This window comes from Diospyros lotus, chromosome 1 (assembly GCF_014633365.1).
Source record: "Diospyros lotus cultivar Yz01 chromosome 1, ASM1463336v1, whole genome shotgun sequence".
Lineage (NCBI taxonomy): Eukaryota > Viridiplantae > Streptophyta > Magnoliopsida > Ericales > Ebenaceae > Diospyros > Diospyros lotus.
The window spans coordinates 37,268,340-37,331,056 of record NC_068338.1 but is presented as its reverse complement, the minus strand read 5'-3'; the positions used below and the strand labels follow the sequence as shown (position 1 = coordinate 37,331,056).

At 36.0% G+C, this 62,717-nt stretch overlaps 5 protein-coding genes across 10 annotated transcripts; 3 read left to right on the top strand and 2 right to left on the bottom strand.

Moving 5' to 3' along the window:
- The first annotated feature begins 3,138 nt into the window (after positions 1 to 3,138).
- On the top strand, positions 3,139 to 13,167 carry LOC127790675 (probable sucrose-phosphate synthase 1). The gene is made up of 14 exons (XM_052320270.1): positions 3,139 to 3,350; positions 3,474 to 3,563; positions 5,478 to 5,701; positions 5,911 to 5,974; positions 6,111 to 6,809; positions 6,966 to 7,082; positions 7,250 to 7,381; positions 7,508 to 7,684; positions 9,183 to 9,236; positions 9,320 to 9,382; positions 9,507 to 10,424; positions 10,553 to 10,680; positions 11,921 to 12,320; positions 12,401 to 13,167. The coding sequence occupies exons 1-13, from the start codon at positions 3,168 to 3,170 to the stop codon at positions 12,186 to 12,188; spliced, it is 3,117 nt and encodes a 1,038-aa protein (XP_052176230.1). The 5' UTR covers positions 3,139 to 3,167; the 3' UTR covers positions 12,189 to 12,320; positions 12,401 to 13,167.
- On the bottom strand, positions 13,054 to 16,330 carry LOC127790680 (ACT domain-containing protein ACR2). Of its 2 annotated transcripts, XM_052320284.1 has the most exons (9): positions 16,165 to 16,330; positions 15,752 to 15,834; positions 15,353 to 15,404; positions 15,008 to 15,122; positions 14,831 to 14,898; positions 14,359 to 14,731; positions 13,845 to 14,140; positions 13,661 to 13,765; positions 13,054 to 13,568 (listed from the first exon to the last, which is right to left on the bottom strand). In XM_052320284.1, exons 2-9 carry the CDS (start codon positions 15,820 to 15,822, stop codon positions 13,221 to 13,223), a joined length of 1,428 nt encoding a protein of 475 aa, XP_052176244.1. In that variant the 5' UTR covers positions 15,823 to 15,834; positions 16,165 to 16,330; the 3' UTR covers positions 13,054 to 13,220. The 2 variants fall into 2 exon arrangements, with proteins under 2 accessions (XP_052176244.1, XP_052176253.1); XM_052320293.1 differs by lacking the exon at positions 15,353 to 15,404 and having other exon boundaries at positions 16,165 to 16,327.
- A 12,990-nt stretch (positions 16,331 to 29,320) lies between these two features.
- Positions 29,321 to 30,182, top strand: LOC127797069 (14 kDa proline-rich protein DC2.15-like). Its single transcript, XM_052329571.1, has one exon. It carries the CDS (start codon positions 29,394 to 29,396, stop codon positions 29,808 to 29,810), a length of 417 nt encoding a protein of 138 aa, XP_052185531.1. The 5' UTR covers positions 29,321 to 29,393; the 3' UTR covers positions 29,811 to 30,182.
- A 3,661-nt stretch (positions 30,183 to 33,843) lies between these two features.
- LOC127802891 (PX domain-containing protein EREL1) lies at positions 33,844 to 54,320 on the top strand. 5 transcript variants are annotated; one of them, XM_052338978.1, is made up of 11 exons: positions 33,845 to 34,251; positions 36,711 to 36,821; positions 46,933 to 47,031; positions 47,208 to 47,294; positions 47,731 to 47,839; positions 48,029 to 48,825; positions 50,844 to 51,008; positions 51,097 to 51,336; positions 51,666 to 51,884; positions 53,900 to 54,163; positions 54,277 to 54,320. In XM_052338978.1, exons 1-10 carry the CDS (start codon positions 34,159 to 34,161, stop codon positions 54,155 to 54,157), a joined length of 2,178 nt encoding a protein of 725 aa, XP_052194938.1. In that variant the 5' UTR covers positions 33,845 to 34,158; the 3' UTR covers positions 54,158 to 54,163; positions 54,277 to 54,320. The 5 variants fall into 5 exon arrangements, with proteins under 5 accessions (XP_052194943.1, XP_052194944.1, XP_052194938.1 ...); XM_052338983.1 differs by having other exon boundaries at positions 33,844 to 34,251; positions 46,941 to 47,031; positions 53,900 to 54,320; XM_052338984.1 differs by having other exon boundaries at positions 33,844 to 34,251; positions 36,711 to 36,864; positions 46,941 to 47,031; positions 53,900 to 54,320.
- Positions 54,321 to 54,553: 233 nt separating this feature from the next.
- On the bottom strand, positions 54,554 to 57,641 carry LOC127802937 (adenine phosphoribosyltransferase 5-like). Its single transcript, XM_052338987.1, has 7 exons — positions 57,422 to 57,641; positions 57,095 to 57,205; positions 56,053 to 56,145; positions 55,509 to 55,658; positions 55,343 to 55,401; positions 55,024 to 55,096; positions 54,554 to 54,882 (listed from the first exon to the last, which is right to left on the bottom strand). The coding sequence occupies exons 1-6, from the start codon at positions 57,510 to 57,512 to the stop codon at positions 55,025 to 55,027; spliced, it is 576 nt and encodes a 191-aa protein (XP_052194947.1). The 5' UTR covers positions 57,513 to 57,641; the 3' UTR covers positions 54,554 to 54,882; position 55,024.
- Between the last annotated feature and the right edge of the window lie 5,076 nt (positions 57,642 to 62,717).

The window sequence follows — 62,717 nt, the reverse complement described above, 5'->3', positions numbered from 1 at the left end:
GGTAGGAATCTCGCGCCAGATCACTGGCTAAACCCAGATTTCCTAAGGTAAACTAACCCCGAAAGACAGACATGGAGAACACAATAGCCAGTGCGCTATGATCCGCGCTTGGGATTACCAGGTGTACCGAAGCTTGTGCCCGTAAGCTCACTGGGATCCCTTGGTTGAGTCCGGTGCTATGCTCCTAAGCTAGACCTGACTCCTTAGCTGATCCGGTGCCTAGGTCTCACGGTAAGCTCAAACACCCGACAAGAATCCCGCAGCAGAACCTATTTTTCGAGGGCCCAGTTGCCCAAAGATAATCTAGTACCTAAGCCCTAGGTTGACGTAAGATCTTCGGGTATCCTGGAACCCTTGATTGAGTTTAGGTGCTAGACCCAGTTCCTTGGCTGATATTTTACTCTTCAATTTTGTCTAAAGACAAAATAGAAGAGTGGGGGGAAATTGTTGTGCCATGAAAAATAGGTTGAGAAAAAATGAGAATTTTTAAAGAAAAAATAAAAAGGCTCGCAATAGTGTGTCACGAGCCTCTTTTGCAGTAGTGGCCTTGCGGCAATCCTTGTGGCAAGGCCTTGTGATAATGTGTCGTGAGCCTCATTTGTGGCAAAGCTTTGTGGTGGAAGAGCTAGTGGCGAAAGAGTTAATGGCGAAGTCTTGTGGCAAAACCTTGTGGCGAGAGCTAGTGGCGAAGTCTTGTGGTGGAAGAGCTAGTGGCAAAACTTTGTGGCAGAGTCTTGTGGCGAAAGAGCTAATAGTGTCTTGTGGAAAGAGTTAGTGGCGAAACCTTGTGGTGAAAGAGCTTGTGGCAAAGCCTTGTGGAAAAATCTTGTGGTAAAAGAGTTAGTGGCGAAGCCTTATGGCAAAGTCTTGTGGCGTAAGAGCTAGTGGCAAAGTCTTGTGGCGAGAGCTAGTGGTGAAGTCTTGTGGCGAAAGAGTTTGTGGTGAAGCCTTGTGGTGAAAGAGCTAGTGGCGAAACCTTGTGGTGAAAGAGTTAGTGGCAAAGCCTTGTGGTGAAAAAACGAAAACAAAACCTTGTGGAAAAATCTTACGGCAAGACCTTGTGGCGAAGACAAATTCTTGCGGCTAAACCTAGCAGCGAAGTTAAAACCTTGCAGTGAAACCTTGTGACAAAAAAGCTTGTGGTGAGACCTAGCGGCGAAGTTAAAGTCTTGTGGCGAAACCTTGTAACGAAATTGCTTGTGGCAAAAAAACCTTGCAACAAGGCCTTGCGGCAAGCCCTTATGGCAGTGTGCTGCAAAGCTTGCGACATTACAGCAAGCCTTATGGTAAAGCCTTGTGGTAGTGTGCTGCAAGGCCTTGTGGCAAAGACTTGATTGCAGCCACACACCTCGAACATGGTTCATTCAACAAGCGACACGTGTCAGTACCAAACATCCTTGAGAATTGTGCCCTATAAATACCCAGGTACAGGACATTGAAAATAACTTCCAATTTTGGTAAAATTTAGACACTTTGAATGCACTTTTACTGTTTTCGTGAATAATCATTGAGATACGAGACTGACTTTGGCATTGGAAGGTCTTCACGGGGGAAGATTCCCGCGAACCTTCTAACCCATTTTTTGAGCATCAACAGGGTCAAATCCTTGGGGTGAACCTAGCGGCACAGGCAAAAGCTCGTGGTGAAGGCAAAATCTTGCGGTGAGACCTTATGGTGAAGGCAAAAGCTCGCGGGGAACCTAGCGACGAAGGCAAAATCTTGTGGTGAGACCTTGTGGCGAAGGCAAAAGCTTGCGGCTAGACATAGCGGCAAAGGCAAAACATTATGACAAGAGTTAGTGGCGAAGTCTTGTGACAAATTCTTATGGCGAGAGCTAGTGACGAATCTTTGTGGCGAAAAAACTAGTAGCAAAACCTTGTGGCAAAACCTTATGGTGAAAGAGGTAGTGGCAAAACCTTGTGGTAGAACCTTGTGGCAAGAGCTAGTGACGAACCCTTGTGGCAAAAATCTTGTGGCGAAGTCTCGTAGCGAAAAAGCTAGTGACGAAACCTTGTTGTAGAACCTTGTGGCAAAAGAGTTAGTGGTGAAACCCTTACGGTAAGCATCTTAGCGGCAAACTCCCTTGAGACGACCTCTCTTACGACAACCTAACTTCACCCGACACCGAGTTTGAGATCACAAATTTTAATTATTATATTTCAGCAACAGCACAAGTAAATTTTTTATCTATAATTTACTTTATCTGTCAAAATAAGGATACTAGCGATCGGGGATAGCGCAACGTTAATAATTCCAAAGTCAAATTCACAATTTTTTGAAGTGTTTGATCAAACTAAGATAGTTATTATAAAATTTATTTAAAGTGCAATTGGTGTGGTGCAGGTAAAATCTTGTTGTATCACAATTTTTTCCCATATAAAATTACCACATCACGACGACTTGTTAATTATTTTTGTAACTATGATTAAAAATTATTGACTAGTAAATAGATTGAGAGAGTGTTCAAGAATTCTCAAATTATATAAAAAAATAAATATAAAGATTTAATTCACCCTGACGAGGATAGAGAAAACTATTATGATTATTATATAATAGGTGGTTTATATTTATATGTTAATTAAAATATAATAATATATCATAAAAATATATTAATAAAAATGCATTTTTCCAAACTTTTATATAAAATTATTTCAAAAGAATATTTCTCCAATAACAGATTGACAATATCATTTGAAAATTACATATCTAAAAAAATTTTGATATCACTAAAAATATCACTCATAACTAAAAAAAAAGAAAAGAAAAAGAAGCTTTTTGGATAATAGTTTTGTAAACAACTTATCAAATTGATTGTTTTTTTGGAATTACAAGTTGATTTCTGTAAATGTTGGGTTTTTAGTATATCAATGTGCAAAATCATCAATATAACAAGTGAGGGTGGATAGTCGTGCATCTGTGATTTCAAATCGTTATTTTTATCAAAAAGCCATTACCGGAAACTGTGCAGCATAACCGTCACTCTCGCTCTCTCTCTCTCTCTCTCTCTCTCTCTAACAATCTCTTCATTCAAAGTACAATGTGATCTCGTCTGTCCTTCATTTTCACTTCACGTAAACATGTAGAGATTTGTTTGGATAAGAAACCGTTTCCGATCTGTGTTTCGTCGATCATCCTCTGAGAAGCTCTACGATCTGTGAAAGCCGTCAATGGCGGGAAACGACTGGATAAACAGTTACCTAGAAGCGATTCTTGACGTCGGGCCGCCGCTGGACGACGCCAAATCGTCGTTGCTGTTGAGAGAAAGAGGCCGGTTCAGCCCCACCCGCTACTTCGTGGAAGAAGTCATCACCGGCTTCGATGAGACAGATCTCCACCGCTCCTGGGTTCGAGTATGAGGCTAGTTTGGTTTCTGGCGAATTCAAGCTATATCAGTGGAAGCAAAAATTTTAGAGTGTGCAATGTTCTCACCGCTGTGCTGATTTCTTTTTTGATGTATGATGATGTATTTTCAGGCTTCATCCATTAGGAATTCGCAGGAGAGGAATACCAGATTGGAGAACATGTGTTGGAGGATTTGGAATTTGGCTCGCAAGAAGAAGCAGGTTTTGCTAAAAATGCTCTTATTTGATTTCTATGTATATATGTAACTTCCTATTTTCTGAAGGAAGTGAATGAAAGTAGGCTGTGGTACTTTACGATGATTTAATTTGAGTGGACTTGGTTTATGTGTAATTGGAGATTATGATCGGAGAGAGAGAGTGGAGGGTTAATCAGAAATTGAATTCTAGTCATGCTGTTGAATGCATTGGTCTTAAGTTCTGCATACTTCCCAATTGAAAATTTTGGTTTGCTATATGGTGATCTATTACTTGGAAATTTGGTCAATGGTCCTGATGTTATTCACCTTGATTCGTGCTTGTTTCCCTTTTAAAGATTCATCGCCTGATATTTACCGCGTAAATTGTCCATGTGCCTTTATCACCTCTCTTTATTTAATTACTTGATGAGATCCATGAACAGCAGTGGTTTCCCACTATTAACAATAAAACAAAGGAGCTCGTAAACAAATGTTATTGAAGATATCATAAGAACTAGACTGGTAACTAGATTTCTTGTTATATTAAACAATGGTCTCTGTACATTTTGCACAGTTGTCAACTAATCTTTTCCACTTCTTGCTAATGATTAATGTTACTCATGGAGTTGAATTATGCATGCTTGTGAAATACTCTTTTTACATTGCATGGACTGGATTTTTGTATCTCACAGTTGTAATTGCGTAAATTCTATACTAAGTTTATCATAAGAACAAAATGAAGAAGAAAAAGAAAAAGATACTGCAGCAGTACATTACATAGAGCTGATATTAGGATATCTTGCATTTATACAATAAATAAGTTACATAACAAAATATGAAGTTAAGTTGAATTTTCACTAGAACTTCTTCAGAAAAATATCCATCCATAATTATAGAAGATGAAGTATGGATTACTATATACCAACTGAACTAATAATCATTCATGATTCCATAATTGAGGCACTCCATACTGGCTCATGATTGGATGGATTGGATTTTTGTATCTCCCAGTTACAATTGCAGAAACTCTATAATAAGTTTTTTCATCAGAAAAAAATAAAGAAGAAAAAGAAAAAGACTGCAGCATTACATAGTCAGAGGTGGTATTGATATCTTCATTACGGGAGTAATGGAAAAGACTAGGAACTTGATAACTGCATATAAGTCTGAATAAAACAAGAAAAGAATATGCAGGTGGTGAAGTAATGTAAAATTAATAAGTGAGCTGTTCAAGCTAAGCTCTTGGTGGACTTGCTTAGCCATTGGCTGCTCTTGCATTCAATTGTCTAGATTCTTTTTTTTGCATATCTGTTCTTATCAGATCTTTGAAATTGAATATTTAACTGCAATTTTGCAACTGGTACAATATGTTGTCATCAAATTTTCCTTAAGATCGAACTCCGGTCAAGATAAAGTAATTTATATCCAAAATGGTCATTGCAACATTGACATGACATTGTTAATTGTGTTAAAAGACAGAAAAATTATGTTTTGACTTCACTTCCAAATTATGGTTTCTAATATTTGTTACAGGAAATTCATCTAAAAGTAAACCTAGACAGTTTTTTTGTGGAGAGGTCTATATCTTGGAATTTTTGTGTCTGTTTCTACATTTTATTCCCTTCTTATTTTTAATGAACAGATTTAGCTTTAGGAAGGTTTAATTGCAAGTTTAAGTAGGCATCCATGTTATAACTTTTGTATGATTCATGTGTAATGTCCTGAAATATGTTGGGTGGAGTTTCAAATTATATGCAGGGTTGTTTCAGAACAATTACCTTTATTTTTGTTGTTGTCATCTTCGTTGTTATCAATGTGTTTCTGTTGTTATATTCTATACTTCCCAACCCCCTAACCAACCACATGCTTGATAACAATGGTGGCGAGGTACCTTGTGATTACCTTTTCATACAGTCAACTTGGTCCTTCATGTACGTAGCTTGAAGCTGAGGAAGCTCAGCGCACAGCTAAACGGAGAGTTGAACGTGAAAAAGCTCGTAGAGAGGCTACTGCTGATATGTCAGACCTATCAGAAGGAGAGAAAGAAGTTTCACCTCATGGTGGTGGCACTAGAGGAAAAATACCAAGAGTCAGTTCTGTTGATGCAATGGAGAACTGGGCTAGGAAACAAAAGGAAAAGAAACTCTACATTGTGTTAATAAGGTACAGATAATTTTTCTCCACTTAATAAGAAATATGTTGAGAACACTTCACTTTTGATAAAAGCTTACGTAAGAATCTATTGAATACACTCTTTATCTTAAAAGAAATTCCATTTCTCACTGATGTTCACTAACTGTCTGGCTGTCTGCTAAGTACATCAGATGTTCATGATGGCATTTTTTTATTTTTAACCACAAGTTTCCCTGCAGCCTCCATGGCTTGATACGTGGTGAAAACATGGAACTTGGTCGTGATTCAGATACTGGCGGTCAGGTGCCTCCTGGACTTGATTTCGATAAAATTCATGTTGACATTTTCTTATGTTTAGTTAGAAATTATTTTACAACTGTAGTATGAAGATCTGAAAGTTATCTCATGGGATGTTCTTGCATATTACTTTGGCACTCAGGTTAAGTACGTTGTAGAACTTGCGAGGGCCTTGGGTGCAATGCCTGGAGTTTATCGGGTTGATTTACTGACGAGGCAAGTATCAGCATCAGATGTAGATTGGAGTTATGGTGAACCAACAGAGATGCTAAACCCAATTAACTCTGAAGATGACATCCAAGAAACTGGAGAGAGCAGTGGTGCTTACATAATTCGTATACCTTTCGGTCCAAAAGATAAATACATTCCCAAAGAGCTTCTTTGGCCTTACATCCCTGAATTTGTAGATGGTGCACTTACCCACATTATACAGATGTCTAAAGTTCTTGGTGAACAAATTGGTGGTGGGGAACCAGTCTGGCCTACTGCAATCCATGGGCATTACGCAGATGCAGGTAATTCTGCTGCTCTCCTGTCTGGAGCTTTAAATGTGCCAATGCTTTTCACTGGCCACTCACTTGGTCGAGACAAGCTCGAACAACTTCTTAAGCAAGGACGACAGTCAAGAGATGAAATAAATGATACATACAAAATAATGCGGCGCATAGAGGCTGAAGAAATATCTCTTGATGCTTCTGAAGTAGTTATTACTAGTACTAGACAAGAAATAGAAGAGCAATGGCGTCTGTACGATGGATTTGATGTTGTATTAGAGCGAAAACTAAGAGCAAGGCTTAAACGCAAGGTCAGCTGTTATGGAAGGTCTATGCCTCGCATGGTTGTAAGTATCAAGATTGTTTTTTCGTTGAACAAATGAGTCCTTCGGTAGCCAAAGCAGGCATTATTTGATTATTGTTGTGTCCTTATTTGGTAGCTTAGCTCGTTTCACTATTTTCTCCTTGTGCATGTTTATGCGGAATTGTCATGATGGTGTTAGGTTATTCCTCCTGGAATGGAGTTTCATCACATTGTTCCACATGATGCTGATATGGATGGGGAAGCAGAAGAAAATGAAGATAATTTAGCAACTCTAGATCCACCTATTTGGTCTGAGGTTGCAACAACTCTGCTTAAGTTTTATGTGTTTGTGATGGAAATTCCTTTGCCTAGTTGATTTGATTTTCCAATTTATTTCCATGCAGGAAATCATCCAATAAACATCTTTGGTCTAATTCCAGTTTCTATTTCATTTTTAATCTTTGTGTATTTGCTATTTTGCAGATAATGCGTTTCTTTACTAATCCACGCAAACCAATGATACTTGCACTTGCCAGGCCAGATCCAAAAAAGAATATATTGACTTTAGTGAAAGCTTTTGGAGAATGCAAGCTATTGAGAGAACTTGCTAACCTTGTATGTTTAACCTTTGAGTAGCATTTTCTGATGGATATTTGTCTCGAACCGGTGGAATGGTAGGTTACCAGGGTACCTTTTTCAGCACCGATCACTGAGTATGCCTTTGCATTTCTGTTGTTGCAGACATTGATAATGGGAAACCGTGATGCTATTGATGAAATGTCCAGCACAAATGCATCTGTTCTTCTTTCAATACTAAAAATGATTGACAAGTATGATCTGTATGGTCATGTGGCCTATCCTAAACACCACAAGCAGTCTGAAGTTCCTGATATATATCGCCTTGCAGCAAAAACAAAGGTATGCTTTGAAAATCACAACTTGAATCGCTGTAGGAGGAGGACTCCATGTCGCACTCTCATGAAGCAAATGGATTGACTGGTTGGACAAATCACCTGAAGTTATATTGTAAATGCTTTTGAGTATATGGGTTTTGCAAGTCCTTTACTTTCATGTCTTTTATATTACCTTCTCTTTCCCCATTTTCGTGCCTTGTTGGTGTTATTATCACAAAGAAGGAAGCTAAAGTAACATATCATTTCTCACCATTTCATTAATTGAAGTACTTGCCCCCCAGTTAATTATATCATTGATGTGAAAGATACATATGACATCATTCACAGCAGATCTTGTTTAATTATATTGTCAACTTGTGTACTAATAAAGGGAAGTGCGAGCGTAGATCAAAGATCATTTCACTTTGCAGCTCTTCATGCTTGCGTTGATACCATTAGTGGTGATAAGAGGACCTATGTTACATGGAAACGGAAACGAGAAATGGGAAACGTTTTCGATAGAAAACGAAAATGTGGAAACGAATATTCTTCTAAAAAAATAGACATAAATAGGGTTTGAAATAGAAAAATGACTCTTATGAGGTTTCCATACAATATAGAAGAGGATTATTTTTAGAATTCATAATTTTGTCTTTTGGATTTGATAGTCCTCTTCCAAATTCTTATAGAATTTTGTTCCCTGAGCTGCCAGACTGCTTGCTTGATTTTGTCTCCATGTATAGGGATGAAAAGGTTATTTAAAGTTTTGTTGACGATAAAAAATAACGATAATTTAATTGATAAGATAATAATTATTTAAATTAATTAAATAACAATAATTATTTTTTTTATTAAAAACATAAAAATGATGACTCAACAATAATGATGACAATGGCAAGAAGGAGAAAAAAAAAAACTTGGACAAGACACCCTTCTCAATAATAAAAGAAATTAAGCCTAATACACGACGATAAACGGGGTTCACGAGAGGATTTGGGAAAGTTGTAGGCCATTGGGTTGTTGAGCACCATATCCATGTCCATGTCCCATCTCTGGCTCTTGAACCCTCAAAAAGGATCCAAATTGTTCTCCCCTCCCCCCTCCAACCTGATTCAATGTGTAGTCTCCATGTCTTGAGGAAGAGAAGCCCCTTGGACTTGCATTCTTGCTTCAACCTCCTTTATATTGGTGTTCAAGAATGAAATAAACTCAGTTAAATCTTCCAACCCCAGATGCCTCACTTGGTCTCTAGAAACCATGCACTGGCTCATCGTGCGATGCATCTCCTATCCCTGTTCTCCTCCATTTGTTTGGTCAATTTCTTTTCCACCTTGTCGACCTTCTTCGAAGTGTGTTCACTTGATTACGTGTGTATGTTGATGAAAGAATATGATTTGGGTAAATACCCAATTCTAGTTACCTGCCATTTTTGTCTTTAATCTGTTTTGTAAGCATAAATCAATTGCTTGTATTACTCTATTATCTTTCTACTTCGAGTTATACTAACAGATAAAATTTTCTAGGGTGTCTTCATCAATGCAGCGTTCATCGAGCCATTTGGGCTCACTCTTATAGAGGTGTTTCCTTTACTTTATTATTTCCAGAACTTCCATTTCATTTACTATTTAGCTAATCCAAGGTTAGTTCTGTCACTGAACAGGCAGCAGCTCATGGTTTGCCTATGGTCGCCACAAAAAATGGAGGTCCAGTTGATATTCATCGGGTCTGACCATTGTTGGAACTTCATTGTTCAAAAGATGTTCTAATTTTCTCATTGGAGCTGTGTAGTCCGTGTAGTAATATGAACTTTCATCTTAGTTTCCAATCTGATCATGATCTTATTTCAGGTTCTTGATAATGGTCTGTTAGTTGATCCCCATGATCAGCAATCTATTGCTGATGCTCTTCTGAAGCTCGTGGCAGAGAAGCAGCTTTGGGGAAGATGTAGACAGAAAGGACTAAAAAATATTCATCTTTTCTCATGGCCAGAGCACTGTAAGACATACTTGTCTCGAGTTGCCAGCTGCAAACCAAGGAAGCCACAATGGCAAAAAAATGATAATCGATTTGATAAGTCAGAACCAGATTCACCCAGTGATTCCTTGAGGGACATCCAGGACCTATCTCTGAACTTAAAGATGTCCCTGGATGGTGAAAAAATGGAAGGGAGTGGCACATTTTCTAGTGCTTTAAATTACGTACGGAATGCTTATGATGGAAAGAGCAGATTAGAGAATGCACAAAATGCTGGCTCCCTAGAAAAAGCGGACCATAATTTCAGTAAATCTGTAACATTGAGGAGGAGGAAGTTTCTCGTTGTCATTGCTGTGGATTGTGATATGACTTCTGATTATCTTGATATCATTAAAGTGATTGTTGAGGCTGCAAGACCAGAAAAGGATGCAGGGTCCATAGGCTTAACATTGTCAACAGCCTCAAGCATAACTGACATATTATCTCTTCTGGAATCAGGTGGTCTAAGTCCAATGGACTTTGATGCTTTTATATGCAACAGTGGCAGTGAACTCTATTATCCATCATCAATATCTGAAGATAGTCCTTCTGCACTTCCCATTCTATCAGACTCAGATTATAGCTCACACATTGATTACCGTTGGGGTGGAGAAGGTTTGAGGAAAACATTGGTTCGCTGGGCTGCTTCGGTCAATGATAAAGAGGGAGTAAAGGGAGGACAAGTTGTTGTAGAAGATAAATTAGGATCAACTAACCATTGCTATGCATTCAAAATTCAAAATCCAGCATTGGTAAACAGCATCTGCATTTTGTTTGTGGAAAGCTTCCCTTTCAATTTGATGTTTATTTAAAACTGTCACTTCCTAAATCAATTGATTTATTTGTCTCATTGTATTCTTTTTAATACTGTCTTTTGTAGGCTCCCCCTGTTAAGGAAGTTCAGAAATTGATGCGAATTCAGGCTCTTCGATGCCATGTTATTTATTGTCAGAATGGTACAAGGATGCATTTTATCCCTGTGCTGGCTTCTCGATCACAAGCTCTCAGGTACCACACGGCTATCTTTTTTTTTATTAGAACATTCCTAGCTTTAACACCCCCCCCCCCCCTTTCAGGGATGTGATCTCATTTTTTATGATGTTGTACCATTGAATTTAAAGTTTCATGATTTGAAATTTATTGACTTAGATGCTCATTCACTTGCTACAGTAGCTTTCTCCTGGATATTGTAGACAGCCATTCATTTCATACTTTTTTATTTTTCTTTTCTATGTAGAGAGTGTCAATTGTACTGCTTTTGGTAATCAAGTGATTTGTAGTTTACTTCACAGCATTGTATCAATGGAGAAACATGCATCTGTATAGTTTCTTCTACTGTCAGTCATAAAATGGAGAGCTTTGATTATGGCTAATGTAGGGCTTTTTGGACAGGATGCTAGTTTCTAGAAAGGATTTTAAAGCAATTCAATTTCGTATGAGCTTATCTTTGGGCATCTATTTTAAGTAAACGAGGGAAGAATTTTCTTTAGTGCTCAGTTGCATTATTGGGCTTAACAAGTTTGTCAAGTCCGTGGTATTTCTTTCGTCTTTATTGGTTTATCACTTAGAGATAAACTTTTGGTCGCCTAAGGGTGTTCTTTGTAGAGTTTTCTGCCATTGGTTTGGTTATATCAAAATAAAATGTTACTAAGATCCAATTCAACATTATACCATAGGTGTCACTTTCCACATATTCACATATAAAATACTTCTGATGACTGGAGGATTAATAAGTGATTTCCATTTACAAAGATTTATGTGGGTTCAGAAAGCTATTTGTGCATTACACAATTAGAGACGTCTTCATTGTCAAAAGCCTTAATCCAACTTAGTAGGATTGGCCACATTGGATTCTAGCTGTCCGATCATCTCTATAATCATATCTTCTGTAAGGGTTTATAGTTTATTATATTTTGTCTACAATTCATGTTGAAAATGGCTCCTGTATATGGTTTACTTGTTTTAAAGTTCATATGCCCTTATTCATACCTAATTTCATTCATTTACTATAATTAGCCATCAAAATCATGACTGTTATAGGAGCAGGTTCTGACTGAAAAATTTACAAAAACAAAATATCTTTTTACACTGCTAGAGGAGAAGTTGATTCTACATTCCTAGCATTTATGATGAACTTATCATTTTCCTTTAATCTCTCTTGAATTCATGTTTCTCGCTTTCTGATTGTGATTTCAACATAACCAGTTTAGCAGGCAGTCTCCGTATAATAATTTTACATTCCTTCCAGGTACCTGTATGTTCGATGGAGCGTAGACTTGTCAAAGATGGTTGTGCTCATAGGAGAAAGCGGGGACACAGATTATGAAGGATTGCTCGGTGGAGTTCACAAAACAGTGATACTGAAGGGAGTGTGCAGTGGTGCACATAAATTATATGCCAACAGAAACTATCCTCTTGAACATGTTCTGCTCTCTGACAGCCCCAACCTTGTCGAGTCTGAAGGATGCAACAGCAGCAATATCAGAGCATCATTGGAAAAGCTTGGGGTTCTATAGGGCTAAGAATTTACTTGTTCCTGCTATTATATGGTCACGAGAGATGCTGCGTCACAATGGCAGCTAAATATGCCTTTGGCTTCAACTGTTTCTCTTCTAGTCTAATAACTTGCCAATATCCCCTTGCACGAGGTATTGCAGGCAAAACTACCTAGTTCTGTTTCAACTGTTCTGGTCCAAGCATAAGCTACTTACCTCTGTTTCTCTTTCAGTTTCTTTTACATTTTCCAGGAAACTGGTTGCACTTCTGCATATGTATCGCACGGTTATTTTTACTGATGCAGCAGAGGGAAGCCTACCATTTCTCTGGTTTGATAGAGATGAGAGCTGGAAACAATGGGGCTTGCTGGTGGGAATGGTTTGGTTTGACAGCACAAAGGGAGGTTAGCTCTGCGTTGTCTCTGTATTAGTTTCCTCTTTCTTCAGATAATGTGCAAGTGGATGTTTGTTGATGGGCCAGAATGTGCTTGCTCTTTGCTTATTCATTCTTGCCTTTGGTGCTTCTTTTTTCCTCTCAAAAGTCAGAAGGGATTTGGTTTGGCTCTTTAATCCTTATCATTAAATTGTATTGGAAATAAGAACTTATTAAGTTCTGTCTGCGGTCCTTTAAATTTCAAAAAATAAAAGAAAGAAAAAGTATTTTCGAAATATTAAAAATTCCTCTTGAAAATGCAAACTGCAGCATTACGTAAAATGCCAACCGGGGCGATTGAGAACTTTACACTTACAAAATTCACCAAACTGTAGAAAACGCTGAATTGAATTGAATTGAATTAAAAAAAAAATCTATTTCATAGCAACATTGTTTTCTCGGGAAAATTATTCCAAGAATCAATAAATTCAGGTGCTTTCAATTATCCATCCGTAGTCTCAGAAAATGTTTCACAGAATAATTGAATTAAAAAAATCAATTAGCTAGCCCTAGCCGAGTAGAATCTCATTATTTACAACCGAACCCAACCCTACTCACAGACAACTAGACGCGCGTTCTTTATTTACAATGGAAACATGCAGTTACAGTCAAATTCAAAATCACTTGATGGCGACGAAGTTGTGAGAGAAGCGCTCGATCTGAGACTTCAACATGCCGCTGATGGAGAATCGAGATCTCTGATTGGCATCGCTCGAGGCCATCGGCATCAAGGACTCTTCGTTCTTCACCGCCAGATCGATTGGCCCCATCTCCCTCTTCACCGACTCCACGAAGTCCATGTCCACGTCTTTGCCAGAAACGTCCCGGAGGTAGAACGCGTTCACCGACTTCCCTCCCTGCGTCGCCACGTCCGCCCGAACCACCGCCAGGCCGTTCTCCCGGAGAACTCTAGTTATGTCCGACAGCAAACCTACTCTGTTTTTCGCGCGCAGTTCTAGCCGGACGCCCTGATCGAAATCAAAGATCGCAAGAGAATTACATTGATTATTATTTGCTCTTGTGCATTTCATGGAACAGATGATGAGCGTGGTTAATTTACCTCGCAAACTCGGCGTTCTATGGCGGCCTCTAAGCAGTTGATGACTCGTTCCTCCTCCCCCTCTGTGTTCAACGCGCATCCGTCTACGTGCCGTATGAAATACTCCTGCAAATGCCACATTGTTTCAGTTCTAGATGTCGAATTAAGCTACAGATTCTGCGACTTAGCTGCAAATTCTGCCCACCTGGAAAGCATAGCCTTCGCGAGAATCAACTGAAGCGTGGAAAATCACGTACTGCATATCTGTGAGCGTGCACACTGTGTCGAACATGAGTCGTGGCCGGTCCCTGCACTGGACGCTAACGATGGAGTATCCCCTTTCGCTACAACTCTCTATCCACACACCGCCCTTCTTACGCCCCTCATCGCCGCCCAGTCTCGGCGGCGACACCCGTGACGTCGCCCGGGATGGCCTGTCGAAGTCTCTGACGGATAGCATGAGCTGGTGCAACCGGCGCTCCATGCTGGTCATCATGGTGCCTTGCGTCCATAGAAAGTGCAAGTATTAGCATTACACTTAATTAAAAAGTATTTCTCTCATTAAGTGAGGTTAAATAAATAAATTTCAGTTCAAATAATGATAATTTGGCCGATGTTAGGTTGAACGGGCAAATTTTCCATTATGAACTTGATTGGGGAATTTGCCAATTCGGATTTAGCCGATTATCTCATGTACAATCTCTTATCTATATCATCACCTTCGGCTTCGCGGAGGCCAGCGGCAGTCTTGACTTGGGCGGCCGGGGAGGTGGTGGCGCGGAGGACAGTGGTGAGGTGGTCCTCGATGGCAGCGAGGCGATGGCGGTCGAAGGGGGAGTCAGTAGACTGGTCGGAGATGTAGGCGACGCAGGCCAAGCGGGCGTTGTGGCTCCATGCATGGGCCTCAACTATGTTGCAGTGCATTTCGGCGAGGGCGGCTGATATCTCGGAGAAGAGACCGGGGTGATCGGTTCCTGTCATTTCAATGGCCGTGTGCTGATCACTGTGAGCTTCTGCTTGTTGGGATTCCAACATCTGCTTGCTGGTGCAGGGCTTGGCTTTTCTGGCCTCTCTCGTCGGCGTTCCTATGGCCTACACGCACATGAACGGTACGTACGTAATTGCCATTCTCTCATGCATTAGAATTTATTAATCATGCATAGACACATGGCCCATGTATATATATATTACCTGCTGGATGTAGTTGATGACTCTTTGATCTGTGAGTTTGTTGCCATGCGCATCTTTGACGTGGAAAACTATATATAAATTGAGAGAGAGCAGAACTTTTATAAGTTAGTCTTGTGAAAATTTCATATATAAAATGTATGTATATACATAAGAGAGGGGAGAGGGAGAGGGAGAGACCATCCATGAACCATCCAGCATCAGAGGAAATGTATCCCTTGGAAATAGTGAGGTTCATATCTGTCAGGACTTGCACTACTTCTAGTAGGAGACCCTGCTTGTTTACGCTATCTACCTGCAATTATTAACGTTAATTAAAAGTAATTATTATACAGAAATATGTACGTATATCATCTTTATAGGCTCGTTCCCTTTAAGATTTGGACTCGTAATTGATAATTGTGATCCTGCACTGCAGGCATTGTCTTGGGAGTTTCTATATATATGATTCCGTTTCTCGATCTGTTTTTATATTATATTAAAATTGACGGAGAGGCAGTAGTAGTAGTTCTATATATACATTACCTTGACCCTGGTGCAATCTTCTAAGCTTTCATTGTCTATGCAAACTCTACAACTGCAACCCAACACGGATTCATTAAATGCTAATTAATTAATCTTGTAATTCCATACTTTAAAAGAGTCGACTCATATGGAATTATATATTAATGGTTGCAATTAGGCATGCATATATACATTCTATTTGGAATAGGGTAATTAATTGATTAATGTAATGATATATATATATATATGAACGGAAATTCTATAAACAACAGCTTCTTAATTATGTTCGTGCAATCCATTAAGAAGAAAAAACATCAATTAGAATAGTTTGTCATCATTATCACGTTCTTTCCAAAAATTCTGCAACAATATAAATATATATATATATATATGTATGTGGGGTTGTACGTGCGTACGTACCTTGGGCCAAAGATCCTCTCTGGGAGGCTATCAAACTCGGGATCAAAGTACGGCCAGCAAACTTTCTTCATCGCTAATATTTCCTGCAAATCAATTAAAGCGATTTAATTAATTAAAATATAAATCATGAAGAGCCCAGAAACCACATTCGTGGAGGCTTCAGAAATTAAGCTTTTCATTTGGAGTTTTTTTGGTTCTGAATCAATAAATAAACCCTAATTAATTGTGCCTCCCTGGAAAACTGAATTTCACTAAAATGTGATTACGTATGTGTGTGTGTGTGTATGTATATATATATATATATATATATAGAAGAAGAAGAAGAAGATGAAGCATGGGTAATTAAATAGGAATTGAATTAATATTAGTATTAGGAATCGGCAGATAGAAAATTAATAAGAAAAAGCTCTTACAGATTCCTCAGCTATATATCTCCCTCTCTCATAGAAGAAGAAGAAGAAGAAGAAGAAGAAAGCGACGCTAATATTCAGCCAAAACTGGTGACACGCACAGCTCCAACTTTCTCTTTATATATATATATATATATATATATATGATCAATTAATTAATTAAATGAGAGAGAGAGAGGGGGGAGAGGGAGAGAGATTGTGGGATTTGATGAGGAGGAGAGTAGAGAGTACTGGTGGATGAGCTTAAATAGGATTTGCATGGGAAAATTAATCAAAGGCATGAAAATGAGTGGTGGGAAATGGGTTAATTTGGTTGAGGTGTTAAAGAGGGACAAGTGCATTCGACGTCGTCAATTGTCAACTCTCTCTCCTCTCTCTCTTTCACACACACATACACACACAATACCTGCATATATATATCTGCACATCTACGTTATGTAATTAAATGTAAACAAGTAATTGAAATATATATATACATATATTATTCACGAATACAAGTCAAGTGTAGATCATTATCTCCCACGTATTCCTATATATATATCTATATATATTTTGATTTAGTCAAGTAGATGAATGTCGTCCAAATGCGCCCTTATCAACAGTACTTCCCCATATCCAGGCATGCATCCTACCGTTGCAAAATGAAAATGATAATACTAAACTTAGCAAAGGAAAAAACGACAATGATATTTCTAATCTCAACTAATTAATTATTTCGCCATTCTGCGGATGCTTTCATCTTATTATTATGCCATACATTTAACATTTTTTTCTTCTTCTGAGATAAACATTTTATGAATTTAAATCTGAGAAATTAATAATACTATATATATATATATATATCAAGAATGATTTTTAGTAGGTTATTAAAATTAACTAGTTAAGTAGCTAGCTAGGTTGAATCAAGTGTTACATATATTATGAAATAAGCTTTTATAAAATAGTGTTAACATATATGATTTTATTATAATATGTATTTAATAACGTATCAAATTTTTATTTAAAATATTTTATTCTTTTAATTAGGCGACCATACATACTTATAGTTCTAACATGATTATCACAAAAACGTGTTGAAAATTTGTTGTTACTGTGTTATATATTCTCACGGCATAAAATTGGTTCGATGTGTGAGGTTCTGGGCATGATGTTGATCCGATGGCAAAGGTTATCCTAATCCTTTTAATTTGCTGAATCAGCCTAGCTATTGGACCCCACAATTCTCTCTCGATCTCATAACCAATAGCAATGGTAGGAAAGAAAAAGCAAAAGCTCATCTTAATTTGAACCATTTATTAATTACTCTCCAATTATTTTTTTGATGATGATGATGATGATGATGATGATATATATCCAGCTAGCTAGGGAAGCTTCTCCCACCGTGACAAGTCAAGGTGCTAGCAGCTAGGATAAACTTCTGAATTGTTCCCATGTGAACTTAAATAACTTACTCTTATCTCCTATTCGCAAAGTCCTTTCATTTGATCCGATCCGACTACAAATTTAAGTAATAATCTCTTGGTTGCCAATGTATATGAAATCGCCATTTTAATTGTCCATAATCTATACTTCAAATTGTAACAGTATTACGATGTTTTTTTAATAAATAAAAAATATAATTTTTAATTTTTGATGTGCAAAACGTAAATGTTCGATATCTTAATTATTAAAAATTATTATTTTAAAATTTTATCGTTATAGAAGATTAACGCGTGTATCAACATCACACTCCCATTTCTGTAAGTGACACTTTACGTGAATAACCAGTTCATAATATTTAAATAGATTGACTGATTTATTATACTCTCTTAATAATTGAAAAATATAGTGTTTAATCTCGTCAACGTTCAAAATTAGCCGATCGTAATTCATAAGCCCGCACTAAGAAAATGAACCCAAATGCAAAGGGGAAGGACAAAGTAGAAGCAATGATAGAAAAATTTTACGTGGTTCAACCAGAATGATGTTTACTCCATAACTGTCTTCTGGGCATTCCGATAGAACAACAGTATGTTATTCTTGTTGTTTTCTCTTTTACAATAGTGTTTTTGACCCTTATTTATAGTGAGGGATGTTTATAATTGTATAAAATACAAAAGTAGAAGAATGACATTATAGAAACAAGATGTCTTTATCAAGTCCATAAAATCGAGAGTGGGCTCCGTATTATCAGGGATCTGGTTTGCATCAGATAATATAGGTGGGTCCCTGCCTCCGGTTATTTAGCATCAACGTTGTTATACTAGTTGAATAGTTTGACCAACAAGCTGAACAGTTAAGCTAGCGAGCTAGAAGCTGTAACACCCTGCCTCGCCAAGCGTGACATTATAAGGGTATTTTCAAGAATCTATTTTTTTTTTTTTTCAAATTCATCACGCACCATAATTTCAAAAACAATCTTCACATGCAAATAATGAATCCCGATAACCCCAGTCTTGCCCGTTTAACTAACAAGATCAATAATCTTAACAACTAAACGAGACATATTATAACGCAGCGAATACATTAACACCAAAATATTGTGGCCTACCACAAGTTCCATATAAGGTGTTCCTACACTAAACTACGTATTATAAACTACCAAATTATAACATCATTATCTTACAACTATTCATACATAAACCAAATATCATACTAAAGCCTCCAGAAAGATACAATGACTATCAAACTAAACACCATTGGCCCTCAATCGGCCATGTCCTCGCCCTCGCAACAGTCCCTGGTTGGAACGTTGAATGTTCCAGGGGCATAACCCAGGTTAGATGATAAAACATTTAAGTGATGGCATGGAACAGTTTATATAATGCATGAAAGACATACGAGTATGGCATATACAGACACAACAACATGCAACACGTCTAACTTGAAAAATCTCCCTGACATACTCAACATCCCGTGGAAAATCCATTCCACACACTGTTGGGGTTGACCTTGCTGCGACATACTTAATTCTCGAGTGCCCTATTGTGTCACTCGTTCACCTAGATTAACCTTGTCCCATTCTCAAAAAAACCCCATCCCGTCCCATACAGATCCAACAACGACTCGAAAAACTAATGCCTCGATGATATAAAAATCACACGCCATGCATCAACTCTTTTATAAGTAAAAACAGTTGATACAATATACCACATGATTAATATGCAAATGATGCCACAAGTACATAAGTAAAACGCATATGCATAACATCCCAAGTTCCGAAAGGTAAAACCGCTCACTAAAACTGGTCCAATTGCGTGTAACCTAAGCTTGGGAGGGTAAAACTGCTCACCTAAACCCACTACCTACACTCCAACACATTTTCAAAACAATGTAAGACTAGAATCAAACCACTCACCTGAACATATTCAGATTGCCTCGATCCTCGTACACTGCCTCGATTTACGTGCCAAATCACAAACTTTTGAACTTATATCAACCTCAAGTCATGATACTCCCTAGACATCATATTTAATTAAGGAAGCATTAAAATCTATTTTCCATAATTTTCTCTATTTTTCTCCCAATTTTCACCTTGATAATTTCAAAATAATTATCTCCTCAAATATTTTCTCAAATATTTCAACATAATAAATCCTAAAATAATTAAAGGAAAATTCTGGAAGAAAGAATACTGAAATTGTCCTGTCACGCGCCTTCACGCGCTCAGCGCGTGGGGGCGAGTGAAGGCTGGAGCGTGCAGCCACGCGCCACCGTCTTCTTCGTTGAACTGGCCGTTGCTCCGATGGATACGAAAGTGGTACCCCCTTGAAGCCCACTTAAAGTCGATCCTATTGGCACTGGTTTCAGGTCGAAAGGCCACGGGAAAGTGCCTCGAAAGGCGTGTTACAAGTCGCGGTAAGCGGTCCACCTCGACTTTTCTGACCAGCCTTTGAACAGCCATCAAACTCACTCCAAAATGCTTCAAAATGCTCCCAAAATCTTCTCCTTAATGCAAGGATCAAAAGCCCCTTAATCATTCTCTCAAAAACATCCAAAAACGTAGCCGATTTGTGTCTTCATTCTCGGCTAAAACCTTTGCCCTTTTATAGCCAAAATCTGATCAATCACTAGCCATGCCTTGATCCCCAAGCCTTTTACCGCCGTATACGACCTCCCCCAAGCCACCCTCGGTCGTCCCATCACTGGATTCAGCCTCCACGTGCGATGGATTTGCGGCGGCCGGTTTCTTTCACTGTGCGTTCACATTACAATTTCTATTAATTACACTTTGAACCCATGCTTTCACCTAATGACTTTTCTGCCTTTTCCATGATACCTCTGACCTAACCAACTATATTACTAAGGCCCACAAGATTAGCACTCTTCATTTGATCCTCGAAATTCCCAAAAAATTATCGTTTTGACCTCTCTCGGGCAAATTTAGAACATTACACTTAGGCTCGGTTGATCGTTTTGACCATAAATCCATTCGTTTTAACCTGAAATCACTTAAGGGTTGTTCTATATATAAAATATCAGTTCTCAACATGCTTTGTTGACTTTCCGGATGTCTCCTACGTTGATTTGATTTTCTCAGCCCGGTCAACAGCTATACCAAAAACTGTTCTTGATCCAATTTCTTTCATCACCAAAAAGCATAACTCGAATCACTCATCAATACTATACCATTTTCCTTTGCTATCTAGGGTCCGGGGTACTCCCTTCGTCTAATTCAGTCGTCTAAAACTGCATTAGTGTACCATATAATCTCATTTTTCCAAAAATTTCATTTGTACCCTTCATCAAATATTATTTATAACCTCAAATGATTCCCGGGTATTACAGAAGCACTGCTGAGAGTTCGTTGGATATATCACTGAGAGCTCGCTAGAAGCCTTGCTGAGAGCTTGCTTGGTTCTGCGATCCGAGCTCAGGTTTTAGCGACTTATGAGCTTGCTCTGATGAGTTCGGGCCTATTTGTGTCCAGGCGATTGGGTCACCCTGCTAGGTCAAGCCCAGCCCATCAAAAGTAGTGCGAGAAATATCCGTAACAAATCCCTAATATACATAAATATTAAAATTTTATATTTTAACTATTAAAAATTATTATTTTAAATTATTATCATAAGATGCAAAAAAGGATATAAACAAAAGAACGAAAAAGTGATGGAACTGAGTTTAACAAAGAAAAATTATGAAAATTAATTCTATTATATTTTGTGATTGAGAATAAAAGAAAATAGTGTTTCTTTATATTAGTAATTCAAAGATTTAGATAATTGGGATTTAGGATTTTTTTTAAAGATATGGGTAAGTTGGTATTTTCCCTATAAGTAAATTTTAATTTGATGTGTCTTGCTAACATTAATTTTTTATAACATGACACTTTCTCTTTTTTATGTGATATAAATAATAATTTTGTTTATTCAAAATTAAAGTAAAAACTTCAAGTAATAATTTTTTATAATCAATATATGAAATCTTGACCTTTTGTACATTAGGAATCAATAAAGAACCATATTTTTAAATTATTGAAGTAGCACAACGTATCAATTAGTTTATTCAAATACTGTCAACTGGTCATCCGCATGGTGTGTCACTTAAGAAAAATGGCATTTTCATATACGCATTAACATTTTGTCATAGTAAGAATTAAAAATATTAATTGTCAATCATTCAGATACTAAATTTTTATATTTTATATATTAAAAATTAAATATTATATTTTTTTAATTATTAAAGAGATTGGCGTATTTATATTGCCTAATAATAATAAATTTGATCTAATGGTCTCAAAATGAGTTTGTAGTAGTCGGGTCGGGAGCAATGATCCGTGGCCCACGGGTCAGTGCATTCTGCATGGGCCATCCTGTAAAAGTTAATCTTTTTAACACAGAGTTAAAAATTATATAAATATTTAATTAATTATATTCAGATATTAATTAAAGGATACTATATTATTGATTTTTTTATATTTGTACTTGAAAAAAAATATTATTTACTATTAAATTTCAATTTTAAATTTAAAAGTGAAAGATATTTTAAAAATAAAATATATAACAATATTTAATAACAAAACTAGTAACCGTGGCTCAGCTCATAAGCCCAGGGTCCAACCTATAGGTGAGTCCATGGACATGTCGAGTCTTAATATTAACACGAAATTATCTTATTTAATGAGAGACTAAATGTTGCCTTAACTTAACTCATTTAATCTCTAATAAGAACCAAAAAGTTAGAACTTAAAACTTGAAAATTAGAAATTTATTACAATTATCTTATTAAACCTATATGATTTGATTTGTTTTAAAAAAGATGTCTTGTTTGTTTAAGAAGGTATTTGAAAATTCTTGTGTTTTTTTTTTTTTTTTTTTACGCATACCCTTTCCATTAAGTCAATGAACCAAGTATGTTGCCTTTAATGTTATTTTTTCATTATTATTATAAAAATTAAATTAACTTACAGGAAGTTTGTATGAAAATGGTCAAAACAATAAAGGGTTTTGGTGGAATTTAAAGCAAGTCATAGGCACCCAACTAGGGCTTTTAACTAAAGAAAAAAAAAGGGTATTTATTCAACAAATTGAAGATACAATAACTTCTAAAGGTATTTTTAAATCACATAAGATTTTCTTATGTAAGTTACTTTTAGGAATCTGCACTCAAGAGAGAGCTGAATTTGGTGATTTTAAAACATTTGGTAATTTTAAAATTTATCCATAAAATATAATTTTGAATATTTTTATTTTTAAAAGGAGTTTATTGTTGAGAGAAAGGATTGTTGATGAAGATTTGAGATTACAAAATTTATGCTTTTATAAGAAAATACGTATATTTTAAGGTAGGATTTGTAAACTAATATATAAATAAAAAAAGATAGAATATGGAAAGCATTTTAGACAAAAATACTTTCTATTGTATTTATTAAATTTTTTGAAAAGAAGTCATATGATTTATTATATTGAACTTTCAAGATAAATTTATCCCTTCCCCCTATTCGGATAATTTATCTTGGAGTTTTATTTTACTCATTTTAACAAATATTACCTAAATATAAAGATAAAAACTTAAGTTATGATGCAAAAATATGTTGTAAGTGAAAATCAAAAGGCAAAGGAAAACAAAAAACTATCACAAAACACAAAATTTATAGTGGTTCAACCAAAAAACTTATATCTACTACCTTAACTACTCATTAAGGACACATTTGTTAAAATAAACAAGATAATGTTATAATCCTTTTTGGATCAATATATGGAATGGTTAAGATAAAACTAAAAAATATTCCAAGATTTATATAAGATATTTGTTAAATCTTTTAGAATTCATTAAGAATTGTATTTTTTTTTCATATGTTTGTTAAATGCATATAATAAGCACCAAGATAAGGATCTTTTACCAAAAATATCCCTATTACCAAATTTATTCAAAACTATATGTTAACATCAACAACAAATTTATGATTAAAATAATATTTTATGATTAATGTAAATTGTCAAAAATAAAAAGATTAAAATTAAAAATAATGTTTTATTTTATAAATTCATATTCAAAAATAGATTCTAAAAAGACTCAACAAGTAAAAATAATTATTGATGAAATTATAATAATTTCACATAGATAATTAAAAATTACCAAAACATATTTTCATAATAGATAATAAAATATAAAATTAAATAAAATAATTTAAAAAATTAGTGAAAGGAATTTTTATTAAATAATAAAATATATATAGAGAGAGAGAGATAAATTTAAATTTTAAAAATTGTCAAAACATATGACAATTTAAAAATGTATTAAATGATATTAATTATAAGATTTAAATAAATAAGTTCTCTTAAAACCAATTTAATTGTAAAAATAAGACTTAATAAATTTAAATTTTAAAAATATATTAAATGACATTAATTATCCTACAATGGGTATATGGGTAATTTAGGATTATTTGTAAAATATCAAATCAATTTATTTGGAGGGTTATCAAATAAATTTATTTATAAAAAATAAAATAAAAGTCACGTGAGCATTTTTTTGAAAAATGTCAAATAAGTTTAACAAATGCATTAAAAAAGATAAATATCCGAAATATTTTTCATATCTGACATTTTTCACCCCATATCTTGGTTAACAAACACTATATTAAAATATAAAAACACTCCATTAAATAAATAGTTTTCAAGAGACCAACTATAACATATACACAATTTTTAAAAACTCAGTTGGAACCTCAGTATTTACATGTTAAATTGAAATCTAACTTTTAAAGGCTAAGTTAGAATTTTAACTTTTCAAGTTTAAATTAAAACTTTTGTTTTTCAAATTCAACACTAACCTCTGTTTTTATAAAGAAAACAACAACCATATGTACGTTTTCATGGGATTAGATAGAGCTTTTACATCACTTTGTTGAGAAGAAATATGAAATAAGGCTCACAAAAAAATGACCTTCAAAAATAAGAGTTATAACTCACTAGAGATTTTATAAGAGAAACATAAGAAATAAAAGATTGGAAACACTCCATTCTCTTTACAATTTTTGGTTTTAAAGAATCTTCATGAAAACCAATTGTATGATGACTTATGCTAAAAAAAAATATGATCATGAGAAACACTAAAGCACCCATGGACTTGAATCAATTATCTCTCGGAAGCAACATAATCTTTTGTAACTCATGGTCTTATATATAAGCTTTTAGATTTTTGGAAACCTGTTACTTGCAGATCTCAATATCTTATTTGATTTGACTGGTAATAGTCAAATTTATTATACAAAATATGTATACATTTAAAAATAATGCATTTTACACAAAATATAAGCATTTTTATTTTTTTTTAAAAAGCAATTAAGCTGTATAAAATAATGAAAGAAAACTCAATTAGTCAAAACTATTCTCTTTAATTGCTCTATGTAACGGTTGGTTAATGGATATATTTTCAATTTTGTCACACAAATATTCAAGTGAAAAATAAATATAATCGATTGAATTTTGCACATACTCGAGTGAACTTAATTGACAATTGATTTAGCATAAGATTTACTCAATTGTATGAATACTCAGAAGATTACTTTTTAGATTATAGAGACTAACTCTTTGTCTAAACTAATTCACTCGACTTGATTATACTATATATTCGATTACATAATAACACTTACTCGAATACTAAATAATATAATCAATTATCATATGTACTTTTTAGAAAACATTTGATTGAACAATTTTGGTACTCGATATAATTATGTTATTACTTGAATATTAAATACTTGAGTTGATCGAAAATATAAGATATAGAGTCTTGCTCTCTATTCTTTTCAAAGTGTTCAACTATTGTATTAGGACTACTCGACTTAATAAATTATGATACTCGATTTAGCATATACACTTCAGTAAATTATTGTCATAGTCTAAAGACTTGATGCTCTATAGTCAATCTAATACTCGATTGGAAAAATCTTTTAAATGATTTAAGATATAAGAACCAAGCCTTGATATTTTAGTACATTGTCTCCAATCGATTGATAAATATTATTCACTCAATTGCTTATATAAATACTTGAAAACCTATTCAAACGCTCGATTGGATAATTTGTCACAGAGGCATTTGAGATTTGAGATTAACAAACAAATACTCTTAAGTCTTACCAAACTTATTTGGATACTCGATTACAATAAGCCCAAATATTTTTCTTACTCGATAACTAACACAAATGAGTGATGGTTTGAAAGATGGTTAATAATATTTTTAACATTGTATTCACTTGAATACTTAAAAAGTTCCTATTTGGGTATTTTAAATCATAATTGATTTATTCACAAATGACTCACTCAATTATTTGATATATTATCAATTAAAGTTTTACATTAACATCATCAAAACATCATTAATATATAGACTTAACATATTACAAATAAATTAAATAATAAGATATTTGGGTACAATTTACTCTCATTTTAAATATCAATTATTTTTTTCTTTATATCATGAAATATCTTAAATCTTTTAAAAGAAATTATTAAACTAAAATCATTTACATGACATATGATTATAAGCCCCACCACATACACACAACATTATATTAAGGTAGCATTTGTTAAAACGAGTAAGATAAAATTATATCAATATAAGATTAGAATAATTTTTAGATCAAGATATGAAATTGTCAAGATAAATTTGGAAAACATTATAATATTTTTATCAAACTGTTTGTTAAATTTTTTTGAAATACACTGGATGACATATATATATATCATTTTTTCTTATTTATAAGGTTCAAGATATACTTATCTAGAGGGAGAGAAATAAGTATATTTGAAAAATATCGAATAAGAAGCCATGTGATTTCTTTTATAAGGGTCGTCAGATAAATTTAATAAATATATTGAAAATAATAAAAGTTTGGAATGCTTTTCATATATTATTTTTTTCGATCTATATATTGGTTAATAAACACTACTTGAGTCAAACTTGCTCACAATTCAAATTTAATACCTTCATGTGGCAGTGTTTAGCTAGCCATAAGAGAGGCTATTTTCCAAGAATAGGCTTCTAGGCCAACTCTAAATAAATAAGGGATAAAGCTCTAAAATATAAGTATGTTAGATAAGACAAATAAGTTAATACTCATTCTCCTATGAATAGATATTAAACATCTACAAGTTTAGGATGAAAACAATCAAAGTGGCATTAGAGCATCACCAATGTATAACACTAAATTTGACACTATTTTGGTGTCAAACAGGAATTTACACCAAAATTTTCAACAACAATTTTTTTAATAGGAATTTACCTTCATAATTTTTTAATTTTTTTTACAAAATATGTTATTCTAATTAATTTTCCAACTAATTTTTTAATTAATTATTTTCACCTAACTTTTATCAAATTAATTATTTATCCATCTCATTTTTTCAACTAATATTTTAAATCAAACTAACTATTTTTCCCATAATTTTTTTCCACTTAATATTTCAACTAATTGTCTCACCTTCTTTTATCCACATGTTTTTTTCTCACTTATTTCACAACTAATTAATTACTTGCATTTTATTTTTAAGCCATGTTATTGTTGTTGTTTTTTTTTTTAATTTTTTTTTCTATTTTCATCATGTATTTTTAATTTAAGTTAATGAAAATTTTATTATTTTTTATGATATTATTGAGTTTTTACATTAAGAATATTATCTTTCTATCAAGTAATTATTGAAATAATAATTTTTTATATACATAAACAAAGTTAGTTCATTTTATATTAACATGTTATTTATAATATATATTAAATATTTTAAAATATATTTAATATTATACTCATTTTATAGATCTTAATAAAATATTTCCATCAGTATATATTTTTTATAACAATTTAATTTATATTTTTAATTAGTAATCAAAATATATAAATATAATAAAAGTAATAAAGGATATAAAAGAAATAATTTGTTTTGAAATTATAGCAAAAGGGACAAAATTGAAAATGAAACTGTTGACGTTCAATTTTAGCCGACTGTGATTTGTTTGGGCCGCAGTGAGTGAGTCCAAGATGCAAAGAGGAAGAACAAGATGGGAAGAACACAAAAGGTTTTCATGTGGTTCGGCCAGAACGATGTCTACTCCACAACCATACTCTAATTATTCTTCTAGAGTGACAGTATCTGATTATTCTTCTTGTCGTCCCCTTGATGATATTTCTGACCCCTATTTATAATGAGGGGCATTTACAATTTGTATAAGATATAAAAATAAAAAGATAATATAATGGGGGACAAACAATCTTTATTTTCCACATAAAATCGGGAGTGGAGTCCTTATTACGAAGAGTATGATTTGCTTTTAAATAAAGCGAGTGGGTCCCTGCCTCAAGCTATTTAGCAGCTTTGTTGCCTATGCGAATTGAAGGATTTAAGCAAGCGAGCTGAACGGTTGGGCCAGCGGACTAGAAGCTTTATTGGAAGCTCGTTGAACAGATCTCAGGAAGCTCGCCAAAGGTCTTGCCTGGGGTGCGTTAGGAGCTCGCACGGATCTGCGATATGAGTTCAGATTTTGGCTGTGTATGAGTTTCTTTGATGAGGTCGCTTGGATCTTTTGGGTTTCAGGCGATTGGGCCGGCTCACTAGATTGAGTCTAGCTCATAAGGAGTGATGCGAGAAATAAATATAACAGAAATCAAAAAGCAAATTTGGTGTTGGTCAATAGTGGTGTTATACTATTCACTAAAATTTGGTGATTGAAGTTTATGCCCAATATTAAATTAGTGTATTAATTGAAGTGTATTTTAACATCAAATCGGTGTTGGATGTCAATTTGGTATTCCTTCGGAGATGCTCTTAGAGGCCAACACTAAATAAATAAAGGATAAATAGACTTTAGAATTTATTGGTGTGTCAATGTACAATATAATAGATAAATAAAATTAACATAAAAATGATATATAATTTTTATTCGTTCATCGTTACAAGGATAGTGTGTTGTTTGGGTGAGTTGTGTGACTTGTGTCCCAATTATTCTATCTTGGCGATAAGATGGCTATTTGATGTGTTGTCTTCCTGTTATCGCCATGCCGTGGCACAAAGGAAAGAGGCCCACTTTCGTCGGATCCAGAATTCCAGATCACATCTTCAGCCCCAATTGCCTGCCTATCTGGCGCCAATAATTCCCACTGTACGCAGAGGGCAACCAAACAAAAAAACAGGAGGAATGACTTCTCACCAAAGGCGAAAATGTCTCACAAGTCTTAAAAATCGGCATCACCGGAGTTGTAGTTTAGTGGCAAATATGTACTGATATGTTTGAAAGGTTTCCAGTTTAAGCTTGGAGGGCCATCTCTCATTATTATTTGGAGTCTAGACGTCCATTTGTGGTGAATTTATCTTTAGAAAATTTTGATATTTCACGTGATACTTAGTATTAATAATAATAATAATAATAAATTATCAATAATATATAATTAAAAAGTCACTAGCAATTCTTGATCATTAATGTTAAACATCACATGATATATATATATATATAAACTAATTGTAGAAATAACATTTCCCTTATTTCCCTTAATTTAAATTGAGATGCATCTGTCTTTAACACCGATGGCGAACTGAGATGGTAGCCCTATATCTATCTAGCTAGCCAGCCGACTGTCGACAGAAGCTTACAAAAAAGGCTCCAACTACTACACTACTACCACCAACGTATCTTCTTCTTTCCACTCTCTTCCACTCGATCAAACCCCCATCTCCCACCTCACATTCCCCTTTATAAACCCTTCCTTTCCCTTCCCTTCCCCCCCAAGCCCAGCTCGTCCTCCTCAAACCTAGCCAGCCATGGCTGCCGCCTCCCCCTCCAAGGCCGCCATTGCCACTCTCTGCCTCCTCCTCCTTTCCACCCTCTCCACCGCCTGCGATCCCTGCCACCCCAAGCCCAAACCCAAGCCCAAGCCCACCTGCCCCCCTCCGCCGGCAGTCGTTCCCCCGCCCTCGCCCCCGTCCTGCCCCAGAGACACCCTCAAACTCGGCGTCTGCGCCGACCTCCTCGGCCTCGTCCACGTTGTCGTCGGCTCGCCGGCGTCCAGCCCGTGCTGCGCGCTGCTCCAGGGCCTGACGGATTTGGAGGCGGCGCTCTGCCTTTGCACCGCCGTTAAGGCCAATGTGCTCGGCATCAACTTGGACATCCCCGTCACGCTCAGCTTGCTGCTCAGCGCCTGCGAGAAGTCGGTCCCGCCGGGCTTCCAGTGCGGCTAGTTAGGCTGGCAGAAAAATCGAATTAGTGGCTCTTTTAATCGAATCAAACGGTTGGCTTGTTTGTCAATTTCGCTGGCTATAGAATGAGGAGTGGATATATATATTATATATATTAATTGTGGCTCTTTGCATGGCTTACTAGCTAGATCTTCATCTTCATGTCTTTCTTTAACTTTCCAGCTGGGTTGTCAATCTGTTTTTAGTAATAACATGGGCAAGATGCTTTGCCTTGGTGATATCAATTAATAATGTGTAATCGTCGGTTAATTATTATGTAATGACTCGTTTGATATCTCTGAATTTATAATTTGTTGTAAATTGAGCTGTATTCATTGATGAATTATATATAAATTTTATATTGATATTTTTAAATTTTTGTATGAGACACATTATAATAATAATAATAATTATTATTATTATATAGATGTATATTTTAATATATATCTTGTGCCATTAATTACGGCATTATTGAACTTTCATATTTTTGTCTACAGTCTACTGGGTGTTCATCACCCCACCACCCCTTGGCTTTAGTTGGCAAAAATTTCATCTTCCCATATTATTCCGTATATAATCTAAAATCTATACTATTTTTCATGCGTACATATTGTCCTATTATTAATGTGTCCACACCGAGAACTATAAAAATGTTTGAACCCATAACCTAAAATTAAATTACCATGGGAGCCACCCTAGGAGACCAAGTTAAAATAAAAACTTCAATACAATCTATGGTTCATTTATATAACTCACATTAAATAAATTAATTAATATAAAAGCTACACACACACACACATATATATATATACAAATACAATTCCAAAGCAACTCACAAATTAATTAAGATCAACTTTAATTATAGGACACGGTAATTACCCTTCTGTGATGTTGTGGTTGGTTCCAAAAGAAAAGATGTCAAGACTTTGTGAGCTTGGTTGCTGTGTGGTTGATGCATTCGCATGGCACATATGTTTCGTCCATATTAGAGAGTTTTTTTGTTTTTGTTTTTTTTTTTTTAAGTTTCCATTTATGATCCAACATATTTGGATGGGTTGGCTCGCGTCCTCAAATTTCAAAGACAACTCATGGACGCGTTAGGTGGCAGAGATTGTCACGTCCTAAAATATGGACATGGACATTAAGATCAAATCAAAGATCCACGAGAGAGAGTTGCATCGGAAGGTCCATAAATTTGGATAATATTAGTCCATATATAGCAGTACTGTATTACCAACATAATACCATATGTAATGCCCAAATAAATAAGTCAAGTGTGATGAAGTGGGTCCGCATCAACTGGATCACTCGTCTTAAGATCAAGGCTAAGGAGGCAAGGTCAAGTGCGCTGTGTGTGCTGTTGGGCCCAGCAGCATCCGGCCATGAAGACCTAAAGGGCTTGAGGCCATGCCAAATAATCGAATGGGTGCAAATAACCGAGTGAGTATGGCCATGCCTGCGGCCATGGGGCCATGCGGTGGCCTAAACCTTGCAAGAGGTTGAGGCGAACTGGGTCACGAGACATGCCGAGCAGCCTGGCTACAGTGCCAAGGAATAATCGAAAGACTCTTGGTTATAACAAAGAAACTTGCAAGCCACAAGAGACCCCTGGCCATGTGGGCCAAGGCCATGCTAAGTAGCCATGCAATCGTGCAAGCCATGCAACCATAGGAGCCATGTGTGAGACTTGGGAAGGTCAAGAACACTACACAAAGACCAAAACATAATCGAGTGACTCCTCAAAAGTCTTTTTTGGCATATCATTGAAAGACTTTTCCAAGACACCTCAGAAGTTACTCAACTCCTTGAAGACACACAAGAGACTCTTGTGGGCCGCTTGAGCCTAGGAGTCTCTTTCTAAACCATGTAAGAGACCTTTTCATAGCGACGAGTCCAGCATTTTAGAGTGGGGTGGGCTAGGCTAGGTTGGGGGTGGGCTGGGCTGGGTTGGGGGTGGACTAAACTGAATTTGGGCTGAGCTTTTAGCTTAAAATTTTAATTTTTTTGTGTGGGTTGCCTTGGGCTTCAGCACAGGGTAGTTCATATTTAAATCTGTCCGTGCCTTTTCAAAAGACTGTGAGCCTTGTGAGACTCAAGCAAAACCGCCTCAAGAGTCCCGTTGAGAAGTGTGAGTGTCTCCCACCATCTATTAGTCTCCATTCTCTTTATAAATAAGAAGGTCGCATCTTCATTCAAGTATATTTAGATTGGCACTCAAACTCTCTTTGCTCTCAAGTTATTTCACTTTGTTCAAAGATTGATTTAGAAATCGGAGGATTTGTGTAGGAATACTCACTTGCACTGACTTCTTTCTTAATAAATTACTTATCAAAAGGAAGGTCACTTATCGTCTCAAAACTCACTTATCATTCTGAAAGTCATTCGCATTTCATTGGGTCACTCACGTCTCACTTTCTCCCATTAAAATTTCATGTTGTAATTGGGCAACAACACCATGTATTCTTATAAATTTCTTGTGTGTAGATTTAAATGCTACTAAAATTATTTGAACTTAATTTAGAGCAAATTTTAATTGGTCGCTAAACTTTATTTTGTAACAAATTAATTGATACAACAGCCATTAGTGACTTTAGAATTGGGGAAGGGAGATCTAATTAACGTGGAGGGAAAAATTTAATAGGATAAAAAATGAATTTAGATCAAGTAATAATTTTAGAGTAAATTTTATTTTATTTTTTTGGATTTCTTTCAATAATTCATTAAGAAGAAATGAATTGATTTCTCTCATTTAGCCTAAGCCAAGCTGGACCTTCTGTAACAACAATTGAATTGAAGCTAGTAAACAAAATGAAGTAGGCACAAAAGCACTTGTATTACTTGGAGAATGCCTTTATTAATTTGTTGGAGAATGACTTACAAAATTAATATTAGACCTAATTAATTTTTCCTTTTGGGTATATATATATATCTTGTATCTTATCCAACCAAAAAAAATAAAAAATAAAACATGAGAGAAGAGAATTTATTAGACACCTCACAACCAAACAGCCCCTCAGCCAGAAGTGAACTTTGCCAATTAGAGAAAAATCTAGCCATTGCGGCCTTGGGCTTGGGCTTGGACTTGGACCAGGGCCATTGCATTATTAGGCTGACATCGTTAGATATATAAACTTTTGGGTTGTTGCTTACTATACACTATTATACGAGAAAATTTATAAATATATATTGGGAATCCTCTAAAAGTTTATATATATTTTTAGTGCAAAAATTTATTATTTTCCAATAGTGTGACAAGCAAGAAAAATTACAGCCCATTTTATTTTCACATAAAAGCTGACAATATTATGTAATTATCACTTATAAAAATTTTTGAGTTGTCGATCGAAAAATTTATAAGGGGAGTTCAAATAGTAGAATAATAATAATAATAATGTATATTTCATGATTTTTCTGCCCATTTAGCATAAAAAAATAATACACCATTTGACACATGATTCACAATTATTCTAAACATAAAAATCATAATACTATATTAGTATTACGTACATTTAGTGAATTTATATATTGATTGTTCGTCTTCATCGACAACAAAAACAAAACAAAAAAAACTTAACATTGAAAACTTTTGGTGGAAAAAAAATTAAATTTTAGCTTTAATTTTATATCTAAATATACATAACGGTTTATAATTCAAAAAATAATAGCATTCATTTATTAAAAAAAATAGAAAACACCATTTTTAATATTTTTTAATTTATAGCATAAAATTAAAAAAATATATTTTCTTTATTGCAGATTTAACTATTTAATAAAGAATTAGAGCTAAAAAATTAAAAAAATATTTTTTAAAACTAAACATGACCTTAATTTTTGTTTCTTTTTTTAAATGATAGAAACCCTTTAACTACTATTTCACATAAATTTGAGATAATATTTATTTTCATATTTTTTCATTATTTTTTTTCCCTTTTTCTAATCCTTGTCCGTAACAAGTATGGAGAAGCTTCACAACATATGACAGGTAGGTGAAAGAATTGTTCTTTCTTGAGCTTCACAAGCCCTCTCTCTCCCTCCCCCTCCCTCTCTTGGCGGTGTGAATAAAAAGGCCAAAAAGTGAGAGAACCGAAGCAGGGTTCCATTTAGCCACGCCCCCCTACTCTGACCTTATCGTGCGCCGGGTCGGGACTTTAAACGCTGCCAACGCACGAATGGGTTTGTTTGGACTAACACCACCCATCTCGGCCTTCCTTCGAATCTTCTTGCTCCTCCTTTCCGATCCGATCACCGAAACCCTAGAATGCTGATCTCCGATTCTGGAGAGGCAGAAACACAGAATTATTGAGCATACAACACTCAATTCTAGTTAGATAGATAAAGCGAGAGCGATCGGATGATGCAGAGGCCGAGTCCTCCTAAGCACCGCCACGATGGGATTTCGCCGTTGCCGCTGGGCATGGATTGGAGCCCCCCGCCGCGGAGATGGGTCAGTCCTGCTTCTTGATTTCGAATTCTATCTGAAATTCCGATGATGAATTGGAATTCAGTTTGGTGTGTTATTCAATGTATTCGCGAATTGAATTGATGGATCGCTTCTGGTAATCAGTTGGACCTTCGCGTGGTTACAACGATATCTGCTCCGCGCGATCTTGAAATTTGACCTAGCTTGACCATCGCCTTTGTGGTTTTTATCTTATCCTCGCATGTACTCTATGGTCTTGTAGTTGTAGACTGCATCACTGCATTGAAGTACTTTAATCATTGGACTAACTGTATTAGGAATTCACAAGTTGGAAACTGATTATCACTGTGAGTACTAAAGCCTAAGACATAGGGCTGTAATTGGTTGAAGAAACCTTTTTCCTTTTTCGTCATAAATGTTCGAGAAGTGCTTCAGTTGTTCTTTATTTGTGATTTAGTATTGTTGCCAGGGCCTTATATATCGACAAGCAACTTCTAATCAATAGCTCAACTAGAATTATGTATTTCTCTGCATGGTTGACGTATCTAGGGCCATTTTTGTGTGTGAGATTATCCTCTTTTACTAGTGGATCCTTTTCCTCTCATCTTAATATCCTCTCTTACTTGGTGCAATTTTCCTTTAATATCTTTGACACAGTTGATTGATTATAATTTTGGTTTGCTTACAATCCCCCACTCTATTCCTTCCCAGCAGCTGGCCTTTGTGCCTAGTAATAACAGCTAGTGGTCGTCTTTCAACCAGCTTGTAGATCTTGTGGAGATCCTTGAATAATTTTTTGTGGAATATGAAGGCTAATGTTTGTTTATCCTCCTTTAGAATACACAGTATCTCCTTGTTAACTCTTTATGTATATTAATCTCTTTCTTGTGGGGAGAAAAAAAAAAAAATCTCTGGTAAGAAGAGTGACAGTAGGAAAAGAAAATATGGTTGATGAGCCTGGCATAGCAAGTTTTGTTTGCACAGAAACCTTGGGGCAAGGAAGGTCGAGATCCTTAAATTACAATATGATGGCATTCAAGAAGGCTACTTCTCTGATGCCATTCCTGGACACAATTAGGAGTCCATGTGCAGAAGTCTGCATGTTGAGCATCATGTTGACCTACAGGAAATGTTCAAGAGAGATTTAGAAGGCTGGTTCTGCTGTTTTGCTAGACAAGGCATTTATGATACGGGGGTGCCTTGCCTTGGCAAACCATAAAAATAACACTTTGCACCAATAATATAGCATTTCATGATAAATTAAAAATGCTCAATTTGAGTAGTCCATTAGTCATTCACAAAAAATAGGTGTTCTCATAATTTAGAAACGGACGTCTATGCATCATTGTGATCCTCAAAAGTATAACTCTTAACACATTCAAAACACGAAAACACTATAAGACTAACAGCCCCTATCTTCAACCAAACTATCAAGGTTGGATATGTTACACGAGTTTTGACTAAACATGGATTGTGTCTAGTTTGTTCTCTCAGGGATCTAGTCATCAATGAGGTGCACTAGAAAGCTAAGCCAACTGAGAGACAGATACTAGTTATTGTGTTATGTGGAGTATTCTATTAGCTCTTGCGTGCCCGTTTCTGTTGGATACAACAAGGGTATGGGTGTGAATGTGTTTGACACCTGTACCTAAATTAGACACTTGGATCTTCTAATTTTAATAATATTGCCAAAAAAAATTCAAAATTTTTACTTAGATGAAATTTCACCTTTTTTTTTTTTTTTGGTGTCATTTTGTTTGAAGTATATTTCTAGACAATGGTATCATTTTATTTTAGAATGTTATGCAATTCACTTTATATTTAACTGACCACAACTTGTTCATGTACCATATCCAACTTCTATATATATATATATATATATATATCCTAGTTCCCTAAACTTGAGGGTTTGAGGTGGTTTGTCATATGGACGCATCATAGTTGTAGATAGGTTAACTATGTTTTAGTTAGGATTGAATTATAACCTATAAATAGAGGCATATGATATACTCAGAAATTTACCCTTTTTGACAATAATACAATTGTGATACACTCTCTCTCTCTTTGATTTTCTGCAATCTTTTATTGTTCTGCATCAAATTCCCCTGTAGTTATTTCTTCACTGCACATTACTGGAGTTCAGGTTAAAGACATGGAGTTGGAATGCAGAACCAGGAAGAGTGTTCATATCAATAGATTTTCTTGAGTAACTTAACAATGTGTTTCCTTTTCAGTTCCTTTTTAAGGCATTAATGCTGCATCCATCTGGATCCTTCATTAAAAGTATACCCATTGTAAATACTGCTACATACTCTTGACTGACTTCTGTTTTATAGCGCTTTATGGTGGATGAGACTTGATTTCGATCTTTTCTTCCCAATAATGTTGTTTGATTGATTTTATAGTTGATGACCCTTTTCATATCTTGAATTATTATTTTTCAGTCCTGATATTAGTTCTTATGGATAAGATTTATTTTGTAGAATGGGCGGGACACGATTTGGCCGCATGATCCTCGTACAGGATGGAGCTATTGCATCACAATTCCTTCCTGGGTTGTCCGTCCAAAAACAAGAGATTCAGATCCAGTTGTGGTACTCAAATTGCACGACTCTCCAGTACTTATCTTTATAAAGGGTTAGATGTTGTTTTTGTGCTGTCATTTGAAATTTGGCATGGCTATTCATTGACTTATAAGATGTCAGCAGGGACATTTTTTTGTTAACTACTTTTATTTGATGTTTCTATCATTAATTATCTTCTTAGAAAAGTCTTGAAGTTTTTTTGGCATCAGTTAAATTGAAAATAGAACAGAGTTTTTCATTGACATTAAAATGTATATTCCTGATTCCAATTTATCATTCCTTCAGGAAACCATGAAATTTTGTTGGGTTATACCTTCATATCTTGGGGTGTTACAACTGAAAAGAGAAAAGCTAACAATGGAGTTATGTTTTTGATTGATCCTAAACAACCTTTCTGTTAGTGTGTGTGTGTGTGTGTGTGTTTTTTTTTTTTCACACAGTGACAGCATATGAAATACTGGTTGGGATTTGAGAGCGAGAGACTGTCCCTTTTTTTCCTTGAATTGCCAGGGGAATATTTAAGTGATTTTTACAAGGTTAATGCAATTTCCAACAGTTTCCCATGATATTTTTTGATAATTCTTATTATTTTCTTATCTTATTTTAGTTGGGAGAAACCTGCCTTTTTGTTCTAGGTTAATGGGAGTATTACAGTCTTTTATAGTTGTAACAGAACAATTGCTGCAAGCTCCCGGCTGTGTTATGTTTATTTGACCACTGTTAGCTTCCTTCTAAAGTATATATCTAATAATTCTATTTTATGGAGAATACATTTTTTAGTTGATGTTGTGAGATATAGACCCATCAAGCCCTCCTTATTGAAGTCAGACATGTGTCTAACTTCCAAGTGCGCCTGGTAGTTCCTTGGTTTGGATCAGATGGGGTTCAGACACTCCTTATTGTTACGATTTTGGCAAGAAAAATCTGATGATTATTTCTGATTCACTACCTCAATATATATACAGTTAGCACTACTCCACTACCCCACTTCCTTAAAATAAGGAATCACTTAGCTAACCATCTAGATCACTCACTAAGTCCATAACTTAGCCCACTACTAAGTAAATAAAACTGAAAAAAAACACATCAACAATTACATGAAACAAATAACAATAATTTACACATCAGATAAATCTATAAAATTTATCTATTATTCTCGACACTCCCCCTCAAGCTGATGAATGGATGTCTTTTATTCCCAGCTTGCTTATTAGCCTTTGAAATGTTGCTCCCGGAAGGCCTTTAGTGAGAAGGTTTGCAAGTTGACTTTCTGTAGGCACAAATAGAGTGCAGATTAAACCACTCTCTAGTTTTTCTTTTATAAAATGCTGGTCAACTTCCACATGTTTAGTACGATCATGTTGCACCGGATTGTGTGCAATATTGATTGCTAACTTGTTATCACAATATAGCTTCATAGGATCATTCCATTTGACTTTCAGATCTTCTAAGATTATTTTAATTCATAGTAGCTCACAAATCCTAAGGGCCATTGACCTAAACTCTGCCTCTGCACTTGATCTTGACATAACATTCTGCTTCTTACTCCTCCAAGTCACAATATTTCCTCCTAGGAAGGTGCAATATCCAGATATTGATCTCCTATCATCTATTGATCCTACATAATTAACATCCGTATAGACTTCAAGAGTTAGTTCTTGTCCTCTTTTGAATAGAATTCCCTTACCTAGTGTGCCTTTCAAATAATGCAAGATTCTATGCATGACTTTCAGGTGTATCTCCTTAGGATTGTGCATAAATTGACTAACCACTCTTACTGCATATGCTATGTTCGGTCGAGTATGTGATAGATAAATGAGTCTCTCAACTAATCTTTGGAAGAGACCTTTATCTGTTGCAACATCTTTTGGACTGCTTCTTAGTCTATGATTGGACTCAATAGGGGTTTCAATTGGCCTACACCCTAGCATACTTGTCTCGGTTAGCAAATCAACAATGTATTTTTGTTGGGATATGAAAATACCTTGTGAGCGAGTTACTTCAATACCCAAGAAGTACTTCAGCTTGCCTAACTCTTTAATTTCAAATTCCTTAGTTAAGCACTGCTTTAAACTTTCCATTCCTTCCAAGTCATCTCACGTCATTATGATATCATCTACATAAACCAACAAAACAGAAATCTTTCCAGCCATAGATTGTCTTATAAATTTGGTATGATCTCCTTGGCTTTGTTTGTATCCCAATTTTAGCATGACTTTGGTAAATCTTCCAAACCAAGCTCTAGGTGATTGTTTCAACCCATATAGGACTTTGTTTAACCTGCATACCACATCTTTTTCTGTTGTTCAACTCATTCCCGATGAAACCTCCATATAAATTTCCTCCTCTAGATTTCCATGTAGAAATGCATTTTTCACATCAAATTGTTGTAGTTTTCAGCCAAAGTGAGTTGCTAGGGATAGTAAAATCCTTATGGTATTCATTTTTGCAACTAGGGCAAAGGTTTCAAGATAATCCACACCATAAGTTTGGGTATAACCCTTAGCAACTAGCCTTGCCTTGTATCTTTCTAAAGACCCATTTGAATTGTACTTAATTGTAAATATCCACCTACACCCCACTGTATTATTCCTTTTAGGCAACTTTACTAGAAGGTAATCTGTAAGTCTGCTTGCATGGGATTCTGTTGGCAGATGCAGGGGGAGAACTTCGAAGCTGACTTAAGACTTCTCCGGTTAGGAAGCTGCGATATGGTCTTAGGTGTGGACTAGATGAGAGAAGTAAGCCCCATTTGCTTTGATTTTAAGAAGATGGAAGTCACTTTTGACAAAGGAGGAAAACGAATGACTATCATTGGCAGTGCAGAGGCTGGTACTTGCAAACTGATTTCAAGCAAAAGACTACACAAGTTGTTCAAAAACAAGTGGACACAGGTAGTTCAATTGTTCTCGATACAAACAATTGAGCAGGAGGAGGAGGAACTGGATTATGGTGGGAAACTCAAACTGGAAGCAACGAAGCATGGCTCCATTCCTTGGGAGGTAACTCAACTAGACTTACTTGATGAACTCTTAATTGAATTTCAAGATTTGTTTGAGGAACCGAAAGCTCTACCCCCTCCCAGATCGTTTGACCACACCATAAACCTTAAACCCAATTCAGAGCCGGTTAACATTCGTTCTTATTGGTATCCCCCAAAACAAAAGGCTGAGATTAAACGCATGATTAAGGAAATGCTTCAACAATCAGTCATCCGACCCAGCATCAGCCCATATGCCTCCCCTCTTCTCTTAGTTAAAAAAAAAAGACGACAGTTGGCGGTTTTGCATAGACTATCGCCAACTCAACTCCCTTACCATAAAGAATAAGTTCCTTATCCCTATCATCGAGGACCTCCTAGACGAGTTACATGGGGCTAAAGTTTTCTCCAAACTCGACCTCCGTTCAGGATATCATCAAATCCGTATGAACCCCCAAGACACCAATAACTTTCCAAGCCCTCATGAACCAGATATTCGAACCCTATCTTTGCCAATTCATTCTAGTTTTCTTTGATGATATCCTAATTTACAACCCCAGCTTCCCTAAACACATAGAGCACTTATGGTTGACCTTGTAAATCCTTAGATTCAATAAGCTGTTCATTAAGAAGTCCAAATGTGCCTTTGCACAAACCCAAGGGGAATATTTAGGCCATGTGATATCAGAAAAGAGGGTGATCACTGACCCCCAAAAGATTGCAGCAATGACTGACTAGCCACGGCCGACTAATGTGAAGAGTTTGCGAGGATTCTTGGGTCTCACGGGTTATTACAGACGATTTGTTAAAAATTACAACATCATCAGCAAGCCATTAACTGAGTTGCTCAAAAAAGAAGGATTCCATTGGGCTGAAGTAGCTGAAGCTGCGTTTGATCGACTGAAGAAAGCCATGTGCGAGGTTCCTACAATGAACCTCCCTGATTTTAATCAACCGTTTGTCTTAGAAACGGATGCCAGCAACTATGGAGTGGGAGCAGTGTTGGCCCAGGGTGGAAGGCTCATAGCCTTCACCAACCAGGCTTTAGCACCAAAGCACCTCGGTCTCAGTGTGTACGAGAAAGAACTTTTGGCGGTCTTGATAGCAGTAGATAAGTGGAGGCATTACTTGGAAGGGAGTAAAATCATTATTCGAACTGATCATGAAAGCTTGAAATTCCTATTGCAACAGAAGTTACGCACACACCTCCAAAAGAAAGGTATGTTTAAACTCATGGGTCTTGATTACACTATTCAATACAGGAAAAGACACGAGAACAAAGCAGCCGATGCCCTTTCCCACTGTATGGAGGAAGGAACAACGGCAGCCATGACTTCGATCATATCGGAATGGCACCTAGAGGTCGTAGCCAGTTACGAAAAAGCAGAATGGACCAAGGATTTAATGGAGCAACTGACCCTAGACCCCACGAGCAAACCGAGTTATTCGTTAAGGAATGGGTTGCTTAGATACAAAGAGAAGCTGGTAATCGGAGGTGACGAGCTGCTACGAAGAAAAATCCTAACAGCTTCGCATGATTCGCCCGTGGGAGGCCATTCGGGGGTCCAAAGCACATATAACCGAGTACAACAATTGTTCTATTGGCCGGGGTTGAAGAAAGCAGTGCAGAGTCACATAAAAAATTGTGACATTTGTAACCGGTGTAAACATGAAAACATTCACCCTCCAGGGCTGCTGCAACCCTTGCCTCAACCGGAGCAAGCATGGTCCAGCATCAGCATGGACTTCGTGGAAGGATTACCCAAGTTTGAGGGCAAAGACTGCATATTGGTAATCGCGGACAGACTCACCAAATACAGCCATTTCTTAAGTCTAACTCATCCTTTCACAGCCCAAGGAGTGGCACGCGTGTTCCTCGATCAAGTGGGAAAATTACATGGCTTGCCTCAAGTCATTGTGTCCGATCGAGACAAAGTCTTCACCAGCTTACTATGGAGGGAGCTTATGATATCATTGGGTACCAAACTCCACATGTCATCAGCATATCATCCGGAGACGGATGGCCAGACGGAACGAGTAAATTAATGCCTTGAGACCTACCTTCGGTGTGTGTGCTTGGTGCAGTCCACAGGGTGGCATAAGTGGTTGTCTTTGGCGCAGTGGTGGTACAACACCAACTACCACTCATCTTTGAAAATGACCCTGTTTGAGGCCTTATTCGGCTACAAACCACCACTGCTACTGGTCAGTGGTGGCCCCAACTTGGTAGCCACAGTGGATGATTATCTCACTCAACTGCAGCAAGTGATGCAGACGTTGAAGAGGGAATGGGCAAGCACCCAAAACCGAATGAAGCAATACGCTGACACAAAGCGGAGTGAACGAAGCTTTTCAGTTGGGGACCGGGTCTATCTGAAACTGAGGCACGCACAATTGAAGACTCTCTCACCATCGGCAGTGTCCAAACTTAGTCCTAAATTCTATGGGCCGTATGAAGTGTTAGCTCGGGTGGGCAAAACGGCCTACTACTTACAACTTCTGGCAGAGACTTCCATTCATCCCGTTTTCCACGTCTCTCTCCTTAAACCTTCTCTGGGTACCCACCCGGTGAGTGCCACTCTACCCTCGGTTGCTCCAGCATTGCAACAGGCAGTTGAACCGGTCGCCATCGTGGATAAATGAGTGATATATAAACAGAACCTTCCCCTCACTCAGGTGCTAGTCCGCTAGTCCAACCTCCACCCGGAAAACAACACCTGGGAGTATCTACCAGACTTACTCCAGCAATTTCCGAGGGTAATTGGACTCCTATAACATCTTCTTGAGGACAAGAAGAATCCTAATGGGAGGGGAATTGTCACAGACAAGGGCAAGGGCGCCTATTAGTCAAAGGGGTAATGTAGTAATAAAGGGAGTAGGCAGTTGAAGCATAGAAGTGTGTAGAAGCTGGTAGTTAGCTACTGTAATTCAAATGTTTGGCGCCTCCTTGAGGAGGATATATAAGCCAGCTCTTTCCGCTAAAGTGGGCATCTGAAAATACAATTGAATCACATTTCCCTCACCTATCTCTCTCTCGATTCTCTTTCTTTCTCTATCTCTATCTCTCTCCCCCTAATTTCACTACCTTCGGGTTTCTTTTCGCGCGCAATTCCGTCTGAATTGCAGCGGAAGCCATTGCTAGATTCGAGATTTGACATCATACAAGAAATGGAAGAGAACTTGTTTGCTCTAGTCTTTTGTCCACTTTGTACCTCAAGAAAGTAGAGACCTTCTTTCTCTTTAGCATGCCCAATCATCCTCCTCTTTTCCTGCTCTTGAATTTCACAATGAGAGGGATGAAAAATCACCCTACAATTAGAATTTTTGGTGAATTTTTGAATTGAAACAAGGTTAGTAGAAAGCTTAGGTACATGCAGGGCATTTTTCAAGATAAGAGACTCGTTAATATAGACATCTCCTTGTCCTGCCACTATAGTGGTTGTACCATCGGCTATGGTGATTTTTCTGTTGCTAGGGCAAGGGGTATAAGAAACAAATTTTTGGGAGGAACATGTCATATGGTCTGTGGCTCCTGAATCAATAATTCAGTCACTTGAGAGAGTAGTATTTGAGGCATTTAGAGTATGAGAAAGTGCAGAAATACCTTAATCAACAAAAGTACAGATACCTGATCCAGTAGGCTTCTCTAGGGATCCAATGTGTTGCCTTAGCTTGGTAATTTCTTTCTTGTTGAATTCAGTTGTCAGTAGTTCTGTAGGGTCTTGTTGTGTACCTAGGGTTTGGATTGGAAATTGGGAGAATGAGGGGGGAATTTAGCAGAAGAATAGGGAGGATCAAAAGAACAGGAAGTGAGGGAGAGTAAGATCGCGAGAGAGAATTTGGAGGAGAGAAATCAACAATATTCAAATGTATTGATTGATGCCTATGAATTATATTGGATCAGTCTTATATACTGATCCAGATAGCAGTGATTTGGCGCCAACAGGGCTGCCAAATATTCAAACCAATTATAATTAAAGGTTGCTGCCTTCTGGGTACAACTGCAACTACTTCTAAGTAGAGCTAGTTCAATCCAAACTAATAGCAAATACAAACAAATGAATACATTTATTATCTATTACTTCTATACCCATGTGTCCTGACAGGCCTTTCTCTATAGCTTGTCGTGTGCTTTCCACACAGGCTTGCTCATGTCTCTTTTGCTTGCCTGATCCCCCTCTGCTCTCAGCTTGAGGTTTTCCATGCAGCTTACAGCATTTCTCTATAGTATGTCTAGGCTTCTTGCAGTAGGTACTCCACAACAAGTCCTTGTTCACTCGTGCCCCATCTATGGTTCTTTTAACCTCATTTCCTTGATGTTCAGCACTGGATTGCTGCATGTTCACCTTTCTTGTCATAAGTGTTGAATTCTCCACTGTAGGAGTCTTAAGCATGACTCCTCTCCATCTTTCCTCAGCATGGACAATAGCTAGAGTCTCATTTAAGGATGACAAATCCTCTTTTCCAAGTATTTGTATTCTTACCGCATCAAATTTAATGTTTGGACTAGAAAGAAATTCATAAATTCACCCCTTTTCAGCAAACCTTTTGAGTAGAGATCCTCACTGCATTTCATGTTAATGCACTGATAATGATCCATTTACTGCCATAAAGTTTGTAGGAGATTGGAATATTCAGTGATAGATCTACTTTCTTGCTTTGTCATTGAGCTCTTGGTTTTAATCTCATAGATCTAGGCAGCATCCTTCACTTTAGAATAAGTTTGCTTGACTGCATCCCAAATTTCTTTAGTTGTACTTAAGAACATAACAGTATCACTAATTTCAGGTAGCATTGAGTTCCATAACCAAGACATTACCATAGAATCTTCTTTATCCCAAGCTTCAAACATCAGGTCTCCTTGTTTAGGTCTGATACCGAGTAGGTGGCTCAACTTGCCTCTCCCTTTTAGAAATGTACGAACCAATTGAGACTATTTTAAATAGTTCTTACCATTTAATCTATAGGTTGCTTGAATGTTCTGCAACTCTCCAATTGAGGAGTTGTTCTTGTTCTCCCCGTTAACTGCTGCTAGAACTGGCGCTTCAGATGCACCGCTTGATTCAGTTGAGGTAGACATAGCTTCTAGGTAAATTGAACTTGATTTCTTGAGTCACGAGATTGCTAGGCTATCGCAAGGTGATGGCTTCTCCGAAATAGGATTTTATGGCTCTGAGATCATGTTATGATTTTAGCAAGAAAAATTTGATGATTATTTCTGATTCACTGCCTCAATATATATACAGTTAGGAGGAGAGCACTACTCCACTTCCTTAAAATAAGGAAGCACTTAGCTAACCATCTAGATCACTCACCAAGTCCATAACTTAGCCCACTACTAAGTAAATAAAACTGAAAAAAAAAACACATCAGCAATTACATGAAACAAATAACAATAATTTACACATCAGATAAATCCATAAAATCTATCTATTCTTCTAGGCAGAAATATTCATGAAACACATTACAAATTTTGTGGAAGCTACATGTTAACAACTTTTTCCTTTTCATGAGCTTCATTTCAAGGAGACATGTGACCATAAGTTTGGAGTTTCTTGATGTCACATGGGTGTATTTTTGGAGGTTCCAATAACCAAGATGAGGCATCTGGCAAGGCATCAAAAGATGAGGACAGTCTGATAGAGCAACTTGGTGGCTGACCACATGTTGTGAATGTTTTGGTGTGTCTAAAAGATATTCTCTTGGCCTGGATGACAGATAAAATCCATAACTGTTTCATTCTTGACCAGTATTTGAACTTTATTTAGTTATTTTTGTCTATTACAACAAGATGAATAAAATTTCTCTTTTTATTGGTTGCAATCTAGGCCAATGGGAAGTAGATAAAAGTGATTCCAGAGTTTTCTCTTTTTTAATCCTTTTACAAAGTTACAGAGTTTTCTTGGATTATCTAGCAGCTGATATTATTAGTGTCTGGAGCTTTCCTTTTGTTATTCATTTTTGAAGTTTGAGAAACAGCACAACAAATTACCTTGCACAAATTGATGATGAGGCACTTGGGCAAACCAATAGAAATTGGTGATCAGGCTCCATCTAACCATCAACTCAGAATTTGGAAGATTTATAGCTAGCTGTTTACAGGTTTCACCTAATATGGACTTGTCTTATACCTAGCAAACTGTATATCAACCAGGAATTTCAAATCTTGCATATTCATAACCAGCCAAGAGCATATCATTCAGAGATTTCAAATCATGCATCTTCATATCTACCAAACACTATTTCATTCAGGGATTCTGAATCATGCATCTTCTAACTGACTGCTACTAGTGAAACATTTTTGAGTTGCAAATAGTTATTGGAGCTTCCAGCATAAATTATCTTCTTTGCCTCGAGTAGTATGAAACTTATTTCTTTATACTTTTTTTTCCCTCTTATGCTCATGCACTCACAAATCATGGTGAGCTTATATATATTTACAAAAATATAGAGTTATAGGTGAAAGGAAAGAGGCAATTAAAGGGGATGATTTGATTCTGATCATATTTTCCATATTAGGATTCTGGAGTATGGTAATTTTTGTGACTGGTGCTGGTTTAAAATTTCTGACAGAATCAGCTTTGCATTTTTTTGGCCTTGGCCCAAGTGAATAAGAGACCCAAATGTGCTTATAGCATCAGTTTCTCAACTGACCTTGGTCTAGGTGAATATGAGATCGACATGCAACTACAGCATCAGTTTCTCAACCCCCAAGCTAGGAAGCAACATTAGTAATTAACTAACTTCTTATCATTGATATTAATAATATATGACACTGTAACAGTTAAGGAGATGCTCTGATTTCTGGTTTGAAGAACTTCAAAATTGGTTTATAAACTTACTGGTTTAGCTTTGACCTAGTTATCAATTTCATGTGAAGCTAAGAGAGTTACGTGGGCAGGGAGCTCTCACTTGTGATTCAACGACTTCCCATGTCAGTCTCTTATTTTAAGACAGTCCAAATTGAGGTTATTGATATAAAAATTGAGCAAATGCACTTAGCTGAATGGTGTAATTGTTCTTCTCTAATATTATTGCTAAATCAATACATATAACTGCATTTTGGGAAAAGCTGTTTTTTAATCTTCATTGCAAGCTTTACAGCTTCAGGGTTCCCGTTTTAATGTTTATGAGGCACAGTTTTACAGGGTTCAGGTTGGCATCCAATCACCAGAAGGAATTACGACTATTCGAGGAATTTTAAGAAGATTTAATGATTTCTTGAAGTTATTTACTGTAGTAAGTCTATGATGCCTTTTCTTATGTCTAGGCCATTGAATCATTGGGTCTTTTGGAACTGAGACATTTTTGCTGTGTGTTCAATGGTACTTGTTCAAATGGATGAATCGTTTATCATTTAAAATGGATATTTACTACATGATGATATTCTTATATTCTTATTACTTGCTTTTCAGCTCAAAAGAGCATTTCCTAAGAAGAATATCCCTCCAACTCCACCCAAGGGGTTCTTGCGGATAAAAAGTAGGGCGCTGTTAGAAGAGGTACTCACTGTATTCACTACATTTATTATTACAATTCTATTATGGGTTGATTGACCTGCAGCATGTCATCTCCTAGTAACAAGAGGTTTTATATTGATATCAACATTATAACTTGTGTGCAAAACACTGCCTTTTCATGCTCCATAATCCTTTATTCTTTCCAGTTCAAGTTGTGAATTCTGAATTTTATTTGTCCATGGTAATGGGTCTTAGATATACATGTCTCACTCTAAGTTGAACTGATTGTAGGATGTGTGGAATATGTAAATAAAGGCATTTATTCTACATAACATAAAACATACACACACACACACCTGGTGAATGAGTAGTTCAAATTTTGGTAACACAATGAATAAATCTGGTCTGGTTGATAAATACTACCATGCAATTTATATGGATGTTTATGAGTCTTAACTAAAGGTTGACTTTGTTGTAGAGACGATGCTATCTGGAGGAGTGGATGACAAAGTTACTATCAGACATTGATTTGTCAAGAAGTGCCACAGTTGCATCCTTCCTTGAACTTGAAGCTGCTGCCAGATCTTGTATGCATGTGTCTACTGAACCTAGTTTTCATTTAGTAAAACTTACATAACTGAAATTATAAGTTCAATACTAGAAACGATTTGGACCTTGTATCTAATCTTTTTAATTACTTTATATATATATATATATTCTTTTTGTGTATCTTCTTAATCTTGACATTTGATTCCAAAATTTCAAAATTTGGGCAGCATTTCAAGATGAAAATGAAAAAAAATCAGAAGCAAATCCTTCCACGAATGGCACAGTTTCTCCGCTTCAAGTACATCCCAATCCAAGCCTCTCAGTCTTAGCTGGTAGTACATCAGCTGCGTCAGATTATGGTAGTGATACTGCTTATGAAACATCTGAGATTGGAACGCCAAACTTCAGAAGGGATAATAGTTCTGAAGGTGGTACAGAGGATCTGTCACTAGATGAAGATTTGTCTAGTCCAATAGAAAAGCTCATAAAGTATGGCATGTCCAATATTGATGAAGGCTTGTTTATGGGGGAGGCTATTTTGGAGCAGCTTGAGGGTTTACCTAGGCATAAACAGCATACCAGAGAGAGTAATAGTGTCATAGGGCATTGTGCAGATAATGGAAATACTTCTAAAACTGCTTATCTTGCTGATGATAGGATTGAACGTTTTTCTGAACCTGAACATAAGGTAATTAGCCATGCTCGAAAGCTCTCAACTGAAAGTGCCGGAAGCGACACAAGCTCTTTAAGAGGTAGTGAGTTGTCAAATTCTGGATTCCACAAGTCGGAGGTGCCAGTTGGCCCTCTTGGAGGTCCTGAGGTTTCAAAAACAATGGCAGTTCTTGACGATGCAGAGCTCCAGTTAAGTGATGTACAGTTAGTTCTTCCATTGGATCAACGCCCCAAAATGAACAGGGTTCTTATGTCCATGCAGCGGAGACTTGTCACAGCTAAAACAGATATGGAGGATCTTATATCCAGATTAAATCAAGAAATAGCTGCAAAAGATTATCTTGCAACAAAGGTACAGGAGTACAGTACCTATACTTTTTTTATTTATTTGTTGGTGGATTTAAGTATTTACATAATCAGATGCGAGGAATAAGTGTTTTCATTGGTGTGTTTTAAGATGTATGTAACGGAACGACTATTATGTGAACAAAGAAGGATAGGCAAGTTATTTTCACCAGGTGCTCAAATCGCTTTTGTCATGGAGACAGACCTAGGATATGCTTTATTTGATGCCTGTGAACATAACTTTGGTTGATGAAACCAAAATAGAAATTACAAATAAGTCACAATTTTGGAGGGTTACTGTTAAAATAAAAAATACTTTCTAGTTGAATGATGAAGCATATGGAGCATGATTTTAGGTATAGAAGAACAAAAATTTTCAGTGATACATATATAACATTTGTATCCATGTATACATTAGTCATGTTTCCATGTTGTGGAGGTTGGTTTCACAATATCAACTATGTGATGGAACACGTCTATATCAGTTATCTTCATTCACTGTCATTTCATGAGACTTTTCTATATGAAGATGGTGTCAGAATTTTATTTCATCATTTTGGTAGACTACTGATAATAGTCTAGCTTGAATTACTTTTATTACTGATAATCGAAGGGAATTACAAGGCTGGAAATTAACAAAATGAATGAAAATTGGACATTCGAGAGGTCCACGCTCTCCTTCTATATTCACCAAAATATTCCCTGCCTTTTACTCTGTTTGCTTCTCTATTTATAGGAATCTATTGCCCGCACATGCCCCCCCTTCGCTCTTTCCATTCTACCCCTTAACTGAATTTATTGTCTACACATGCACCAATTGGCCTTCTCCCATTTCAATATCCCTATTACGCCTTTATTTCTTAAGTCTTTTGTAGCGGAATGTTATGGGCTGCCTATCACATTCCCTCACTAGAGGGTTCCATCAAGAAGGGCATATGCCGTAAAATTTTTGCCACATTGTTCTTTTGCATGTGTCTTTATTGTCAATTTGACTTTTAGAAGTTAATTGACATTATGAGTGCCATGCCCACAACTCTAACTTGGTTAGAATAAGGTGCAATTGATGGTGGTGATGATGACAATGTTATTACGATGATATCCATCTATATTTATGCCTGCCAAAGTTACTGTTAATGGCTATATTAAAAATCGAATGATACCCACTCAGCACAGGAGGGGCATAGAGTGATCTGTTTGTTGTGTATCAACAATCTGGCAATAATATGAATAGACAGCAGTACACAAAAGGTAATGAATTTATAAGAAGCTTGAGTTATAAAAGTTGCATATATGATGGTGCTAAAAAAGGGCGTCAATTGAAGTTAATCAGAAATACTTGGTTGCCTTGAACACAAAAGGGTGATGGTAGATAAAGGTGATTCAAGATGAAGGATTCGTTTAGTTAAAATCTGGATTTATTGTGATTAGACTGATTAAAGAAACTAAGATATGAAGACTTAATATTTTCTTCCTCCTGATGGATGTTTATTTGGTAGAACTTGTTTGGGAAACCTGCCTATTCTAGGTTTTTAGGTAATGCTTGCAAATCACCCTCCTGTTGTCTTATAGCATATTAGCAACACTTTCTCAGATCAAAAAGTAATGAATAAGAGGATAACTCTACATGATTTTTCCATTTATACTTGTAAGCTCTTTGAAGAGCTGATATCATGCAATAGAAGTGAAGTTAGGACTATTTTATTGCAAGTGTTGACCACATTAGATCCTAAAAACCTGTAAGCTCACCTCTACTCCAACCACAGATGATAAAAAGTTACAATCACTTGTCTAAAGCTCTTTTATCTCATTATTTATAAAACTTAATTTTTTTCTAATATCTGTAAGCTTGAACATGTGTGAACGTGGATTGAATTTGTTGTAATTTGCTGAGTCAAAGGCAAATTAGGTTCTGTTATTCCAGATGCATGGTAGATGCACTTTAGACCCCCAGGTTACTGTTCCTTCGTTGCCATGCTGATAGATTCTAGCGATTGTAATTATGACCATGATGACTGCATCTTACAGGTCAAGGATTTGGAAGTGGAACTTGAAACTATTAAGCAGAAAAGTAAGGAAAACCTTCAGCAGGCTATTTTGACTGAAAGAGAACGAGTTACCCAAATGCAGTGGGATATGGAGGAACTTCGGCAAAAGTCATTAGAAATGGAGTTGAAATTGAAGTCACAACAGGTTGTGCATTCTTTTCATTGCTCACCCTTGTATTATTGTTTTTTCAATCACACTGATGATTCCATAATTGTTTGCCAATCATTTCTAGAAAGAAAAGTCAGATACAGAACCGGCAATTAATTCTCTCACTTGGGAAAAAAGTGCACTGCAAGAGTTGGATGTGACCAAAAAGCAGCTTGAGGATTTTCTGAAGCAACACAAAGATCTAGAAGTTAAATCAAAAGCAGATATTAAAGTTCTTGTTAAAGAGGTTAAAGCTCTCAGGAGGTCTCAAGCAGAACTACAGAAGGACCTTGACCAATCACTGAAGGAGAAATCTGAGGCAGAGGTATCTATCATATGGAGCCAAATTTCTGCTAACTGCTATTAAATTAGTGGATGTGAAACCCCAAGGAATGCAAATCCAAATTCAGCTACTAAATTGGCCTTTAGAATTCCTAGGCCCTTGAGTACTTATTGTTCTAATGGTTGTCTTAGTTTTGTCCACTTTTCTTTTTTGTTTACTTTGGCAAAATTGAAATTTCATTTTTATGTCACTTATGAACTTTTTTTTTTAGCTCCATTTTGATTGAAATTCAGTCAATGTGAAATAGGAAATATTTGAATATGTTAAACAGTGACTTATCTATGCTGCTGAAATTTTGCCTGTCCTTTCAGAGATTCCTTCAGATGGAAAAGCAGCGTGGGGAATATGCCAATATTGCTACTCAAAATCTGCTACATGAATGCAGCATTCTTCATAACCGGCTTCAGGAGTGCACCATTAATTTTGTCATTGAAAATGGAGATAAGGTAGTGGTGGATTCTTCATCACTATCAGATGCCTTGGATCTCCTGGTCACATCCGACAACCAAATTGCGGTCCTCCTTGCAGAGGTAACTTGTTCATCCTGCCCCCTCATGTTTTTGTGTTTGTCACATTAAGTCTGGCTGTTTTAATCTGACATTTAGTATATGGTATTGCTTTTGTAAGAAATCAGAAGGTTATTGTTTCTTTCATTTGTGTCTAAATTTTGGTGTTTCTTTTGTCCTTTTGTTTATTTTGCGAGTGCCATTTTTTTTTTTTTTTAAATGTTGCTTAGTGTCATGAATCCATGAGTGCATGGCTTTGGGGGCTATTTGTTGACCGTGATGTTTGAACGGGCAAGCCCCATGGTTAATTGAGTCAACTCAATAAGCTTGTGAATTTCTTTGAGTCAGCCACATGGAACTATTTCCTCCAGTTGGTGCTATTTGAACTTATCCTCTGTCAGTGAAATTGTAGCTTTCTTTGTAACCTCGGCCAGTGTTCTCCTTGGCATTATTCTATTTCTTTTACCACCCTGTAAAAGTTGTACCAAATTAACTGGCTCTCTTTCTTTTTTCCCTAATTGAATGGCTTTCTTTCATTTTGCTTCATGTGCGTGTCTGGCATTACTTGTTCAACAATGGAATCTATAAACTCACAAAGGCACCTAATGGAAAGATATAGAGAAAAAAAAAAGAAAAGAATTTGGTGTTAGCGTCATAACTTGCTATAACCACCTTTTCTTTTTCACTGCACTTCTCACCACATTTATCATCTCAGCCTGGAGTAACCAGCATTCTCATTGGTCATTACATCCATTCATGATCATCTTTATTGCCACGTTTCATGGCTGACCACCAGCTATAATAATGTTTACTAGAACTAGAATGTTGTTGCTTGATCTTTTAGGTACGAAAATTTTATTATTCTGTTTTGTAGAAATAAACATTCTTTGGGGTATCTTACATGTATTGTTTCTTAAGATCTTCTTTGGATTAGTATCCTAACATCAGATGGGTGTTATTCATAAAGAAGCTGATTCTTATATTTTCACTGAGGTGGTGGACAACCAGTTAAGCAGATATCAATGTATCATTTGCTACCTTGGTTTTTGGACAGGCAACTTTATAATCTCTGGTTAAAGTTAGTTCTAATTGAGAAAAAAGAAAAAAGTTGACTAGATTGGGCTAATGTTAGATGGCATCCTTAGTGTGGTTGGTCATCAAACTTAGCTCCCAATTCCTAAACCTACTGCCTGGATCAACTTGTTCCAACAAGCCTACAAAAGATGAGCCTTTATGTGTGACCCTTGGCCTTTCACCTACCTAACCCTTCACATTACAATAAGATACTAGAGAACCCCACAATAGTCAGAACCTTCTAGAACAATCTGGCATAGTCTACAGAATTGTGAGGGTCTTCCAAAATATACTTGCCATGCTGCTCGCCTAATCCCGTTTCTTCGCTTATGTAGCATCTATGTGGTGCTTGTGGAACCTTGGTCCTGCATGCCTAGTAAGCACACGCCATGCAGCCACCTGCGTTGTGTCCCCATCATGCTTGCATGGTGCCTGCCTGGATTCTAACCCCCAAAATTCTGGCACGTGGCAATGTTCTTTTTATGAGGTGGAAGGATGAGTGGGTATCATAGTTTGCCCATGTTAGTGGAACTTGCAATGATAACATTCTAGAACATCCAACCAATCGCTGAGACAAATAGAAGGCAATAAAGGTTACAATGGACTTGGAAATGATGATTCGAGTGCAGACAGAACCTTTCAACTTGAGAGTTGGTTCAATCCTCCTTGATCTCCTTCCATCCCAAGGATATGCTATTATAGATAGCCAGACATCATGATGGTACTCTTGATATCTCAACACAGCTATATCATGTTTACCCAAACTCGTCAGCTCATTACTTTATATCTAATCCTCAGGTCTCTTATTGTTATGATGCATTAGACCATGCAGTGTGGTGTTTATTTTGTTCATTATTTTTCATGGTACGATGCAGTATGTGTCATGTGATTCTTGGAAAGATCCCTATCTCAACGTTGTCTTTGACCATTGTTTTTGTTTAAACCTGTTTTCTGAAATATATCAGGTAGAATTTTTAGTCCAAGGCAGCGGCGAGAAGACAAATCCGCTAGATGAGGAATTGAGGAAGATGCTGAAAGATATTTTCACCGATAATGCAAGGCTGAGAAAACAGGTCAACTCTGTTCTCGTTTGTGCTCTCAAAATGGGCACTCAAGCTGAGAAAGATGATAAAGCCGATTCCTCAAGAAACATTCAATCCGAGGAAGATGCCGAAGCCGATCCTTCAAAAACAGCCGTACAAACTACCGTTATAGATAGATGAAATTAGGTGTGAATAATGTAAATTTTGTCTTATAGGGTACAAGTGCTAGTGATTAGTCATTTACGCTCCAGGATCATGATATTCCTAATTTGCTGAACTTGTCCATGTTATCAATGCAGCTACACAATACGAGATGTCTGGTAGAAGGGCCCTTCAAATCAAATCATTGTATTTCTCTTGTACGATTGATCCGAATATGCGGAACGAGGGATGTTGAAAATGAGGAGAGTACCACTAATCAATGAAATTCAACATTATTTATGGCTCAGCGCATATGATTCATCTGAGTGTGGTTGGTTATATAGCATCTTTGATAGATAGAGCCTTGGATTATTCAATCCAAATCCAGAAACAAGTGTTTGTTTGGATGGATTGCAAAATAGCCCAAGTAGAGCTCTTGAAAGCAGAAGAGATGTGACCACACAGTATCCGACCAACTGGGACGAATCTGCTGCAAGCCCTGTATAACTTTGCTGAGCGCAAACGATCACCGTTTGATTTATGGTGGGGTGTGTTCAAAATTAGCAGCTTAATCGATGAAGAAACAAAACGAAAACTACTACGCAAAGGGAAAGGGAATGTGCAGAAAGTGGGAGATACAGTAGCAGAACTCGATCACTTCTAGTGGAATATGATGAGTTCTTCCTATCAAAGGAGAATAAGAATTCTCTCGCCCGAGCACCCTATTTCACCAGAATTCAGCCCCCCAGTGGTACCCCCGGAATCTGCAGCGACGACCAAACAAAGGAGAGTGATTAGTTTTCCTAGAGGCTTCGAATTAACGGGCAACATATATAGGACCCAATTCCAAATGAACCATTCTTGCATTGTCTTAATTCTCAGATTAGGAGAACAATGGCATATACCTTAACGGCAATGGTCTACTTGCCGTGGCTCCACAAGAACATAAAGCGGCTTTCCATTTAGTCTGTGCTGTCCCTGAAAGAATATACAGAGAACAAAATAAACACTAAAACCTCAGCAAGAACGTCTAAAATGAGACTGATATTTGATCTCAGACAAGTGAGCTCGATCAAGATGAGAAGAAAAGTTTAACTAGAAATGAGTTTTGAAACCAAAACTGGGTCAAATTTAAATCGGACCAACAACACAAACTAGGTCGGCAAACCAAAAGCCTAAAAGGCAAGCGACATTGTCACGGAACCACCATAGGATAATCATTACCTTGACCTCAGGCAAGCCGATAACACAAGCACATTCAACCACCTCAGCCTCCATCCGTTCTAGAAATGCATGCATTACACAACTTGTTGGCAAAATGGATGACCGGTATAAGAAATACTTGAAAGGAGAAGGCTGACAGTTGAACGAAAGCTACACTACAACTTACCTAGAAGTCTAATCGCCGCAGAGAGAGTTCCACCCGTGGCTACTAAATCATCGATGACCACTGCCCGTTCCCCAGGTTCTACGGCACCAACATGCATCTCTAGGCAATCAGTGCCATACTCGAGCTCGTAAGCTTCTGAAATTACTTCCCCTGCAGATTCATCGCATTTAAGATTCGAGAAAATCAATTGAAAACAAAAAATTTTGGACAAACAACAACATGCTAAGCCTTTATCCCACCATGAAAATAGAAAATAAGCATTTTGTATTGAAATTGTCTGCTTTGAAAAGACCAATTCGGATAGTTTGGGTAGCTACCTCATTCTCCAACAGATGCCACATCATTTAGGCCAACTGAATTTTTGTTCGATAAATAGCAAGAGATCCTAGCTAGAAGGGCATTCGCGTGTATACAACAAGTAAATTAGACATTGGCTTTCTTAGATAACGGGCTGGCTTTTCTTTTCTTTTTTTCCTTTTGTTTTGCACTATTGAGAACCCGCAACTACTACACTTTGAAATGAGTAAGAGCAATGGAGGGATACCCGGCAACTTTCTAGGCTTGCGCAATGGAACAAACTTTGCCCCGATGGCCAATGCAATAGGTGGCCCGAACATGAATCCTCTGGCTTCGATTCCTTCAAATAATCCGGTGACACAACATATAATGCAGTCAAGAAAAGAAAAAAAAAAAGATCAGAAAATCACTATCATACAGCTATAAAGTTCCATTACTGAAACTACATATATCGCTGATGATGATCTTGATTCTTGAAAATGATATCCACATTTCATTTTATATAAATTTCATCTGTCAAATTGCACCTCCTGAAAACGACACCCACATTCAAGACTCAATTTGTACGAACTCCATTGTAGTGTAAAACATTGAGAGCTGACCTACCAAACTTGTTTACATAAACCAAAGATGAAATGGCTTGTAACTAATCAGAGTGGGGAAGATGGGCAGAAATTTATAAGGATCAAAAACTAGATAAATAATCAAGTCGGCCAAAAAAAAAAAAGAAAAGAAAAAAGGCAATCGCCCATAAAAATTTGTTAGTCCCTGAGGATTAATCCAATGCCAATTACAAATTAAATCACCAAATGAAACCAAATATGCCAAGGCCAAAAGAGAGAACCTATGAAAAAGAACGCAAGTGAAGTACAGCTTGATTTTGTTGCAGGTCTTTTTGTTACAAGGCAGAAATCAGTTGAGAACTTCAAGGAAAAATAATAAAAAAAATGGAGATATTTAATTTAAAAAGAAAAAATGGGAGCCTGGGAAAAAGTACACCTAATTTTCACTAGTTTATTTCAAAGTTGAAACCACATTTCTCTTAATTTATTTTTGTTTCAAACAAAAGCACGAGGCTAGCTGGCTTAGTAGTTAATACCCTAAACCCGGCAAATGTTCTACTTTCTTTTCCCTGTCTTCTCTTTTAGATTACAAGCTAAGTCTCATAGTAATTAAAAACATAAGACCAAGAAACAATTTCCTGGAAAATTGTCAAAGATTTGTTTAGTTATCAAACAAACCCAGAAATCAGGAGAAGTAGAAGAAAGAAAGAAAAAAAAAAAAATTACCTGCAACAACAGAGATGTCCATGTCTCTGTATCTATCAACAAAAATGTCAATGGTGTCCTTGAAGACCTTGTGGTTCATCAGCAAAGTAGTAATATCTTGAAACATTATTCCTAAAACCGAAGTTAAAAGATTTAACAATAATGCGAGGAGTTTCTGTTTCCCAAACTATATGCATTTCTACCACATTACATGTTCTATAAATTCTGTGGAGGAAGAAGAAGAAGAAGAAGAAGTGACTGTAAAATGAGCCATGCAGTAAATATATATATATATACACATGTGTGTGTATATCATATGTAAAGAATAGATATATAGAAGACAGAAACCTGGTTTTGGGAAGTTTGGAATGACTCTAATGGCTTCAGAGATGGCCAGAAGCCTTGGGTCTCCCTTCAGGCCATTCTCTGCTGCAAACATCTCTCTCTCTCTCTCTCTCTCTCGCTCTCTGGTTTTGGGGTTTCAGGTTCCAACAGGGTTTTTCCCTCCAGAAAATAATAATAAGGTAGAGAGAATAAGGTAGAGATCTTTCTTGCTTGCTTGTTTTATTTCTTCTGAGTTTTCTGATGCTTGGGAGAGTGGCTTTAAATAACGTCTTTTTGTTGACGAAGCAAAGCGGCAGTGACAGTGAAGAGAGAGAGAGAGAGTCCATTCCATTGGCATTGATTGACTGTTCTTCACCTGAGGCCTGAGCGCGTGTACAAAACCATTCTGCCAGGATCAATCCCTTTTTGGCCATGGAGTATTAATAGCCCTTGGAAGATGAAATCTTCCTTCCTTTTTTATAATTCTGAAAATATTATATTTATGACACAGTGCTCGCCTCTACTACTACTACTACTACTACTACTTTTCAGCTTTCATCTCCAAATATTAATATAATAATAATTTTCACAATAATATTTATCTTAATTTACTAATTACTAATTATCCCTTCCTTTCTATTATTATTATTATTATTATTATTATTATTATTATTATTATTATTATTTATAATCACAAATTTTCTTCAGACTTCCACCAATTTGCTTCAGAAAGAAACACTGAACTGAACGAAGGAAGGGGTGAAATGTAAATTGAGGATGGTAGAAGGGGGTGTCGGGGAAATGGCAGTTTGGTCATTTGGGGGGCCGAAAGGAAAGACGATGGATCAGAGAATCAAGGAGGCAGGGGCTGGTTGAGATTTTGCGGGTGGTCCAAACGCTGCCCTGCCACTATTCAATTCAATTCCATCCCAACAACTTCTTCCTTCCCTCCACCTTTTCCACTCCATTTCTCACTTCTTTATTATTATTATTATTATTATTATTATTATTTTCTTTTCTTACAATAATAACTCTTCTTAAAAAAATTTACCTTCTGAGATCAATTCATCAAATAAATTTTTCTTAATTTTATCTCACCTTACAAAATAAAAATTAAATTTTGGAATTACATTTAAAATTCATATTTAGGTGATGTGTCTTGAGAGGGGTGGCAAAGCATTACATCACATATTAATTTGGAGATTAAAATATCACAAATCTATGTAAAATTTTCGACCAACAACAACATCTACCATTTCTGAGTTCTGCTAATTTTACTGAGAACTTAATATGTTGTTTTGGCAAATTTAATCTTATTATTTAATTTTTTTTATAAATCACAATTTTTATTTTATTAATTAAAAGTGTGATTCGAGCCATGCATATATAAATAAGAATAATAAAAAATTTAACTAAAGTGATTAAGTTTGTATTTTTAAATAAAACAAATTTTAGGGCAAAGATGAAATTGCTTTGTGATCTAAGATTTACTTCTAATTGAAATATCACTAGAAGGGGCTCCTTTTTATGCACTTTCAAATTCAAAAAAGTACTTGATAGTTGAATTAATTATTCGTTAATGTATTATAGAGGTTTTATCTTATTTATTACTGTTAATTTTGTAATTAACTCTTAGTTAACTAAAATCTAAAGGGAACAAAAAGAAATAATTGAAGGAGAGAATACGTTAAAATTTTAATTGAGAGAGTAAAAATTATATTTTTTAATAATTTAGAGACTTTTTATATATTCAATTAAAAATTTAATTTAATACGTAATAAAAAATTTATCTTACATATCATTGTTAATTTAGTCATTAACTCTGTGTTAGTAGAAGGATTGAAAAAAAAAAACAAAATAATTAAAAATTAAAAAATAATAACATTTTAATTGAGAAACTAATTTTAAAATAAAAAAAAAAACATTTAAGAGAGTGATGAATGTTGTTGGGATGACTCTCCCTTATGAGGGCTTAATTTTTTAATTTCGTTAAAGAGATAAATCACGAAATAAATATAAGTGAGAGAGAGATGAGCGTTGTTGTAAAAATTTGGGGAGGTGAGAAGAATGTAGAAGCGAAGGGAAACTCTCGAGAGGGCGCGTGATGGGAGGCGCGGGAATGGAGGTGCCGAGAGACAGCGCGTGGGGAGGCAGGTGGCCCAGAGAGCGAATCTGAAGTATCAGAAACACTGTTCAAACGCACGCGCGAGAACTATACTACACAAAAAAAAAAAAAAAAATAAAAACAAATAACAATTTAATAATAAAAGGAAAGCGCATGAATGATAAGATGATCATTAAAAGAAGACAGGGTGGTAGCGGATATAATAGGCCTTGAGATTCACTGTATCCAACGTTTCCATCTATCATTATTTTCATCGTACGGTTCACTTGGACGGCCCCGATCCCCCCTCCGTACTGCCCCCCTCAGATCTTTGTCGTCCAATTTGGTGTTCCCAAAAGATCCTGCTAAGATCCTCCTCCCTCCCTCTCGCCTTTTGCTCCACTCACTCACTCACGCCTCCCCAACTCAAACGCATACGCATACACGTACACCACCGATGCACGTACTTCCCTGCTGCTTAATTCTTAGAAGAAGAATCTTCCAAATATTTTTATAATCCTTTTTCTCTATATTTTCTGTAATTTCCACTGTCACTGAAACTGTACTTTATAATTTAAAAAAAAAAAAAAAAGAATTACGTCATAGTAAGGGGTTTGGTGCGAGATTAGTGCATAATGTAACTTAGTGAAATATCATGGCGAGTGATGAATGAATGTAATTAATTTACTTACTTTCTAAGATTTTACATGAAACTTTATATACTTTGGTTTAATTAATTGGGGTCGGTGTGAGGTGAGGTGAGGTGCAATGGAGCACGTGGGTACGTCGTTGTTCTGTTTGCCTATTTAAGGATGGGTTGGGTTGGGTTTAAGGCTACAATTGTTGTGAGCTACGAGTGGGCTCAATTTGAGTGTGCCAGGCCTATAACTAGCTCCCGCTCTCCTACATCTACACTACACTTTCTATATATATATATATATATATTTCCATCTACCCCCAGATGAAATGATATGATAGATAGATGTGGAGATTTTTTCTACTTTTAAAAACATTACATTAAAAAAAATATTATCTTTCTACCTGTGTATGTGACTTGTGAGAAGATGCATTCAATGTTCTTAAATTAGGTAATACACTTTTAATTATGTATAAGCACATCTTAAGTATGTTTAATTATAAACAATTAATTGCTTTTACACTCAAAATTCAATATTCAACGTTTAACACCCATACATATATTCAATTGAATTACGGGCGGGCATAAGGCCCTCTGAGGTGAGGTGGCAGTTATCCAATCATAAAGAAGAGAAATTGCCTGGCTGCCTTGCCTTGCCTTGCCTTGCCTGCTGCTTGCAATGAACCCTCTACGACACAAAACTTTCTCGAAATGTGGCGGCAAGTAAGTTCAAAGACAGGAGGAAGGAACCATCAATTCTCTACCTCCCCATTCATCCAGCATTGGGTTTCAATCTTTGGAACTCCAATGAATCATTATTGCCGCGTGTTCTAATCTATCTCTACAACAAAGCAACTACACCCACGTGTTACGCAAGGGCTGCTTCCTTCCACCACCCACCCAGCCCAGCATATATAATGCTGCACGGCACAGTTTGATTAAAGATTCCAACTTACAGCTTCCCAAACAAATGAACAAAAGAAAGTTATGAATTAATTAATTAATACGCCGTTTGAAATATACGTTGTCCACGACTTAACAATACATTTTTACAAAATATATATATGTATAATTTTTATAAAAAAAAAAATTGTATACAAGTATTAAGTTATTATTTTTTAATTTTTATATCTAAAACTAACCCATAATATTTGAATATTTTTTTTAATTTACAAAAATAACCTAAAAAATATAGGGTTGGAAGAACCAAAAAGGGTGCTATATTGGACTTAACAAAATAAGTAAAAAATAAAGGGTACCATGGAGTGACTTGTTTTTCATACGTTATTTTGATGTGTTTATATGAAAGAGTACAGATAAAGAGAAAATGCCAAATGAAATTAAGTCATTTTCTATTCTAATCCATTGCAGCTGAATAAGATTCTTTAATTTCTTTACATTTGATGGTTTTTTTTTTTTTTAACTTTTGTTGCTAAATTGTTTTCATATTGTTTATAATTATAGTAGTTTGTATGGTGATTTTTCGTAATTTAAAAATATTTCTAAAATTTATCTTTTTATTTAGACATCTATATATATGTTAGTTTTTAGAATCAAGGATGTTAATTAAAACTAAATAAGATTAAAATTGATCCTTCCCTCAAAGTTAAATTTATTCTACTTCTTTTTTTTATATATATGTTCTATAGTGATCCCATGATCAATTAAAATTTATTAGTTGGTGAAATCTCATAAAACTTGAGTTTTAATAGGTGCAAAACTCATCACCAACTAATAAATTCTAAATTTGTAACTCATTAATCAACCGGAGCCAATAGGCTGCTAGCAATGGGTTCCAAAAGTCGATGGGTTCATCAATAATTTTTTGTTGTCATTTTTAATGTGTGTTGAATTTAACTTAGCTTAAAAATTAACAAATGATGTGTTTGAATGATAATTAAAGGTCAATCGTAGGGATATTTATTTTATTTTATTTTTAAATAACATGAGGTTTTTGTGGCTCAAATTGTAGAGAAATTTATCATAATTTTTTATTATCTTATTGATGAGATGTTTAGACGAGATTGACATCTAATATAATATAATATAATATAATATATTTTCTAACTTGAGATATAATCAAAGGTAATAAAAAATAGCACACCACATCAATCATATCTTACGTCCTAACAACATTATATGGAAACCCATGCATAACCATGGCCTAGAATAAGAGCATCCCTAACCCACACCCAAATTTAGGCTGAAATGCCCTCTAACCCACCCCAAATTTTTGGGTAACCTCTTTATTCTCATTTTATCCTTTCATTTTTAAGTATAATATATTTTAATTTCTTTTGCATCTTTTTTTTTATATATTTTTAAATATTATGTTCATTTAAATATAATATTATAAAATAATATTCACAATGTTTGGTTCTGTAGCACCGTTTGGATTTAAATTTTCAATTTGTTAAATACATCTATGCATTTTGCTAATTGCAGCTATAATAATTTGTATTCGCTTCTGTAAATATTTTTTATTCCACATTTGAATTACAGAATGTGAAAATGTGTTGTTATACTAATTTTTAATTTGAGAGCATAATATCCATAAACTAGTATATACTCGTAATTTA

Coding starts and splice junctions, on each gene's coding strand:
- LOC127790675 (XM_052320270.1), top strand. CDS start 3,168: ATGGCGGGAAACGACTGGATAAACAGTTACCTAGAAGCGATTCTTGAC. Junction 3,564..5,477: donor TGGCTCGCAAGAAGAAGCAG/GTTTTGCTAAAA, acceptor TCATGTACGTAG/CTTGAAGCTGAGGAAGCTCA. Junction 9,383..9,506: donor GTCCAGTTGATATTCATCGG/GTCTGACCATTG, acceptor ATCTTATTTCAG/GTTCTTGATAATGGTCTGTT.
- LOC127790680 (XM_052320284.1), bottom strand. CDS start 15,822: ATGAAGAAAGTTTGCTGGCCGTACTTTGATCCCGAGTTTGATAGCCTC. Junction 14,141..14,358: donor TGGCCTCCGCGAAGCCGAAG/GTGATGATATAG, acceptor TATGGACGCAAG/GCACCATGATGACCAGCATG. Junction 13,569..13,660: donor TAGAACGCCGAGTTTGCGAG/GTAAATTAACCA, acceptor GATTTCGATCAG/GGCGTCCGGCTAGAACTGCG.
- LOC127797069 (XM_052329571.1), top strand. CDS start 29,394: ATGGCTGCCGCCTCCCCCTCCAAGGCCGCCATTGCCACTCTCTGCCTC.
- LOC127802891 (XM_052338978.1), top strand. CDS start 34,159: ATGATGCAGAGGCCGAGTCCTCCTAAGCACCGCCACGATGGGATTTCG. Junction 34,252..36,710: donor GCCCCCCGCCGCGGAGATGG/GTCAGTCCTGCT, acceptor TTTATTTTGTAG/AATGGGCGGGACACGATTTG. Junction 48,826..50,843: donor AAGATTATCTTGCAACAAAG/GTACAGGAGTAC, acceptor TGCATCTTACAG/GTCAAGGATTTGGAAGTGGA.
- LOC127802937 (XM_052338987.1), bottom strand. CDS start 57,512: ATGTTTGCAGCAGAGAATGGCCTGAAGGGAGACCCAAGGCTTCTGGCC. Junction 56,146..57,094: donor GGACATCTCTGTTGTTGCAG/GTAATTTTTTTT, acceptor GATTATTTGAAG/GAATCGAAGCCAGAGGATTC. Junction 55,659..56,052: donor CAAGCCTAGAAAGTTGCCGG/GTATCCCTCCAT, acceptor ATGAATCTGCAG/GGGAAGTAATTTCAGAAGCT.